Consider the following 72,089-nt stretch of genomic DNA (forward strand, 5'->3'; position numbering starts at 1 on the left):
CACATGCCTCATGCAACAAATAAAAAGGAAAAGTTGTCTATCCACTGCCCACCTGTAGGCCTATGTCTCCTCTGTCTGTGCAGACTCTTCTGTAGGCCTTTCTGTAGATGTGGAATCCTGCCACTTATATTGCAGCCATAAAGCACACAAGTATAAATGAAGTAAAGTTATGTATGCACTTGCAGGTAGGCTAGTTCCTCCATATGACAGTTATCTGAGAGGGTTTATTCACTGTCCAGTGCAATGGAAACAAATGGACATTACAAAGTCTTATACTTTCTTTCCTTTGGAAAGTTAGAAAATGTCCACTTACTGTTAAATAAATGGTTGTCTGTTTATAAAAGCAACCAAGAAAAAGGCTGAGGAAAAAATAGAAAAGATCTTAGTCTTACACTGTAAAATAATTTTTGCTGCATTAAATTAAGGCTGTATAGTCATTTCAACTGTTAAATCTTGAGTAATGATGAATTGCTTTGACTTGTGAAAGAGAAAACTGATAAACTTATGTTAATGTAAAAATATTTTGCCATGAGTTATTGGTCACATTTTTCCCGAGTGTAGTTCATTGTAATGACATTGTGTTTTCCTCTTTTGTGCACTTTTACATAATACACCAACACTTGTATCTGTTCACAAAAAAGTGGTGGCTGAAATATGTGCAAAGAGAGTATAATATAACTAAAAATTACCATTATGTAGAATATTTTTGTACTTCACTTTTATTTGTTCCCATGTTCTAGTGTGGTGACTGGCATTACAATGCACAAAGTAATTATGCAATTATTAAAATACAAAAATATAGGCTAATAAGTGATAAAACCTCTAACATGGCCACTTCTAACGGATTTAAATTGTCTGCTACTTTTTGCCAGCCCTCTCTCCTGGCTTTTGCAGACTTTGAGGTGTTCCCTGGCGTTTTGATTAAACATTAAAATTCCGAATAAACTTCGACTATTAGTTCTTGCTCTGCTGAGGAGAAAAACTGAGCACGCTCTTTGGCCACGCTGAACAGCCAATAGCAGCGTTGCTGATCAATGTTTCTACTATCGATACATATCCCCTTTTAACCAGCGCATGAACGCGCAATTATCTCAGATAACTCAATCCAACGATACCAATCATATCCAGCAAGTGTGTTCGAAGAACCGAGTTAGCCAGATCATGATTCGCACGATGATATCATCTTGGATGTATCATTTGATCTCGGATGTAATAAGCAACGTACGAAGAACGGGCCCCTGATCTTAAACATTAAACGCCAACACTGATTTGCATACCCCTCAGCAAACGTGCAGTTGCGCCCCTGGAGCAATGGCAAGGGAAAATGAATGTCCAGCGAATATCCAACCTAAAACTAACTTTACCCCGCTCTGCAAGCGAAACCAATTCAACAACGAGTCAAAGAGACACGTACACATAAAACCAGAAGCAAATAACTGACCGTAAACTGACAGAGTCTCCGAAATGGCATCTTCTCATCCATGAAGTTTTAACCTGTTTTAGACAATCTGTTTCCTGGAAGAGACAGTCGTAACACCTGTTCCACCTGCTCCACCTGCTCCACCTGCTCCTGAGCCTTACATTAACATTTTACGTTTTATTGTTAGACATAATATTTTTTAAAACATGCATAAAATGTAAATATCATTAAATTTCATTCCACTAAGTAATTTATTTGCATGTTAATTAACTGATAATAAATTGACCGAGTGCAATTTACACAAATGTAAAGAGAAACCAAATGATAAAAAAAAAAAAAAAAACACAGAATCAGTGATGACTACGTCGAACGTGAGCGACTGAACCAAGGTAATGAAAACATGTGGCAGGATGGGCTGAATAATCACGATTATTCGTTTCACAGCCCTACTTGGAATTATATACAATGTAATAAAAATTATAATAAAATAGGCCCATATGATGTACTTTAATGCAGTGAAAATTTATATAATTATTTATAATATAATGCAGTCTGATCAAACCCACAAACCATTTCATATTAAGGGCCTTTGACTATCTTTGTGTAAGGTCTCCAGTGATCGTGAGTGATCGTCCAATCCGAATATCATATGCTGATGTAATATATATTATATATTATATATTAAACGTGACAGTTGATTTTTATAATACATTGTTTAATCACTATCTTGAAGATTAGGGCAATTCTCTGTTAAATCTGTTAAAATGTCATTTCATTTTCAAATAAAATAATACATTTAGATTTTGACTCATATATAGATTATAATTTGTCTTATTATATTTTTATATGGGCTGACACGATCATAAATTTTATGGTGACGATTAAATATACAAAGAATGACAATAAACGATTAACAATTTCCTTCTGTTTTGTTCATGTCACTTACAGTTTAAGCCTGGTACATTATTTTTTTTAACTTGGAATCATAATAAAATTATAATAAAAAATGCCCATATGATGTACTTTAACGCTGTGAAAATTATTATAATAAATTAATGCAGTCTGATCACACCCACAAACCATCATTTCATATTAAGGGTCTTTCTTTTCTATCTTTGTGTACTTTAGAAAGCTGTCTTTTAATTCTTTGGCAAAAGGCGACTCAAATGTAAACTGAAAACTTATTGTGGTTCTCTCAAATAACTTAGATTATATAGAATAACAGCGAGCAGACGATTAATCAATAATCACGACAGGTATAATTGTACTGTTGTAGAATACAAGCGTTTCAATGTACAATCTCTCACTAACTTTATGCACATGACAAATAAACTTAAACATCATGAAATCATTTTGTATACATGAATGGGAAAATAAGAAATCAAGCTTTATTTCTGACATGAAACAGAAAAAAGGAAGGCAGTTTAGAGGCTATTCTGTTTTGACTAAACCGAGCCAACAAACGAGTTACAGATACACAGATCTAACGACGCATATGTGATAATAATATGTAGACCTACACATCAAATCAGAAGCAAATAACTGACCGTAAAGTGTGACATTTGTGAGAGTCTCCGAAGTGGCGTCTTCTCATCCATCAAGTGTTTTAACTTGTTTTCGACGATCTGTTTCCTGAAGCAGAGAGTCGTAACACCTGTTCCACCTGCTCCTGTGCATCAGAGCTCACCTGACCTGAAACATGAAAACCATGAGGCGGATTGAAGAGTTTCTACACCAGATAGTGACTATGTTTTGCAGCGCAGCGAGTCAGAGCAAACATTCTGAATTCATTTATCCTTCGCGTCAGAAATAGTGAGAAATACTGGAAAAAAATAAAGAAATGTGACAAATACAGAAATAAGCTCGAACTTCACTTAGGGGAGACCGGGGACAGTTGCAACATGTCATTTTTCTCCAATCAGAAACAAGCTAGAGTGATGACACTCATACTGCACATACACAGTGACTTCTAAGTGACATGGATAGCATGTGTCAAAGTCAGTGTGTCTACCAGGCGTATGATGTTCTGTCATGGCTGATAGGGTTGGGGACGGTTGCAACAAATTATAAATTGCATGTTTAATAAAAGTTTGTTGCATTGCAAATTGTTCAATTCTTCCTGTCTGACACTGAAATATGGAGAGATTGAATAGCATCTGTAACACCTGCACACTGAATATATGTAGGCCTATGTTCTACACATAAACAAACAAAACTCAATAACTGTTATTTGATCAATATCACTAAATAAATAAATAATAGGCTACAATAATATTGTTGTATAAATAAATAATATTATAATATTATAGTTTAAGTTTAAGTTTATTTGTCAATATTTGTCACCACTCCTCTCTTATATAGGCTAATTTAGAATGAGGAGAGAAGAGGACGCTGGCGCGTTTTTGGATGCCGCTTCTCCCTCCGGGAAATCAAATCAAAACTTCTTATTGAATCAAAACTGCCTCAGCACTTACCTGGACCTTTTCGCCTGCACGTCTCTGCTACCGAGGGACCCGACCCAGTTTGGTTCGGCTGCGTTTTGGGACTACGGACTGTATAGTTGGCAACGCCGCTGGATCGATCGGGTTAAAACCTGCGCTTTCGGCGGCTATGCTAACTTTTCCTGCCCAAGACGACTCAATCTTCCCTCCCAGATGATGCAGTACCTGGTCCTAGTTCTTTTTCTGCTCTCCATCCTGCTTCCTTTGTTGCAAAACTCCACTAACAACTTCATGGCTTTCCGGTACTCAGCTAAACAGCTACTCCAGCTAAACCGCTATCCATCGGCTACTCCGGAGCTCACCGCTGAAATAAAAACCTTCTGACTACTTCAACGCCACCGTTACATCCACAGAGGCTCCCGTAGAAACTTAATACACATATCCACCGGGAATGACAGCTTCGGCACAACACTTCCTCATTGTTTCTCTTCCGCGTCCCGGCATCTCAACAGCAACAGCAACGCACAACGTCATCAGAGCCAACGTCACGTGAACCATTTCAACCTCTGGTCAGTTCCCATTTCCGCTTCATCCCCTTCAAAACAAGAGTCTCTCAAGCTTGGACTATTGAACACAAGATCCCTTAACAATAAAAGCACCATTCTCAACGAATTCATCCTGGACTCACAATTAGACTTAATCTGTTTAACTGTAACCTGGCAAATACCCCATGTCTATTTCTCCCTCAATCAAGCCACCCCCACTGGATTCTCATACATGGACCAACCTCATCCTGAAGGCAGGGGCGGTGGTATTGCTGCCATCCACAGACAAACTCTCAAGCTTCGCCCTCTCCCCATCCCATCTGTTCCCTCTTTTGAACACCTCTCATTTAAACTCTTAGGCCCCACTCCTCTGACTATTTCAACAATTTATCGCCCTCCCAAACCCAATCCTTCCTTCCTGTCAGATTTCTCAGAATCTATAACTCAACTCTGCACAACTTCATCAACCATAGTACTCGTAGGTGACTTCAGTATCCACATCGACTCTTCCACCTCCAAACCCACCACGGATTTCTTGGACATTATACACAGTTTTAATTTCATACAACATGTCAGTTTCCCCACCCACACCCGTGGACACACTTTGGACTTGGTCTGCTCTACTGGACTTAATATTGACACTCTCTCACACACAGACCTGGCCATATCTGATCATTTCGCCAAAACATTTCACATCAACCTCCCTAGCCCTCATTCCAAGCAGACACGCACCATATCTTACCGAAATCTAAAGTCCCTCTTTCTCACCTCCCTTTCCTCCCATATCGCAAACACAATTTCCATATCCAGCATCCCTGAAAACTCAACCACCGCCGACCTAGTAGTTCACTACAATTGCACACTCACATCCAGCCTCAATACTCTCGCACCAGTTAAAACTGCAACAGTTACATTCTCCCGCTCTGCTCCCTGGTTCACCCCTGTACTGCACAAACTCAAAAAAGAACGCAGACAACTGGAACGCCTACATAAGAAAACTGGACTCACTGTACACCTACAAGCCTACAAGGATCACAGCCATCATTATAGATCAGCGCTCGCATCAGCCCACACAGCTTTTTATTCTGGTATCATTCACTCTGGATCCTCCAACCCCTGGACTCTGTTTGCCACAGTTAATAAACTACTCAAACCCATTGACAATATCACTCACTTATTCACCATGGACAAATGTAATAATTTCATCGACTTCTTAAATACAAAATTGACAGCATTCACCAAGAACTCTCTGTGAACATCTCTCCCAGCACAGACCCTCAACCTGACTCATCCCTTACATTTCACATCACTCTCCCCTCCCTATCAGTCATTACAGAAACTGATCTCACTAACCATTTCAACAAAATCCACCTCGCAACCTGCCCACTGGACCCCATTCCATCAGCACTGGTCAAGCACTGCCTTCCCTGCCTCAGCCCACTATCATGGTCATCATCAACTCCTCTCTCACCTCTGGAACGGTTCCCTCTTCCCTCAAAGTTGTCGCCATCACACCAATACTTAAAAAACCTGGCCTGGATCCTAACAACCCCAACAACTTCCGCCCCATCTCCAACCTTCCTTTCCTGTCTAAAATCCTGGAACGCTTGGTCGCCTCTCAACTAAAACATCACCTCCTCTCCAATCAGCTCTACGAAACCTTTCAGTCTGGATTCCGCACTCATCACTCTACTGAAACTGCACTACTCAAAGTAACAAATGACCTCCTGCTTGCCTCTGACTCTGGTTCCCTCTCCATTCTCCTCCTACTTGACCTCTCTGCCTCCTTCCACACCATTGATCACTCTATCCTTCTACAACGCCTACAACATCTTGGCATCTCTGGCTCAGCTCTCTCCTGGCTCACCTCCTACCTCACCAACAGATCTCAATTCATATCCATCAACAACTGTACGTCTCACACCACACCTGTCAATCACGGAGTCCCTCAAGTCTCGGTGCTAGGTCCCCTTCTGTTTATCCTGTATATGCTTCCCCTTGGACTTATCATTCATAATCACGGACTAAAATTCCACAGTTACGCAGACGACACACAACTATACCTCAGCACCAGATCCATCACTCCTGCCACAGTATTAACCATCACAAACTGCCTCTCTGCAATAAAATCCTGGATGAACGCCAACTTCCTTAAACTCAACTGCAATAATTCAGAAATCATCGTCGTTGGTCCCAAATCACTCCTTCCCTCCTCCCAAGACTTCACTCTCTCCGTCGATGGCCATACAGTTACCACCTCTCCCCAGATCCGAAATCTTGGTTTCATTTTTGACCCCACACTCACATTTAAGCCCCATATCCGTCATATCACCAAAACTGCCTTTTTCCACCTACGTAACATTGCTCGCCTACGCCCCACCCTCTCCACATCTGCTGCTGAAACTCTCATCCATGCATTCATTACATCAAGACTCGACTACTGCAATAGCCTCCTATGGTCTCCCTTCCTCTGATTTACAAAAACTGCAATACGTTCAAAACTCCGCTGCCCGCCTCCTCACCCATACACGCTCCAGAGACCACATCACCCCCGTCCTTCAACAGCTTCACTGGCTCCCTGTACAACAGCGCATCCATTACAAAGTTCTGCTCATCACCTACAAAGCCCTCAATAATTTGGCTCCTCAATACCTCACAGACCTCTTACAGCACCACCGCCCCTCCCGACGCCTCCGCTCTGCCGACTTAAACCTTCTCAAATCCATCACCAAATCAACACACCGAACTTTGTGGGACCGAGCCTTCGCCATCGCTGCCCACACCCTTTGGAACTCACTCCCCATCCACATCAGAAACTCGGACTCACTGACCACCTACAAAAAACTGCTCAAAACTCACCTGTTTCAGCTCGCCTACAATCTATAATAGCACTCTCATCTTTGTTTGTTTGTTTCATTTGTAAAGCGTCTTTGAGTTCCTTGGAAAGCGCTATATAAGACTTATGTATTATTATTATTATTATTATTATTATTATTATAGTAGGCCTAAAACAGTTAATATTTTCAGAATTCTATGCTCATTGAGACAAAAAGCTAAAGTTAATTAGTGAGATTTAAGGTATTTTTAACATGTTGCAACCGTCCCTGGGTTGGGGTCAACATCTGGGGCCAGTTTCACAAAGATAGACTTTGACTATGGCTTAGATATAGTAGATAGCGTAGCCGCACTGGGTAGTACGTTAACATTAGCTCAAATGATCTATAGGAAATTTTAATAATTAATCATGAATATGATTAATATATTGCATATTACAGTTAAATTACATTATCGAAGTTGAAAATAGATCGATTATATGAATATATGAATAATCAATCACAACGAATTATAATTCCTCATTCATATATCAATAATCTTATTTCAGATCGATTATGAGATAACCCTTAATGGAAATTACATGTAATTATCAAACAGCTGTTTGTCCAGCAAGACGGCCGTAAGATTAACTTATCAACTTCTCAATAAAGTTATCACTTTTTATAAACTCCAAGAAATATTAATTTTCTGGCCGTGAACATTAATTTTCCTGTGTTTATAAAATTAAACTACTCAACGTAGTGAATAATAAAAGCTTGTAGCTAGGATCGACATCTCATTGACTTTGTAATTACGAGCATTTAAACAGAAGCAGTCATGGATATAATGGTTTTAATAAATGCAAAACTACACAATATACGAACTACACAATATACACGGATTATATGTCTATGTACATAACATACAGTTAAACAATACAAGACTAAACGGATAACAGATGAGAGAGAGAGAGCGATGAAAGGGTGAGCGGGAGAAAGTGAAAGCAAAAATCTGCGATCAGAGAAAGATCACAGTTAGGCAAAAATCACAGACAGTAACCTTTTGACAGACAACAAGGAATCAAATCACCTTGAAAAAGGGAATAGACAACCTTAAACAGCATTTAGATTTCGTTACTTGCATGTGGTCTGTTGTGTTGAGGCAAGAAGGCGCGTGTGTCGTTCTGAGTGAAGGCGCGCGTGTTCTCGTGTCTTCCGGTGTGAGCAGGCTCGCGCGAAGTTTTAAAGGTGCACTGAACGTGAAGTTACCAAAGACATGATTCAGAGTTCATCTCCCTTTGTGGAGGGAGAGGCGAATATGAAAATAAAACTTAGTAAAGAAAAGAAAAGAAAGGTCGGGAGTGACGCGGAGGTGCGCGTCCGGAGGCGGTGGCCGAAGCCGAAGTTGGTGTTTCCCGAAGTTTGATCGGGGAGGAAGAGGAGCTTGCACTTCTATCTCTTCCGTTGAGCGCGGTCGCGGGTATTTCAAAAGAGTATTTTCCTTTGAGTGGAAGTTGCCGGACGAAAATAAAGAAAAGACTTCAAGAAAAGAAAAGAGAAACGGAGAACGCTCCCTAACAGGGAGCCATGGATCTTCTCACACTGAACGTGGGTTCGTAAAAGTGCTCTAGAGAAAGTTCTGTGTCAGTCTCTTATGGAGAGGATGGGCTCACGCCTGCTTCGCGTACGTGAACCAATCATCTTAGAGCATCTCGGGCGGGAAAAGTTCTTCTTTGTCTTGTCAAGAGAACTTATTTGCATGGTTTATGATGGTATAAAATTTCGTAATTTCTTCCCAGAAAGATTGTACAACCAGAACAATGCATTTTACTGTAATCTCCTATGTATGACTGGTTCAGTCAAAACAATAGAGTCAAGCAGATACCAAGGATGAAATATAAAACAGCTAAGAATATAAAGTTACGATGCAATGCATGATTATAGGCATTTAAAGTTCGATTCACACACTATCAAGCCATGATATCGGCTACTATGACACAGGGAAATCAAATCCATGTTTATACATTTCTTAAGTGGCTATACCTATAGAAAATATATGATTGCAGGGTTTATTCCTCTTTCTTTGTCGGAATTCAAGTGAGAGTTGTGTTCCCCTTGAAATTCCTGTTGGGGGGGTCATAAAGTTTATGACCATGTCGAGGTCGGGTTACAAGACACTATTGAGGAACCTTCTTTCAGTGAACATTTAGAATTCAAAACTATACTCTAGCAAACCACACCTCTATTATAAGGCAAACTAACCACACATGCATAATGGAATTGTACATATATTTAAAAGGATATTTCTTATCCTAAGTTACACACAAAGGTTGGTCTCTTGTGTGTGTGTGTTTGGAATGTCTAGAAGGTTTCGTTATCTCTTTGGTGCAGAGAGAAAGGGGGTTTGGAATTCTTCTGAAGCTTTGCAAAGCTTCAGGAAGATGTATATGATTGTCTCTCGGGCCATCTGGTCTACTCCCAGGTGCCATAAAGTGTCTGAAAACATTCTAAACCCAGCCATGTCGGAGCCATGATGGTAATTTAGATTGTCGAGAGTCTTGATTTACATATCTCAGTTCAGAGTGTAAAAAGGGCTTTGGGTTTCAGAATGAATGTGCTTAGAAAACACAGAGAGTCCGTATTTGTTAAAGGAGTCATAACCTGCAATTTTCACTTTTCCACGAGAATCAATGTATGTTATGATCGACTAACGATTATACACTGGCCGGGAAGCCGATATTTAAAAGTGAAGCGTTTGTTTACCTCAGGGTAAATAAACCAGCGCGCGTGCACGCGCACTCAAATACGAGATTTTGATTTCAGCTCCCTCTTGACGTCATGAGGTAGTAGGATATACCATATATGGACACCGCAGCAGGAAGCCCACCCTTCCCCTCTCTCCCTCATATTCAGTTCAGTCAAGAAAGATGGAGAAACCGAGTGCACACCGGACTTGCTCTGTGGTTGATTGCCATAAAAAACATGTAAATGTGTTTTATCTCCCAAAATCGGACGAAACTATCAGGGACCAGTGGAGGAAATTCATTTTTAATGACGCTGTCCCAACAACCCTTTCAACTGGCGTATTGTTAGGTGTGTGCGCTAAACATTTTACACCTGAATCATTTACAAATTTGGGGCAATATCAGGCGAAGTTGGCCTCGAAGCTCCGTTTGGGAAAAGGTGCCAAACATAGTTTAAAATATGATACATTGTTATTATGAAGTTTGCCCTCAGTGATAAACAGACAAGAAAATGATACAGCTATATTTTCATAGAATTGTATATTATATAACTATGACAACATATCATTGTATTGATTTTTTATAGAATAGATAACGATACATAGATCAATAAAACAAACAGTCAAGTAATAATAATTATAAAGAAAAACAACACGTTACCTGTCTAAAGAAGAAAAATATTGAATGTCTAAATAACAACGTGAAACAAGGCAAAAACAACACATGATAGTAAACGTCTCATCTCAATAACCACTGTAAGCTGATAAAATAAGTAGACTACATCTCCGTTAATGTAATCGACATTAAATAAAAGGTAAACCTATGTGGGAGAAAATAGCAACAAACGATTTAGCTCGTTACCGATGTTAATGTATGTCTCAGTCAAAATGATTGTCTTTACCATTCAGAGACATCTTGATGTAGACATCCATCCAACAACTCTACATCTTCCCTTTCCAGCTCTGGTTCAGAGTCCGGCTCAAACATGTACGGTTGAAACCCGTAGGTCGCGGCCGGGTCGGGTTCATTCACCACTTGCGCCATGATGTCAGTTTGTAATGATGCTGAAGTTACCTGCGTGTCAACCCCCCTCCTTCCTTCAACCAATCAACGCGCCCCTCATTTGCATTATTAAAATGAGCATCCACGACAGCCAAAACATCGCATTGATCTCGCGAGACAATAATGCCTTCAGAAATAAGGGTAAAAGTAGGTCTGTGTTTATTTTTTTTCCACTTTTCTTTTTTAGAAGGGCCTGAAAGACTATAATACAGCAGTAGGTATCCAATGTAATACTAGGTTATGACTCCTTTAATTCAGAACAAACGAACGAATGTATTGGGGATTGCCCCACTGAAAACTGGTGGATTATATTATTGACCGCTGCAGAACTCTGGTCAGGGAGTCGGAGTCATCAGATAGAGTTTAGTCATTTATTGCACAAGAGTGACCATATACACATAATAGTGTACTTGAGGTAGTCTCTGAAACAAATAATATAACAGAAATAAATATTCACAGTCTAAAATTATTCAACAACTTAAGAGATTGCAAACTCAAATATAAACATCTCTGTAAAGTGCACTGATGCATGAAATATAAATCGAAAAATATATTAGTATGAGTCTGTAATACAAACTGCATAATAAATTGACAAAACACCAAAATGTGGATTATAGAAATTGGACTGTCAGTAATAAATGACAACCAGTGAAAGATATTATCCACGGAGAAATTCACTTCAAGGTAATAACTAGTAGGCTAAACATGAACAATACGAGCCGCGATGCTAGCGGGATAATCCGCTCGTTAAGTAGGATCAAATTACACTAAGAAAGATCACTAAACATCAACTACAGCACAAACATGGTCTAACTTAGCGCAGTTGGGATACAGTATGACAATCTTTTATTCACAATATACATAGAAGGAGCACTTACTTTGTCATAAACTTTCTCTTGCACATAAACACTGCACATGAATGCGTGCACGCGATATGATCGCTCAACTGGAGTAGCTTAGTGAATAGCCAATTACGCTGAGTCCGTATGTGCTGAGAACGCTGCACTACATTATTTGCTTACAATGCAACTTAAAATATCACACACGCAACCAACTTAATATTTAAAGGGACAGAATTCACAACAGCCGCCCCCACATTTGAGTAGCAAATGGGTAATCAAGAGAATTCTCTAACTGTCTTTGGTGTTACCTTCTAGAGCAGGCAACTGTATCAAGCGTGCAACTGATCTAATGTCAGAGTCGACCTCCAGGTTTTCTGAAGCTTTATGCCACTTATGCCTGGTCTGAAGCGTAGGCAAGTAGTTTCTGGTGAACTGTATCCAGAATTGGTCCGCCATGTTTTGACAGTGACGCCACCTCCGCCGCCCCATGTCTCCTGGAGCATACGCCACCTGAGGGAGAGATGCATCCCGCCGCCCCATAAGGAGAAGGTTAGGAGTAATTGGATCGATGTCGGCGACATCTGTTGAGGCGTATCCCAGAGGTTTTGAATTGAGAATCCCCTCCACTTCCACTAGGATTGTGGACAGAACATCCTCTGTGACTGCTTGGTTACCAACGGCTACCTGGAGAGCATTTTTTATAGAGCGGACCTCACGCTCCCATATTCCGCCAAAATGTGGAGCGCTGGGCGGGTTAAGCTTGAACTCAATTTGGTGGTCTGCAAGACGGATTTGGAGTTCTGACTCCATGCTAAAGAAGGCTTCCCGTAGCTCTCTTTCCGCCCCGCGGAAGTTGGTGCCACAATCTGAACGGATCTCACGGGGTTGACCTCTTCTGGCTATAAGCCGGCGGAGTGCAAGAAGAAAGGCATCGACATCCATTGAATTAAGAAGCTCGATGTGAACTGCCCTGGTTGTGAGACATTTGAAGATCAGGCCCCAGCGTTTCTCATTCCGCCTTCCTATTTTGACCAGGTATGGGCCAAAGCAGTCAACACCCGTTGAATAAAAGGGTGGACAGAGCAGACGGAGGCTTTCTGGTGGCAAATCTGCCATTTGAGGTACCTTTGGCTGCGCTCTCCAGCGCTGACAGGACTGACAATGGAGTTGATGGTGCTTGATAGCCTGACGTCCTCTGAGAATCCAGTACTGCCTCCGTATCTCAGCGTAGACTCTCTCCGCTCCCGGATGTAACAGACGCTCATCAAATTCTTGAATAAGGAGCTTTGTTACTGCGTGTCTTGGGTCCAGTACAATGGGATGGATTTGTTCTGGGTCTGAGTTTGCAAGCCTTCTTAGACGCCCCCCAACTCGTATCATGTTGGTCAGGGGGTCCCACTCTGGAGCGAGGTTAACTAATCGACTGTGCACAGGAATCAATTTCTGTGCTCTAAGGGCAGCTACCTCTTCCGGGAAGCTCTGAGCTTGACATGCTCTCAGCAGGACAGCTTCCGCCTCTCTGTTAGTCATTATTACACTGTTCGATGCGGCCGCCCCTTGACAGGCTCGTAGAGTTGCCCCCACTAACTCTCGCCAGGTCTTGAATTGCGTAACATCGGGGAGGTTGGACTCTGTTACAACTGCCATTACGGTGTGACGTAATGATTCTAGATAGGCCTGTAACCCCAATCACGCTTCACAGAACAATACAAATACCAAAATAAGCTCACTTTTACAATTGAAAAACGTTCTTTTTTAATTTAACTCAAAATGGGGACTCGTTTCCTTTTTCCTACATCTTGCTTATTCAAAGCGTATCAAAGTGCAAAAACAATTACGAGAACAAAAGAAACATTTTATCTTATGACATAATCATCAAATGAACAATCATTAGATCACAATCATCTTTCAGAACAGATAGAAGAATTTACGAGTCTTCAAAGATAAATGACCTAAACAAATCTAAACAATGTCGATCAATATTCAGACACAATGCTTGTGAAGGTATCAAGTCATTTTCAGTTCAAAGTCCATAAGGGAAGCCAACCAAACAAAATGCATTTGAAAGTTTTGTCCTTAAGCAAAGCGTTCAAGAGAAGGATGTTTGATGTTTGTGGGCTTGTGTAGATGTGTGTGAATGTGCTGTGTGAAGTATGGAATAAAAGTCCGCTAAACCCATCTTTTCCAAGAGTCAGTTGTGATTTAAGGCTCCATTTCGGAGTGAGGATGAACTGTTCAAGGCCTACCTGAAGTCCAACGTGCAATCAGAATATATGAGGCCTGTCCAAAACTAGATGAAATTCACTCACGGTCACAGCATTCCAACCCCACGCAGTTCAAAACACAGCCGATAAACGAATGGCATCGTGAACATCCGAACACTCGTTCACTGTGTAGCTGGCGCAAGGCTTGTGACACAAAAACTTTCAGTCTCGTTGGTTCATGATCGGCATCATACTTCACAGTGCTTACTGTCTGTTGATTAAGCATTTGTATATTCCAAACACTGCTATGGAAAGGAGCAGCTCGCTGGAACCTTTGTAGTCGAACTCTTCCGCAGTGCAGCAACAAAGCTTTTAAAACACAGTAATCTCAAGTCTTGACTAAATTCTGGCACATTTTAAACGTCTAAAGACTCCAGGCAGTTCAAACTACTTCAACTTTGGCTCTTGGTGTAGTGGGAAAAAGCCTTCAACCACATGCACACACACCTGCATCTAAATTAACCTGATTCCATTTCCTTCTGGCTACTGACTCCTGACTCCTCCTACTTGTTGCAGTGCATTATGGGTTCTGTAGTTTTTTTTTTCCGTCACAACGGAGTAGCAGGTTAGGCCTTTCAATTTGGAAACTACTTCTGACTGTGCAACTTCAGGTCTTTTAGGCCAGTGCTCTGGGCTCTGTTTCAAGAATGGAGGCCCTTGTCTCCATCGACTGGGCTCGGCCAAACTTTGGAGGGTTTTGCCTCTCGTAATGTCATCAGCTGGGTTATCCTGCGTATTAACATACCTCCATGAGCTGTGGTCTGTTAATTCTTGGATCTCGGTGACTCGTGTCCCAACGAACACCTTGTACCGGCAGGAGTCTGACTGAATCCACTCTAGCACAGTCATGGAGTCCGTCCACAGAATTGTCTCACTAATGGAGAGTGTCAGCTCATCCCTCACCAGTTTGGCCAGCTGAGCGAGGTATAGACTGCTGCCTCTTAGGAGCAACCCGTGATCTGGCCATTATGAAGGAAACATGAATGTCACCACTGGCTTGAACGGCCAAATATGCCACTGCCCCGTACGCTCTTTCAGAGGCATCGCAGAACACATGAAGAGAACTGTGCTGTTCTGCTGCAGTTGTAGAGGCTGGCGTGTAACAGCGAGGAATGGAAACTGCACTGAGTTGTTTTAGCTCGTTTTCCCAGTCGGTCCAGGAGGCCTGAAGGTTTGGTGGTAGATCTGGGTCATCCCAGTCTCTCTTTTTAGCCCACAACTGTTGGATGATCACCTTTGCTCTGGTGGTAAAAGGTAGTATGAACCCCAGTGGATCATATTGGGAAGCCAACACAGTTTGCTTGGCTGCTGGGACAGCAGGGAAGCTTGTCAGGCAGTTATACACGTAGAAGCTTTGGTGGACTAGCTGTTGTAGCCCTGGACATTTGGCTTCAGAATTGCAAGCATGATGTTGCAGAGCAAAGATGGCACAGCATGGACTGCTTGTCGTGCCGAATGGCAGAACCTGCCACTCGTATACATCCGGAAGGTTTTCACTCAGCAGATCTTTCCAAATGAAACGGAGAAAGGGTCTGTCCTTCGGCAATAGACGGACTTGATGGAACATGCCCTTGATATCTGAGCTTACTGCTACAGGATGCTGTCTGAATCTCAGTAGTACTCCTAACAGCGATGGTCCAAGTGTGGGACCTGGGAGGAGCTGATCATTCAAGGACAGACCGTGGTATCTGAAAGAACAGTTGAACACCAGTCGATGCTTATTGTTATGACTCACGAGATGATGGGGCAGGTACCATGCCTCTGTTTGTGTCGCTTCCGTTTGGTTGAGCTTGACTACGTAACCTGCCTCGGTGAGTTTGGCAATCTCTCCTGAATAGATTGAGGCCTTGTCAGGGTCCTTCTGGAGTCTCCTTTCAGTGTTCCTCAGATTTGCAAGGACGGATTGCATGGAGCCCTTAAGTTCTGGAGCACCTGGGTTCCACAGAAGAGGGGTGGCGTAACGCTGTACTCCCTTGACATTGACTCGCTGAGTTTGAGACTCAAGCAACTGCATGGCCTCTTTGTCTTGCCTAGACCGGACAACCAGTTTCTCGTTGCGAAAGGGCAGCACATCCAGTTGCCATAACCGCTCCACATTTCTGTAGAGAAGATCATCTGGGTGGTCGGTGGAGATGAAGAAACACTGCTGCACTGGTTCTCGGCCGGTAGTACTCATTTCCGCCCCTTGGAGTGCTGTACAAACTGCCACGGGTCCCCCTTTGGTGCCTTGCCGAATAGGCTCTTTAGCAGTAATAAGGTGAACTTGGTCTGAACCTATGAGCACCAGCGGACGTACTTTGTGAAATGGCTGTAGTGGAACTCCTCTTAGATGTGCATACCGTCTCTGAAGAGTCTGAACTGGGTATGACTGTTCCACCAGATCAATGCCAGAAGCTGTAAATGCTCCAAACACTTGATAGCGTTTCTCTGGTTTACCTCTTGGAGAGATATCGAAGGTGACTTTTGAGCCATTGAGGTGAGTAGTGTCTGGTCGGACTGTACGAAGTGCTAGAGTCTCAGGTTCACCTTTAAGCTGGAGCTGCTGGACAGCAGTAGGTAGGATCATGGTGCGCTGTGCTCCGTCATCTAATATTGCATAAGTCTCTATTGTCTTTGATTTGTGGTGCAGCAGCACAGGCACCACTTTCAGAAGGACTCTGCCAGATGCAATGGATAGCAAGAGGTAGATGCGGCTCTCCGAGGTAGCTGATGATGTATCGGTTGCACGACTTAGGGCCACGCCATGAAGCACTTGAAGGTGAATACCACCACAGTCACTGCAGGGTTTCTTCAGATTACAGGTCTCATGCGCATGGGAACGGGCACATTTCCAGCAGCGCTTCCCCTCTGAAATCCACTTACAAAGATCAGACACTGACTGTTCTTTAATACTACTGCACCGAGTGATGTAGTGGTCTTTACTGCCACAGAAAAGGCAGTTGACTTTGAGGGGGGTCTTCTTCCAAGACACCTTAGGACTGAGGAATGCTTTATCCTCAGTGGGTGCTGCACCATGATACAAGGCTGTACTTTGGCTTCTTGGTTTAGCAGCACTCTTCTCCTTTGAACCACTGTGATCTCTTTCATACTGATAGCGTTGCACTAACCTACTAGACAATCTCTGTTGCTGAGCTTTGATGTCGAGCCACCCTGTGAAGTCTTGTAGGTTGTACGGATTAATACTGGGGGAGTTAAGCTTCCCTTGTAGCTGGAGAAACTCTATGAAACCATCTCGCAAGTACTTCGGCAGCTTACTAAGCAAACGATCCACATGCGAGCAGCAGTTCAACTCCATCCCTCTGGGTCCCTCCAAAGATAACAGCATGCTCACTAAGAGGTGGACACGGAGAGCAAAACTCTGAAAACTGCGTGCATCGTTTGGTTTTACCTCTGGTGCTGTGAGGATTGCTGCTATTTCGCTCTGCGCCAGCTGATGGGGTTGGCCATATTGTAACTGAAGAGCTTGCATAGCTGCAGAGTACGGGTAGGGATGATGGCGGCAGGACTGGCCAATCATTTGTGCCTCAGGCAATTTAAGGTGTTCCAGCAAGATGTGATACTTGTATTTTTCATCTAGCTCTGCATGAGGTTCCAGAAGATTGTCCAAAGCTAACTTCAGGTTAGCGAATTCCCTTTCGTTGTTATTCACAAAATCAGGAATCTTTGGCTGGGGGACAGCATGCAAAGGGCGGTGAGGCACCAAGTATTCTGGTCGCTTCAGTGGCTGGCTCAATGGCTTTAGAGAAGTGTCTGCGAGAGCAGGAATGTTCATGGCAGGAACTGAAGCACTGTGCAGGGTTTGAGGCACTGATGTTACTGGAGGCATTGTAGTATAGTGAGGAATTGAAAAACTGGGTGCAGGTGGAGCCGCGACAGGTTGTTGAGGAGAAGGTGCCACTGTTGTATAGATGTAAGGCACACTGGGATGTTGGTAGGTTGGTGTGGGAGCTACTATCTGTGGCTGCATCCGAGGCTGAAAGGCAGTTTCAGCATCACCATAAGGGCAAAACTGTGAATTAAGCAGTAGTGGCACAGTATCTGCTCTTGTGTCATACTGATGTTGGCGCACGGCGGCAGGTAACGTACCAGACGAAATTGGTGAGTACAAAGGGAGTGAAGTGACTGGCTCTATTGGTACGAAACCAGAGTTAAAGTGCTCTGCCTCTGCAGTAGGTGTGCTTACATTTATTTGTGTGGCACTCACATGTCCTTGTCCTTTGGTATGTAACTCAATGTCAGGTGACTGTGATGAATAGGAAGAATGACTTGACGAAGGGGTCGGATGAGGGGAGTTTTCTGGAGGTGATCTCGTCGGTGGTGTGGCAGGCTTTACACTTTGCACCTCTTCATCCCCTTCTTCCCTCAGGAATGATGTGTTTCATCAGCTCCTGACGCCGATGCTGTCGTTTTTCGTACTGCTTGAGTTTGCTCTGAAGCGCAGCCATATCAGCAGCCTCATCTCTTTCCTTCTCGGAGATAGACTTAATTAATTCCCTCAGTGAACTCATGCTTAATAAGTCTGTGGAGCTTGTGGCTGGATGCTCACCCTGGCTGGAGGCTGGTCGTGATTGATTAATTATGCCCACTGCGGCTGCTGCTCCTCTCTGCTCCGCTGGCACCTCTGCTGTAGATGGGGAGGAAAGAGCAGGTCGGTGATGGCTGTAATCAAGGAGATACTCCTCCAGATGCTTGGGTGTGCGACGATGCCTTGAGGGTCTGTCTGACGTCTCAGCATGAGGGAGAGAGGTTGATCGCTCTTCCAATGACATCACTGCAGTAGTCAATAGATCCGGCTCGAAGGACCATATATTGGGGATTGCCCCACTGAAAACTGGTGGATTATATTATTGACCGCTGCAGAACTCTGGTCAGGGAGTCGGAGTCATCAGATAGAGTTTAGTCGTTTATTGCACAAGAGTGACCATATACACATAATAGTGTACTTGAGGTAGTCTCTGAAACAAATAATATAACAGAAATAAATATTCACAGTCTAAAATTATTCAACAACTTAAGAGATTGCAAACTCAAATATAAACATCTCTGTAAAGTGCACTGATGCATGAAATATAAATCGAAAAATATATTAGAATGAGTCTGTAATACAAACTGCATAATAAATTGACAAAACACCAAAATGTGGATTATAGAAATTGGACTGTCAGTAATAAATGACAACCAGTGAAAGATATTATCCACGGAGAAATTCACTTCAAGGTAATAACTAGTAGGCTAAACATGAACAATACGAGCCGCGATGCTAGCGGGATAATCCGCTCGTTAAGCAGGATCAAATTACACTAAGAAAGATCGCTAAACATCAACTACAGCACAAACATGGTCTAACTTAGCGCAGTTGGGATACAGTATGACAATCTGTTATTCACAATATACATAGAAGGAGCACTTACTTTGTCATAAAGTTTCTCTTGCACATAAACACTGCACATGAATGCGTGCACGCGATATGATCGCTAAACCGGAGTAGCTTAGTGAATAGCCAATTACGCTGAGTCCGTATGTGCTGAAAACGCTGCACTACGTTATTTGCTTACAATGCAACTTAAAATATCACACACGCAACCAACTTAATATTTAAAGGGACAGAATTCACAACAGAATGATTCATAGCCCATATATGCTACAATAGTCAGACTTCAGATAGACATCTAAATCAGACCGTTGCACAAAGCACTTAAGACTCTGACTATCTTAAGTAGGACTACACTGCAATGCATTCTGGGTAAAATAATACACTTTTCAAAACAAAAAACATGGCAAATCGAGTAAGCGCATTCAACCGCTCAGTGCAGTTTACCCCAGTGGAAAATATGTGTTTGTTGGAGGAGTATAACAGTTACAAAGACATTTTACCTGGGAAATTTAGCAGAGAATGTAGTAACAAGAAGAAATGTTTAATTTAGAAAAAGATTGCTACGACAGTTAACAGCGTTAATTCCGTTAAAGACGTACAGAAAAGATACAAAAACATGGTACAAGATACCCTGTATATCACCCGTGACACAGAAGCTTTGCTCAGACCCACTGTGTCACCAACAGCATTCAGAAAAGTTCCTGTTGCATAAAATCTCAACGCAGTGCAAACCGGTGGCGCCATTTGGTGTCTGTCCGCGGCGCCCAGCAATGGCTCAGGACCTTGTTCAAAATCCTGCCGCGCCACAGAGCACCATTTACATTTTTGTCTCATATTTGTCTCAAATCGTCGTTAATGTATATACTGACTTCACCCTGTGCTGCAATATATATTTAGTTACACATTCATCTACAGAAATCAGCTGCGTGGATGAAAACTGCTGATGTATCGGATTTTCAGGAGATATTCTCAATTTATTCAGTTAACGGACGCAGTTAACACACAGGTAAAGTGTTCAGACTGCAGACTTAGCAACGATTGTATTTAATTGTACAGTACAATCATAACATAGTACAGACATTATCTTAATTACATAATATCCTTAAACATAAGAATATTGCTGGCCATAAACTGAGAAAGTGCGCGTCCAGTGTGCGATACCTCGAGTTGTCCTAGATGCGGCGCGGCGCTTCTGGTCCGGTGTGCGACCCCCTTTAGACCTAAGTTAGCCTGGGGGTAAGGTGTCCAATTTTTTTGGTCTAAATTAAGCCAGTCTTTATTTTTGTGAAACAGTCTAACTTGCATTAGACTAGTCTATGAGCAAATTTTAGACTTGTCTAACACTATAGACTGGTCTAAAATAGCTTTGTGAAACCGGCCCCAGATCTTTCCCGTCGTTTAAACAAAAAGGAAAAAAGCATTGTATCGCGTTACCACCGATTTTTAACTATAATGATGTTACATAGGCTATCCCTAAAAGATATGATATATTACTTTCAGTTACTATAGTAAAATATATTATTACTGTTTAAAAGTCATTTGTCTCAAAGTAAAAGTTCCCTGTAAGGAAAGAAAGAAAAGCTCCTGTGAGACTACCTGCGCTGCGTGATTGACGTTTAACGGTTTCTGCGCGAGGGAGAATCTTTCGTCTCGCGCATATTAATAAAATATACTCTTACATTTATAAAGATTAAACATAAACGTGTGTGTGTGTGTGTGTGTTCTGCCCATTGTCATGGTATATAATCGCCATCTAGCGGACATTTGCAGTATTGCAGTTGTTATTTTTCCTGTACATGCACACTTGCAATGTTGATTTATTAGTTTGGCAGCAGCAGTTCAATGTGCAGCATACTGTAGATTTTAATTCGACGCTCAAACAGTCTTTGCCCTGGATAAAGATATGCCTGTAAGTTTATTTACTATTTTAAGCGATGTTTAAAAGTGTTATGAGGTAACATAATCTTTCCTCTTGAAAAATAAGTTTGTGATCGATATGAAAATGTAAGGAAGTTTTCTATCACATGTATACGCACGTGCAGATTGTAATGCACGCGTTTATGTGTATTTCAAACAGATTAATGTACAAATTGTAATTTCATTTCTTGTTTATTGTATTTCAGTTTTACAAATAAGAAAAAGGATCACAGAAGTAAACATTCTGGAAAGGATAAACTGCTTCATGTGTGTTTGTTAGCTAGCTGTCTAGTTTCTTCAAAGTGACGCAGTTGCAGGGACAGCATAGTAAAAAGGCATCAACGCATCGGAAAAATTAACAAGAGCTATATTTATCATCATATGCTGCACAATTCTGTGATCAAAAAGTGAAAGACTGCACTTTGCATGGAAACAAGATGGATCCAGATAAGGATGCTGAAAAGGCCCAGCAAGCTTCTGAGAGGCGATCTCAAGTATCTGGCTCCAGATATTCTTCACGCTCGAGTAGATCATCTGCCAGTTCAGCAGCTATTCGTGCTCAAGCAAAAGCCGAAGCGGCACGCGCAGAGGTGTCTTATGCTGAAAAAGAGGCAAAAATGATGAAAGAGAAAGCAGAATTGGATGCGGAAGCAGTGAGACGCAAAGCAGAATTAGAAGCTAATTTGCATGTGCTACAAAAACAAAGGGCAGCGGTTGCAGCCTCGGCTGAAGCAGCAGTTTATGAAGCCGCAGTCGAACCGGGGGATCCACTTCAGAACTTCTCAGAATTAGCAATTCAAGATTCAGCACAAAGAACCAGTGAGTATGTGGAGAATCATTCACTGACTGAAGATAAGTTGGAACAGGTTCACATGCAATCTACGTCTCATGCATCACTGCAGTTTCCAGATTCTACTTGTCCACAGTTCACTCCAAGAGCTCCTAGGTTTATTCTTCTCCCACAAAGTAACATAGTCGATGTCTCAACACCAAAAGTAAGCATAAGAGACAGCGGAGGCTACAGTGCTCCACAGCATCCCACCTGCTATGCAAAGTCTCATGAATCCTCTTGCAGAGACTATCCAATGAGACCTTTAGAGACTACTGACCTAACGAAACATCTGATACGACGAGAGTTAGTAAGTACTGGGTTACTGACATTCGATGATTGCCCTGAAATTTATTGGGCATGGAAGACATCATTTCGGAGTGTGATAAGAGAACTCAATTTAACTGCCAGTGAGGAGTTAGACCTGTTCGTAAAGTGGCTCGGGCCAGAATCATCACAACAAGTCAAAAGAATCAGGTCAGTACATGTCCATGATGCAACACTAGGTGTTCAGATGGCGTGGCAGAGAATCGAAGAATGCTATGGTAGCACTGAGATTATTGAGGATGCTCTGTTAAAAAAACTGGAGAATTTTCCTAAAATCTCTATTAAAGACAATGTAAAGTTGCGAGAGCTTGGAGACCTTTTGTTAGAAATGGATGCAGCAAAGTCAGGAGGCCACTTATCAGGGCTGACACTGCTCGTGGAGTTAAACCAATCATCGAAAAGCTGCCATACAGTTTGCAAGAAAAGTGGATTGCTCAAGGCTCCAAGTACAAGGAAGATTACCATGTTTCCTTTCCACCATTCAGTTTTTTCACCAGATTCATTGTTAATCAAGCGAAGATCAAGTATGATCCAAGTTTTTCATTCTCAACGAGCAGTAACCAAACTTATGCAAAAACAGAGCCGTCTGCAGCAAAGTACAGCGACCGATCATCTGTGTCAGTCAGAAAGACAGACGTGTCAACGGTGCATACACCCTTTCAAAGGAAAAACCCTGATAAGAAATCAATTGAACCAGACAGTCAATGTCCTATCCACAATAAACCTCATCCATTGGCAAAGTGTCGTGAGTTCAGAAATAGACACATAGATGATCGCAAAAAGTACCTGAAAGAAAACGACATTTGTTTTAGATGTTGTTTGTCTACTCAGCATGTAGCCAAAGACTGTAAAGTCAACATAAAGTGCAAAGAATGCAACAGTGAGAAGCACACTACAGCACTGCATCCAGGTCCAGCTCCTTGGGTTACAGAGCGGCCTGTGGGAGAGAGCCAGCATGGCGGGGAGAAAGAAGAAGCTACTTCAACAGACATTGTATCCAAGTGTACAGAAATCTGTGGTAACATGACAAAGCCCAGATCGTGTTCTAAACTCTGCTTGGTGACAGTATATCCTTGTAACAGACCTGAAGATGTTGTGAGGATGTATGCAGTACTGGATGATCAAAGTAATCGATCATTAGCCAAATCAAAGTTTTTTGATGTTTTCGGCATCACAGGATAATCATTCTCATATACCCTAAAAACATGTTCGGGATCTATGAAAAAAAAAAAGGGCGCAAAGCATCTGGCTTCACAATTCAATCCATCGATGGGAAAACTCAGGTAGAACTTCCCTCACTCATTGAATGTGATATGATCCCTGATGACCGATCTGAAATTCCAACACCTGATGTCACGCGGTACTTCCCACATCTGAAATCTGTTGCAGATAAGATTCCAGAACATGATCCTGATGCACCAATCCTTCTGCTGTTGGGAAGAGATATCTTAAGTGTTCATAAAGCACGTGAGCAAATCAATGGACCTCTTAACATGCCTTACGCCCAGAGACTAGATTTAGGTTGGGTTATTGTCGGAGAAGTCTGCTTAGGGGGAGCTCATAAGCCGACGGATGTGAACGCATTCAAAACGAATGTGCTATCAAATGGACGACCATCTCTGTTCAACCCCTGCACAACCCCAACTACATGAGGGTAAAAGAGACTTTCAGTGCTCCTAAGCAACATGATAGTACACATTCACTGTGTTATCTAGGCACTCCCACATGCAAAACAGAGTTTAGATGATAATGTGTTCGTCAGAACTCCTAATGATGACAAACCTGCTCTGTCCATTGAAGACAGTGAATTCCTTCAAATAATGGAAAAAGAAATGTATATTGATGAAACAAACCACTGGGTTGCTCCACTACCATTTCGTTCGCCCCATCGTCGACTACCGAATAACAGAGAGCTGGCACAAAAACATCTCCTTTCTTTGCATCGTTCCTTTCAGAAAAATGCTGAAATGAAGAATCACTTCGTTAATTTCATGCAAAAGATCTTCGACAGTGATCAAGCAGAACCAGCACCTCCATTAAACCAAGATGAGGAGTGTCGGTATTTACCAACCTTTGGTGTTTACCATCCCCAAAAGCCTGGGCAAATCAGAGTGGTCTTTGATTCAAGTGCTCAGTATCAAGGCATCTCATTGAATGACGTACTGCTTAGTGGCCCTGATCTGAATAACACACTTTTGGGTGTGTTACTGCGTTTTCGCAAAGAACAAGTTGCGATTACAGCTGATATACAACAGATGTTTTATTCTTTTGTAGTTAGAGAGGACCACCGAAACTACTTAAGGTTTTTATGGTACAAAGATAATGATACCACCAAAGACATTGTGGAGTTCAGAATGAAAGTACTGGTTTTCGGAAACAGTCCATCTCCAGCAAAAGCGATCTACGGTCTAAAACAAACAGCTGATCAAGGTGAAAAAGAGTATGGAGAAGATCCAAAACAGTTTGTCTTGAGAAACTTCTATGTGGATGATGGACTCACCTCAGTGTCTTCTGAAGCTGAAGCAGTCAGTCTCTTGCAGAGAACTAGAGAGATGCTAGCAGAATCAAACCTCAGACTGCATAAATTAGCATCGAACAGAAGTTCAGTTATGGAGGCATTTCCTGCAAACGACAGAGCTAACGATCTAAAGGATCTAGTACTAGGTGTTGACCCTTTACCTCTCCAGCGCAGTCTAGGAGTAAGCTGGAATCTACAGTCTGACAGTTTCATGTTTCAAGTGTCTAGTTGAACCTCAGCACTGTTTCCGGATAACTAAAGTACATTAAGTCCAAAATAAGGTGTTTGAATTTAGTGGACTTTTTAAGTGCAATGGCACGATATTTATATTAAGTACATCAATATGTAAATACATTTGTAGTATACTTAGCATAAAATGCCTACGCCGGCTACAAAATAAGTGAATACAATAGGAAATAAACACAAGCAAACCATTGAGTTTAACAGTACAAAGGCAGCGGCACTCTAGTACAATGTTAAAGATAAAAATATAAAGTTATAAAACCTGGCCCAAGACAAAAAATCATAGATGAGACAAAATATTGTCTGTTAGATATACCCAAATAAATTATCATGTTTAACTACTGAGACATCAGTACCAGCGACAAATGTCAGAACAATCAGCCAGAGGAAAGCATGCAGCTCTGGGGATTTTAATCAGTTTTACACACACACACAGCTTGAGCTCACGGTGGAGAATCAGACCAATGATCTCTGCAGTTTTACACACACACACAGCCCGAGCTCACGGTGGAGAATCAGACCAATGATCTAAAAGTTAACGCTCCTCTTTCTGAAGAATCGAGATGAATTCAGCTTTCACAGTAATTCATTATTTTATGATGAAGCAGTTCATCTGCAACGTTCCCAATATATTTAACTCTCAGAATGAGATCTGGCCAGTTATTTAAGAATGATGCTTTATCTGCCTCACTATTCAGACGCAGCGTGTCTTTCTCAGTTGTTGCAGTGTTTGATCCTCCTCTCTCATTTGAAGATCATTCTCCCGATGCTTCTCGAGGTTAGAGAACCTGGAGCACAGAGAGAGGCAGAATGAAAGAGTGAGAGAGAGTGTTTTATGCACAGACAGCCCTTACGGAAAATATGTATACTTCAAGTTCATTTTATGAAGTACTGTATACTTCAGTAGAAATCAAGTATATTTTTAAGTACACTTTATGTAGTAAGTATACTAATATCAATGTACTTGTAGTAAACTTGAAAGTGAACTGTTTCAATACTGCATGGGACTACATTGACCCACTTTTTAGTATATAAAAGTGTACTTTTAAGTGTACTATAAGTGTAACAGTAGTAAACTTTAAGTGCAAAACTCACAGTTCACAACTACATTTCTCATTTGTACTGCATCTGTACTACAAGTGAACTTATAAGTTTACTATTTTAATACTTGTAGTACATTTTTTAGTTTATGAAAGGACACTTTCAAGTATACTCTCAGTATAAAACTACTGAACTTGTAGTTTACTGCAAGTATAATTGAAAGTTTTCATGTAAGTTTTTAAGACTATCTTTAAAAGTATTTAATAGGCTACTCTATCTAAAGTGGAAACAACTACAAGCTAAGTATACTTAGAAGTCTTAAAGCTACACTCTGTAAGATTTTCTCCCATCCAGAGGTAAAATTGTATATGACTACCAACTGAATATTACTTTCTAGCCCCTCCCATTCCGAGGGCGTTTTAACTCCAACGGCGGCCGTATTATGAGTAATCTCCCCTCGCATTCGTCACGGTGTCACTGAGTAAAAGCTCGAAAGGCGAAGCTTGAATTTACAGAGATGTCCCTCTCTGGCTAATGTATTTTCAAGATGGAGGCGCAACATGGCTCGCTCACTCGAATGTATTCTGAATGGCAGATTCTACGCTTACGAGAATGCTTGATTAGTTGGTGGAAGTAATTACACATGAATGAGCACATATAATTTTGAAAGAACTAAGTGTTTTTTGCTAAGAATCAACTTAAAAAATTACACAGTGTAGCTTTAATTATACTTATAAATATATCTTGAACAAAAGATAGAGTACAAGTAAAGGCCGAATATACTTAGACTTTTCTGTCAGTATAAGTCAAATATACTTAAGTGCAATTTTAAGTATATTTCTGAGAAGTATATAAAAAGTATACTTTCTTATTTTTAGTTTAAAAGAAGTATACTAATAGCATACTTGAATAAACTAATTTTTCGTAAAGGAGGGTACAAAGTTAAGACCAAATCTAGCAAGTATTCGATACAACTGAAACATGAAAGGCAGGAAAAATCTATGGCCTATATATATATATTTTTAAATACACTCAATCTTTAATGTCCCTCAGAGACACTGATGAGTTATAATAAACCCTAATCCAGCACAGAGGGCTTCAGTGAATGTGGTGTTGAATGTGTGTGAGTGTGTGAGTGTCAGAGACGCTGTAAAATTATATACCATTTCTTTTTTTTTTTTCAGTATATTTAAACCATTTAATATATTGATCAGAAATATATGGAAATATTTTTTCGTTCCATAAGGGACAACAGCTTGTAACGTAATTGAAATGCCTTGGTCTGTGCAGTCTCAATCACTTGGTTTATTATTTTTTTAAACCTACTTTTTCCTAATTGGTCCTAGAGCAGGAGTTCCCAACTCTGTTCCTTGAGTTCCTCTTTCCTGCAGAGTTTAGCTCCAGCTCTAATTAAACACATGTGAACTCGCTAATCAAGGGCTTTAGGATTACTACTGTAGAAAGTTACAGGCAGGAGAGTTTGATCAAAGTTGGGCCGTTTCTCAATATGCGTTCTTGTCTGTACTTGTGTTCTTGTGGACTTGAAACATCATCTGTTCCAATTCAAAGTTCACATCTAGCTAATACAGTTTAAATCCTCAGATGTGTTCTCGCTCCGCCCCTTTTACCCAGGATGCATCGAAAGGTGACTTTTGTTGACTTGAGACAGCCAGGTATCCCAGAATGCATCTAGCTCCAACCAGCAAGCACCAATAGCGGATGAGAAAACCTGTGTAATTTAAAAATACTACAGTTATTGTGTCACAAAATGTAGTTTTAAGAGTTTTTCAGGTGAGAATGTAGTTGTTTAAAGCTCAAATCTGTGGATAATATACAGTGAGGAAAATAAGTATTTGATCACCCTGCTATTTTGCAAGTTCTCCCACTTAGAAATCATGTAGAGGTCTGAAATTGTCATCGTAGGTGCATGTCCACTGTGAGAGACATAATCTAAAAAAAAAAAAATCCAGAAATCACAATGTATGATTTTTTAACTATTTATTTGTATGATACAGCTGCAAATAAGTATTTGAACACCTGAGAAAATCAATGTTAATATTTGGTACAGTAGCCTTTGTTTGCAATTACAGAGGTCAAACGTTTCCTGTAGTTTTTCACCAGGTTTGCACACACTGCAGGAGGGATTTTGGCCCACTCCTCCACACAGATCTTCTCTAGATCAGTCAGGTTTCTGGGCTGTCGCTGAGAAACACGGAGTTTGAGCTCCCTCCAAAGATTCTCTATTGGGTTTAGGTCTGGAGACTGGCTAGGCCACGCCAGAACCTTGATATGCTTCTTAGGGGCTGTTTACACCTGTCCACTTCATGCGTTTTCTCAGATCGGATAGCTATCCGATCGTTAAAAGACCAGGTGTAAATGCCCTCCGAAACGCATTCGAGACGGATTTGAATCCGATCGCTCAAACCACTTCAGGAGGTGGTCTGGGCCGCATTCCAGACGAAACTGGACAAGTGTAAATGCATCTGGTTGTTGAAACCACATATGTAAATTGTACTCCTCCCAAAAATGATAAAAAATAAACGTGTGAGAGCGTGTTATAGGCTATATGTAATGTTATAGCCAGATATGACGACGCTATTGGAACAGATGAGCAGAGCATCTATTCATTAATCCAACGTGCAAACTATCGCAAATCAAAGTGAAAGTAAGTCGCAGACGCTTAACACACAATCATCATCATTAAAATTAAAGAAACGAAATGATCTTACCACCAGGGCTGTTACTGCTCTCTCTTGTCGCGGTCTTTGATTTCGAAATTTTAGCTGATGATCAAAAAAATGCAGCTCATATCTGTTGCTTTCGTGACGTGCACTCCGTTAAATCTGCATATAGCGCGGGAATTGAAGATCGGATTTAAATCCGTTTCGCAAAAACACATTTATGTGACCAGGTGTAAATGGAATCGTTTTGATAAATCAGATAGCAATCCGATCTGAGAAAACACATGAAGTGGCCAGGTGTAAATAGCCCCTTACAGAGCCACTCCTTGGTTATCCTGGCTGTGTGCTTCGGGTCATTGTCATGTTGGAAGACCCAGCCTCGACCCATCTTCAATGCTCTAACTGAGGGAAGGAGGTTGTTCCCCAAAATCTCGCAATACATGGCCCCGGTCATCCTCTCCTTAATACAGTGCAGTCGCCCTGTCCCATGTGCAGAAAAACACCCCCAAAGCATGATGCTACCACCCCCATGCTTCACAGTAGGGATGGTGTTCTTGGGATGGTACTCATCATTCTTCTTCCTCCAAACACGTTTAGTGGAATTATGACCAAAAAGTTCTATTTTGGTCTCATCTGACCACATGACTTTCTGCCATGACTCCTCCGGATCATCCAAATGGTCAATGGCAAACTTAAAGGAGAACTCCGGTCAATTTTAACATTGAGCTCATTTTTTTGTACATTTGGAGTGCTGTCAATACAGAGAACAACGACAAAAATCGGTGTTGCCTACACCGTGTTATCCTCTTTTTAAAATTTGCACCCTGTTGACTTCAATGGGGCAAGTACTAAACCTGCTTTTAGCCTCTTAAAGGGTCATTTCACCCGTGGAGACATGAATGTGTATTGAAAGTGGGTCATTTATGTAGAAGAAATGTGAAATTATTTTTGAATTTGGAGCTTTCTAGACTGAGAAAAGCCAGAAAATGTTTTTTTGGCTTATGTGGATGAAAGACAACAACTCAATGCACTTGCTTCGCTGCCCTACAAGGCCACTCCCAAGCCACGCCTACCGGTAAGACAGCGCTGCGCAGTTGAAAACAAAAACATCAAGGCAAGGCTAGGCTACGAGTGAGTCTCCGTGACGAGTTTGCCCAAAATGTCTGGGATTCGGCTTTTGCGTTCTACAGTCGCCATTCATCATGTTTACTGTGGCGAGCAGGATGAGGCTGAGGGGCGCGGGAGAACGGCGCGAGGCCGGTGGTGTGATTACTGACGACCGACACCTGTGAGGCACTGTTCTCGTATCTCGCACGGAGGAGCAGGTATTTTCTTAGCAATGGTAAAACACACATCAACCGATCACGCCACCGGCCTCGCGTCTTTCAACCGATCACGCCACCGGCCTCGCGTCTTTCTCCCGCGGCGCTAGCCTCGTCCTGCTCCCTGTATTACTGTGATTACTGATGAGCGCGCCTGTGAGATGCACCGGTCTCATGGGCTATCTCTCACGGAGGTGCGGGTATTTTCTTAGCAATGTTAAAACGCAAATCAACCGATCACTTGTTTAGCATTCATGTAAACATTACATTCAGATTCACCAATCGGGGTGAATTCAGTTAGATTGAAACAAAAGGTGAGCATGTAAACAATGGATGGCGACCGCAGAAAGCAAAAGCTGAATCCCGGACATTTTTGTCGATCTCGACGGCCGGACATGTCCGGGAAATAGAGTATGGTAACCCCTACTACTCAGCTTTCTGTTTTCTGCAGGTTTCTGCCATTGAAATCAAACGCACTCGCACTGATCTGTGATAGGTCTGTTAGCGCATTAGGTCCAACCCCCTATGGGCGGGTTTGAAAGGGTGGATCTAGTGCTTGTAGTCTTAACAGAAATCCCCCCCTCTTACACTTCCTCCTACAATGACGCAAAATGACGATTTTTGCGTCATTGTAGGAGGAAGTGTAAAGAGGTAAATACAGATTTCTCTCGTCTCGGGGGAAAATGAAAAAATGTTGCATGACCATTCAATAGTATGACTGGGTTTCTAACAATGCAAAGCTTAATGCAAATGGGTGAAGTGTCCCTTTAACATCCTTGATGTGTCATTACAAGTGCACAGAAAATGTGAGTGATTCCTTCTGAGTGAACACGAGTGAATCTGACTGCAGTAGATGTGAAAGATATGTATAAAAATGATGTTATTTAAGCCAGCGCAAATACCTGTGTTTACATCCTGTTTTCGGTTGAAGTCCAAAGTAATCGATTGCCGAGTTCACGCGCGTGATCATAGGTAACTAAACCTATGCGCGTGAACTCGGCAATCAAGGGCTTTAGGATTGCTTCTTCCATTTTCAAATGATTGCTCCAACAGTGGACCTTTTTTCACCAAGCTGCTTGGCAATTTCCCCGTAGCCCTTTCCAGCCTTGTGGAGGTGTACAATTTTGTCTCTAGTGTCTTTGGACAGCTCTTTGGTCTTGGCCATGTTAGTAGTTGGATTCTTACTGATTGTATGGGGTGGACAGGTGTCTTTATGCAGCTAACGACCTCAAACAGGTGCATCTAATTTAGGATAATAAATGGAGTGGAGGTGGACATTTTAAAGGCAGACTAACAGGTCTTTGAGGGTCAGAATTCTAGCTGATAGACAGGTGTTCAAATACTTATTTGCAGTTGTATCATACAAATAAATAGTTAAAAAATCATATATTGTGATTTCTGGATTTTTTTTTTTTTTTTTTGATTATGTCTCTCACAGTGGACATGCACCTACGATGACAATTTCAGACCCCTCCATGATTTCCAAGTGGGAGAACTTGCAAAATAGCAGGGTGTTCAAATACTTATTTTCCTCACTGTATATAAAGATAGCGCCTATTTGAAAATTTGATCTGATGTTTTAGGAGTTGTGAGATCCAGGCGATCAGCGTTCATTAACATTAACCTGGAACATCCTATCCTCGGCTAGTCCTTCTGACGTTTGCCGCTGGCTCTGATGTCTCTTATAGTGGTTAAACATGAGATATAATTCGTCTTGTCTATATTTAATGGGCAATCTTTGGTCTTATGAATCTATTGGCAAATCTTTTTTTGCTATAGGCAAAATGAATAACTTTATATATTTAGGCTATTTAACTTTACCATTGTAGCCTACTAGAGCGCTGTTTTGTACATTTGACTGAATTGGTTGCTTTATTTCCTATATAGCTTCTTATACCATTTACTTATACTTTTTTAATGGCTATTATTGATAATAAAAACTTTTTTTTTTTTTTTTTAAAGACAGGGGCCCTGTCCCAAATGGTGCACTTCATGTGGACTTTCGGTCTCGTGGACTTAAATTGCGCGTGCTCGCTGAGTCTACGAGTCCGTAGGCCGTTCCATTTCAGCATTTTAAGGCTCTGAAGTGTGCTCAGCAGCGCCCCCTTTGTACCCTTGAAGCGGTCTTCCGCAAAGCACGCATGGATGCAGGCCTCACACATTTTAACTCCCCAGGAATCCTTGCGAAAGGCCAATCAGACAACGGATGGGAGGAGATTTCGCTCACGGACAATTGTTAACATGGCTGAGAAGAAAATATTACAGTTTTTATGACCTAGATGTACATTTTACCAGTTGTTACCCACAGTTTATACAAACATTATGATCATCGACCAGTGGTTGATGTCTCAAACAGAATGATAGCGTGTTGAATAATATGATCACATTATGATTCATTAAATAAATAGAACCGAATGTCAGGGCTTTACTGAGTCATATGTAAACATAGTATGAATATTGAAACCTGTAAATTCATCTGAAACTCATGCACATTTTCATTATGTGTTAAAATTGTAATCTTAGTTCAAATGGGCCCTATAGGTCTGCACTAACCAAAGTTAGGACTCTGAGGAAGTCCTCAAGTCCGGAGTGCGCCATTTGGGACAGGGGCAGGGTTGTGTTTTATGTCATATTTCATTTTATTACAGTAAAGATACCTATGTTTATTATTTTTTAAAATGTAAACAAGAGTTGTTTTATATTTTGTTTTGTTATAAATATACATGCAGTGAAGATAATCAATGTACGCTTTGCGAATGCATGCAATGAATGCATGCGTGAGAAGTGATACAGGGAATGACATAAGATCACAATATGGGCTTGATGAATTCTACCGCAAGACTGGAATATGAACTGAAAAATGTTGGTCTGCAAGAAACTTGCGATCCAGGTTAGCTGTGTGCTGATATGCAGTGAAAAACAAAAAAAAGAAAAGCAAGACTATGGAGGAGAGAATGGTTGGGGAGACGACAACTCCTTGTGAAATTTCCCTTGCACTGTTTCCTGCTCTCTCATTGGCTGTAGGTCGTCAATGCCATTTCCAGTCAAAACACATTTCACACTGCAAAACTTAAATAGTAGACAATTCCAGATATTTATCCTACTAAATGTTTCATGGTCATCCACGATGCGTCGGCACTTCTCTTGGATCGCGTCTTTGATAATTCACACTATGCACGAACGAGCACCAATTTGTCTCAGATTTCGGCTTTTTTCTGCGAGCTCCAGAAAACTGCCGGCCAGTGAAAATTGGGCCTAAAGTTGGTAGTGTATACGCTGCATTAAAGCATTCAGAGAAATCATGTTCTGACAATACAAATTTGGTGACTGTCATATTTCATTTTATTACAGTAAAGATACCTATGTTTATTATTTTTTAAAATGTAAACAAGAGTTGTTTTATATTTTGTTTTGTTATAAATATACATGCAGTGAAGATAATCAATGTACGCTTTGCGAATGCATGCAATGAATGCATGCGTGAGAAGTGATACAGGGAATGACATAAGATCACAATATGGGCTTGATGAATTCTACCGCAAGACTGGAATATGAACTGAAAAATGTTGGTCTGCAAGAAACTTGCGATCCAGGTTAGCTGTGTGCTGATATGCAGTGAAAAACAAAAAAAAGAAAAGCAAGACTATGGAGGAGAGAATGGTTGGGGAGACGACAACTCCTTGTGAAATTTCCCTTGCACTGTTTCCTGCTCTCTCATTGGCTGTAGGTCGTCAATGCCATTTCCAGTCAAAACACATTTCACACTGCAAAACTTAAATAGTAGACAATTCCAGATATTTATCCTACTAAATGTTTCATGGTCATCCACGATGCGTCGGCACTTCTCTTGGATCGCGTCTTTGATAATTCACACTATGCACGAACGAGCACCAATTTGTCTCAGATTTCGGCTTTTTTCTGCGAGCTCCAGAAAACTGCCGGCCAGTGAAAATTGGGCCTAAAGTTGGTAGTGTATACGCTGTATTAAAGCATTCAGAGAAATCATGTTCTGACAATACAAATTTGGTGACAGTGTCACACATTGGTTAAAAGTTATAAGCCATTGTTTTACACAAGTTTAGTTTAGTTTAGTTTATTAAGTTCCCCATTAGCGGCTGAAAAAGCAGTAGCTATTCTTCCTGGGGTCTATAGACTTCAACAAAAAAATATTCTTATAACATAAAACAATACATTATACAGACAAAAATGGAGTGCACACATTCATACATAACAATACAGCAACGTACTAAAAATAAAACAATAAAACAACAGCTCTACATTATTCATTATCACAGTACACAGTTACAGCTATACTGCTATAGGGTTAATAATTTTCACAATGTTTTCCCTCTCTTCAACCATTCATATCAAAAAAGCAACAAATATAAATAATAACAATTATTCTAATGTAAATAAATAAAGTCTTAATCTTTTACGAAAAGTCATTGCATTCATTCCCAAAATCAAAAACTGCGGAAGAGAATTCCATGCCACCATTGCTCTATACAGCACTGTCCTTTGCATAAGGTTAGTTCGACACGGAGGTAACAAAAAGCGACTCTCTGTTGACTGACGAGTGGAATATTGATGCACAGCACTAAAAAAAAGACAGTCTGCTGTATAGTATTTCTGGCATTTTTGTAACAATAATTTTTCTAACAAAATTAACAATACAATAATTAATCCTACTTTTTACACTTAGCCAAACTAACCTAGTATTCAATTCTCTAACACTTGTCCTGAAAGGGCAACTTAAATCTACCCGAGCTGCTTTATTTTGAGCAACTTGTAATTTTCTTAAATTCATTTCAGTTGTACTTGACCAAATAATTGAACAATAATCCAAATGTGATAAAACTAATGATTCTACTAGTATTTTCATCACTCGATTTGGAATAAATTTTCTACAATGCTTAACAACTGCCAGACTCCTGCCCATTTTCAATAATATTTGATTTATATGACTATTCCAATTTAACAAACTGTCAACAGTCACACCGAGTAGCTTTACCTCAGTAACCTGTTCTATTACAATACCCCCCACAGTCAGACTCAACACAGGCGGATCTTTTAACAAATACTTGGATCCCAACACCATACATTTACTTTTCCCTGCATTAATCACCATTTTATTGTCCCTAATCCAATTTTCAATTAGTTTCAGTTCAACTTGTAAAATTGTATTAAGTTCAACAAGGGTTTGCGCGGACGTATAAATTGTAGAATCATCTGCATATAGAGCCATGGTGGAATTCTCTAAAACAACAGGCAGATCATTTGTAAAGATAGAAAATAAAAGTGGCCCAAGGCAACTCCCTTGTGGCACACCACAATCAAGTGTCTGTATATCAGAATTACTCCCATTAAATGTTACAGTAAATTCCCTATTGGCAAGATAACTTTTAATAGCAGATTTTTCAAAACCATAACAGAGTAACTTTTCCAACAAAATTTCATGATCAAGTACATCAAAAGCAGCACTCAGATCTAACAATACTGTTCCAACAATCTTTTTATTTTCAATATATTTTATCCAGTCCTCAGTTATCTGAGCCAAAGCTGTTGTTGTAGAATGTTCCTTCCTATATGCATGCTGATAAACAGAAATTAAATAATTTATACTAAAATACATACTGATTTGTTCATAAACAATTCTTTCCGAAATCTTACTCAGAATGGGTAAAATACTAATACAGTAGGTCTACTATTTTTTCCCGACAGTGGTTCCTTATTATTCTTTATAAGTGGCATAATTTTAGCGACTTTCCAACTAGTAGGACAAATGCCTTTCTCTAAACTTAGATTTATTATATAACTTATAGGCATAGCAATCACATCAGCTACTAATTTGAATAATTTTGCATCAAGGTTATCAGCACCTGATTGTTTCTCTTTCATTACTTTAAATAAATTCTCAACTGTAGTAGTACTTACTCTTTCAAAGTCAAATTTGCATGCTTTATTTCCCATTATTTTATTACATATTGTTCTATTATTTAAATAACTTTTTTTTGTTTCAGATTCATACCTTGTCTTAAAGTTAAAACTTTATTCTTGAAATAAGAACTTAAATGATTTGCAATATCACTGGGTTTAGTCAAAAAGGATCCGTCAACTTCAATAAAAGATGGCACTATTTCAGCTTTTCTCCCCATTATTGTATTAAGCATACTCCAAATTTTATTACTATCAGATTTTGCCTCTTTAATCTTATTTTCATAATAATTATTATTTTTTTTGTTCTGTTTAGTTTAGTAACATAATTTCTTAATTTCCTATACTTATTCCACTGGATACTGTTGCCTGATGCGATTGCTTCAGCCTTTAATTCATTTCTCAGCTTTATGTGCTCCTAAAGTTCTAAATCTACCCAAGGAGCAGCAATGGTTCTCACAGTCATTCGTCTCAATGGCGCATATTTATCCATGATTGGCATTATTGAACTAATAAAAGCCTCTAAAGCTCTATCAGAATCATCCTCAACTAATATCTTTGACCAATCAACATTTCTGACTTCTTCACAATATTCATTTTCATTAAAATGTTTAAATATCCTTTTAACAATCATTTTCTGCCCTGATTTGGGAACCTTAGTTTTCCTATTAATTGAAACTAAATTGTGATCACTAAAACCTACCGGCATAGAAATTGCTTTTGAACATAAGTCTGCGGCATTTGTAAAAATTAGATCAATACATGTAGCTATTTTTGTGCCATCAGATCTATAAGAAAGTCTAGTTGATTTTTTAACAACTTGTGATAAATTACAGATCTCTGTTAATGAAAACAACTTATTTTTTAACGAACAATTATTCAAATGCCAATCAATATTCAAATCTCCTAAAAAATATATTTCATATTTTGTATCACAAACTTTGTCTAACATAGAACAAATCTTATCTAAATAAACTATAGGTACATTAGGTGGTCGATAACAAACACCAATTAGGACAGGCCGAAGATGTGGTAACTGTACTTGTAACCACAATGCTTCTACACCCACAAAACCAAAATCATTTCTAATTTTTGCAGGTATTTGATTTTGAACGTAAATTGCAACCCCACCACCATATGCATTTCTATCATATCTATACAGATTGTACCCATTTATAAGCAATAACGAATTGTCCATATTTGTTTCTAAATGTGTTTCTGATATTGCCAGAATATGCCAATTATTATTTATTAGAGTTTCCGAAATATCCTGAACCTTATTTCTCAGACTACAGACATTTAAATGTGCTATGCGTAACCCTTTATTAATTAATCTATCTTTAACCATAACCATTGTATCTGATTGAACATCTGTCAATAGTAGAGCTGTACAACAACCATAAATGCCGTCTAACAGAAAAGCATACAGACAAACCCACATAGAAACATACAAACAACCAAAACAACATACAAACATACACACACACACACGCCCACACTCATGCACACCCCACTTGTCAACATTTATAAGCAAAACCAATTGGCAGCCGCGCCATCTCCAGACATAAACATAAATTATTTTCACATAACTCTGCGGTAACGGGTACATAAACAAACTTATAATCATTTGGTTATTATGGAACATTCCGTTCTACAGTCTCAAAATTCTTCCTGCTACCTCTTATCGAGCCTCTTCCATGTCTTGTTTGTCCAGCTCAGGCTCTATGACTGTCTTTAGATATGTCTCTGCAGCTAAATGGTTGGAAAACTTTTTCATATCTCCTCTGAAAGTCAGAATCAAGGTGGCAGGGTGAATTATGCCATGCTTAACTCCCGCACTCCATAGTTTCTTCCTCACATCCTGAAAACTTGCCAGTATTTTAGCCATCTCCGTCGAAATATCTGGAAAGAAGCGAAGTTTCATTCCGCGAACCTCTAGCACCCTTTCTTCTTTCGCAATCCGCACAATCTCATCTCTCACCACCAGCCTCTGCAGTCTTACTATCATTACCCGTTGTCCAGTTTTACTCTTAGATCCAACACGATGCGCCACCTCCACCCCTGGCTCGAGCTGGAGCTTATCACTGAACAACTCTTTTAGCAGTTGAGACATATAACTTGTAGGATTTCCCTTCTCAACATCAGAGGTCAGGCCCATAACACGGACATTATATTTACGATTATGACTCTCCAAGCGCTCAGTTTTCTCCTTAAGTTCATCATTATCTTTACGTAAACTTTCATTTACGCCCTCCAGTTTGGTTATACGGCTGTCGAAGCTACACAATGAAGCCTCAATTTCACCAATTTTTGTAGCACAGCCAAGCACCTGCTCCTTAACAGCATTAAGCTGCGGTTGTAGTCTATTAATCGCCTCATCGAGTTCCTCTCGCATTATCCTGCGAATCAGAGAGGTTAATTCTTCCATGTTAGCCTCTTTAGCTGTCATGTCTGTAGCGATCACCTGCTGAGCGAGGTCCACTTCTCCGTGCTTTGTGCTTTTCTCTTCTTTGGGGGCATAGCATACGACGAACCTCAGGCTTTAAACAAATTTCATGCTAGATCAGAATGTTATTTATTACCACAGTTTTTGTCGAATTTGTCGGAGACTGGCGTTATCCGGCATGCCTAGCCTTCGCGCATGCTCACTTCATTACTGTAAAGTAGCTTTAATTATGCTTTTAACGAACTCTTGTTCTAACTAATGCTTGCAGTTATTTTCTCTTGTAACTACATGGGATTAAGTTCAAGACTTGAATATGATTATGGGATAAATATGTATTTCCAGGTACAGACTGATCATTATTTACCCTTGATCTGTTTTGAATCAGCAAGTGGAAGAAGCCTTCATATTGCCCTCAGTCCGAGCTGTGAGAGAAAGATGACACATCAGATTACACAAACACATCAGCTGAGGAAAGAGAAACATTTGAGTTTAACAATGACTTCATTTTTCACTTTGAATCCATCACAGTACTAAACAATCACTCCTTACAATGAAAGAAAACATTTAAATGTAATGTTTAAACATTACCTTCCTTGTGTTTGTTCTCTAGCTGATCGGCCAGATAATTCTGGTTCATCTTCCTCAGGATGTTCACTGTGATCTTCACAGCTTCTTCTGGTCCTGAACGTGCCACCATCGTGTCCACTGTGTCAAAGACATCTGCATTCTCCATTTCAGACTTTGGAATATGCTCATGATTCCTCAAGTACCACTGAAAGCGCTTCAGGTCATTTTTTCCTAGATCCCTCAGAGAGTTCTCAAGCTGCTCTTTAACAGACGCCACATTCCTTCGCTGATTCACTTCTGCAGGACAAAAAGAAAAAGATCTTCAGTATTTTTCACTCTAAACACATGATTCGGAGTATTCAAATATTAGGGTTAGATCAGGTCTCGTCTCTTAGAGGCATCTCATCCAAACTCTTGTTGAACAGTCAGTGATTTTTCAGCGAGTCACACACAAAGCAGGAAACAAGATTTAAAGAAAAAGGTTTTTACGAGTATAGTACAATTAGTAGTCAGAGGTGCAAAAACATTATATGTTGCCATGGAAGGACTGAATAACACATTTACATGATCTAAATTAATTATTTGAGCTAAATAATGTTGTAAAATTATTGTGTGTGTATTATGTAGATATATTTTAGCTCCTCCTATGAACTTGCCATAGCTCATTAATTGTAATATCCATTTTACAACAGTACGCAAGCCGAAGTTTTACCACCTCCCTACAAAAAGGAATACAATTAGTAAATTAAGTTGCATAGAACTACTCAGAAGAACGATGTGTTGATGTAATCGATTACATTAATTATGAAAAAAACGTGAATTTGTGTGGAATGCGCCAAAGCGGCACAGTTTATATTCATCCCTAATCCCCTGTCATGTTTCACACAAAACAAGACTCACAAGAGCAGATGCTAATTAACTATTAGTTCTTCAGTAATTCTTATTAGTTATGCAGTAAGTAATAAACAGTATTCTATATTAGTATTTTAACAGTTTTAAAATCGTACCTGTTTGTATCTAATAATCCAACAGTGTACAAAACAATAGTCACGATGGCAACAGCTGCGTTTGTATGAAACAACAGAGAGCGAATCCACGATACTAGATGGCATAATTAACTGTACACAAAATATTGATTTGACTGAGTTTAAATATTTTATCAGCTCACCAAATTTCACAAAGTAAAACTCGTTCCTAGCAGGCGTAGAGCGCTGCTGACTTTAGTGACTCGGATGAGTCTCTGTTTCTGTTCTCTGTTGTTATCTGGGAATACCATACCGCTGGATGGCGTGATTGACCAATCAGAATCACGTATTCCACAGAGCCGTGTAATAAACTCTTATAAAGATTACTCCTCCAATGAACTAGAGAAGAGTAAACTTAAAGGTGCCGTAGAATGGATTATTTTATGATTTTATAATGTTTCCTGGGGTGCTCTTATAATGTTAGTATGTTTTTTAGATAAAAATTTGTTATAATTTAGAAATAAAAGGCATATTTCCTAGCCTGATTTCATCCTCTGATTTGAACACTCAGTTTGAAGGGGTGTGTCTGCTGTGAGACTTCAGTGTTGTTGCCCACTGCTGTGATTGGCTGACATGCTTGCATATGAAATATCTGGCATTACATGTAGAGCTATCTGGAAAACTTTTACTATTACAGATTTTATATGTTTTTATCGGGATTAATGAATCATGAGAAGTTTTTTAACCCTCTGAGGTCGGCAAACGCGCCGGTGCGTTTTGCCGGACTTTCTTCACATTGTAGCACTATAAACTTAAATTACTCCGTCATTTATGGTCATACAGAAAAAAGAAATATAAAAAAATAATCTGTGATATTTTTACTTGTGTATGTGTCCACTTACAATCAAATCAAAACATTGTGCTTTTGTAAAATAAAGAATATAAACAGGGTGTGCTTTCTGCCTCTCCGTCGCAGTGAACTTTCTTTTCTTGAGCACGTCTATAAACTGAAACAAAACTCAGCGAATACTTGTCACACATTTATGAGCCATATACCTTTATAAACATTTAAGTGTGTACTTTTAAATGATCAGATTCAAACTGAAAACAAATATTCTCTGTTTAAGTAATTTGTATAAAACCAACAAGATGTCCAGCTTCTCAAACGCTTCCTAATTATTTTTAATTTGAACACGCCCACTCGCGCAAAAGATATCCACATGCAAATCTCCACATGGAACGCGAACGCGTTCGTTACCTCAAAAACAAAACACCAAAACACTTCACAAGTCTCTGCTTTTCGTCGAGTTTGAAAGACGCGCCATGAGCTTACATTGGAATTACCTCAGAAGAAGAAGAACGCGTTTTGAAGACAAGAAAGATGTAAGGTAAGAAATTCTTAATTATTAGTTAGTTATTGTTGCATAAACTTCACATTGCAGTTGAACTGTTGCTAGATATATGGTGAATATTATAATATTTAGACCCGTGTTTACTGTTCCCTTTCGAAAGCTACAATCGATGCTGCGCTGCTCAGCGCATTGGGAACATATTTTATCGTGACCAGCTGTGAATATTGTGTATAACACGTCAATGAAATTGACCCGGAGGTAATATAGCCTCGGTCGGTGACGTCATCGGCGCGCCCCCGCGACACAAGGCTATAAGTAGATGAGCCACAGGTGCATCGTCAGGTCTTTTGTCTTCAGACCATTACTGTGCATGTGTGAACGTCAAAACTCTCTCTCTACCTTTTATCTGCTACAGATCTTTGCTAGGAGTTAGTTTATTCAGGCAGTGTGCAGAAAATTTCTCATTTCTCAAGCCTTTTTCTCTCTCGCACATCAAAGAGTTTAAAAAGTAAAAAAAGAGGAGAAATGAGCCAACAAAACAATAAGTGTTGTGTTCCTCCATGCTCCCATCCCATGTCAGAACTGGATACACACACTTACTGCTTGCTTTGTTTGGGAAAGAACATGCTGGCCTTGCATTTGAGCATGGTGATTGCGAGCACTGTGGAATGTTCACAGTTAAAGTGCTTCGCGTTCGCTTTGCTTATTTCAAAGGGGTAGCGCCCATAATGATTGTGGGGCTCGCGTGCGATCTGGCTGAGAAGCGAGAGACGGTGGTTCCCTATCGCTCGCTCGCTCTCTCTCCAGATCGCGATGTCCTTTTGCCTGACTACCGAAGCGTGCCTCGGTGCTTCTTCGGCTCGGGCAAAGGACATTGAATCTCATGGGTTTGTCGCCTCCGAGCGTTTCTCCCGTGATGATAAAAGGAGATCGTTTGTGGCGATCGCTCGTGCAGTGACCAGATTGATCTGATCACAACAAAAAGAGTCACATAAAACACAGTCTATAAATAAATAAAGATTGTAAATATTTATGTCTTGTGTCCTCGACATCGAGCCATTCTACTATCGCAGGTGCGAGGGCACGCGATTATATGATATTGCCTCCGTTTGGAGAGACGCTCGCGGGCTATCTCTCCCCTGGGATCACATTATCAGATGCATTTTCAGCGGTTAGGCTGGTACTGCGTTGTACACCATGGCCGTGTTAAAGGCATACCAGGTTGATCTTATGAAAGATTTAAACACAGCCTCTCATCCAGACCGTGTTTGCTTGTCTGATTGGGATGTGTTTATTGCTGAGGAACTGATATTTATATTTATATATATAATATTTATATAATATAATTATATATATATATATGTATGTATTATATATAATATAATATTGTCTGGCTGTTTTCCGGACACATTTAATTCTGAGGAATTAAAGCTGCCTCCGAACACATCTCTCGTTATGTTAAAACGTTTGAGAGGTTCTCGAGGTGGTGACTTGTGTGATGGTCGGATTACAGCTAGACTGCCCTCCGTGAGGATCTCCATGACGTTAACTCGGTCATGGGAAAACCTTATTCTTCGTGCATCTTTGTGCCCTTGACGTATTAAGACTATCATGGGTGCAGGGGTGTGTGGTTATACGATGATGGGCCAGTCTGAAGAGACATTTTCTTCTCTTCTTTTTGCTCATCATCATTTTAGGAGGGTTCAAAAGCAGAGTGTAACGAGTTGCGCTCCCCCTCGTGAAAACTGGGGACCGGCTCGTTGTACTCAGCAGCTGCATAATAGACCTAAGACAAAATCCTGAGGGTTGTTTTGTCCCAGTTCTGTGGGGGTGTGCCCCTACGGGACGAGACATGTAAATCAAACAGCTCCTACCTGACACTCTCACGAAACCACTGTACTTCCTTGCCACCTCTGGTGATTCGGGGAGCAGCGGTTTCCAGCGAAATGTTAGATGTTCTGTTGCTTTTCTGCTGTCATCCAGGACACGGAACATCTAACATCCCCTCAAAAGGAAGTGTTAAGTTGATACCACTCTCAGAGAGTCTGGCAGCGTGGAAACTTCTGCCAGGTTTTTCTATTTGGGTATTAAGTACAGTACAAATAGGATAGAATCCAATTTATTAATCGTCCTCCGCGTTTCAACGGCGTGGTATTCACTTCCGTGAGACCGGAACTGGCGCATGTACTGTCACAAGAGCTACAATCTCTGCTGAGCAAAGAGGCCATAGAACATGTTCCTCTTCCAGAGAGAGAGTGAGGCTATTACAGCAGATACTTCCTGGTCCCCAAAAAGGATGGGGGGTTGTGTCAAATCTTCGATCTTCAAGGCTTAAACCGTACAGTTAAAGCACTCAAGTTCAAGATGTTAACTGTAAAGACGATCGTGTCGTAAATTCAACATCACGTTTGATTTGTCATGATCGATCTGAAGGACGTATATTTTCATATAGAATATTGCTACAACACAGGAGGTTCCCAAGTTTGCTTTTGGTGGCAAAGTTTACCAATATTGGGTCCTTCCATTCGACCTAGCCATGTTATCTCTAGGGGGCTGAGGTCAACGCCAAGGGCGTTCTCTCTCCCACCCTGAGGGTAACATGTTTGGGGTTAAATGAGACTCTGTCACCATCGGGCATAATTGTCTCCCGCTCGTGTCAGGACCAATTTTAACATCCTAAGCAACATCTAGCTAGGTCAGGACATTACATAGGTCTCATGGCAGCTGCTTCCACAATGATTCCTCTGGGCCTTTTGCGCATGAGACCATTTTAGTTGTGGCTCAAAACGGGGGATTTCAACTACAATCCCCAAGGGCAAATAAAGGCAAGAACACTCGCTGAGTGCTTCGTGTCCCTTCTAAAATCCATGTTTATGGTGAGTCACGCGCTGAACGCTTCGTGCACTTTCTAAAATCCATGTTTATGGTAAGGGTTACGCGCTGCGGCTTCGTTCCCTTTCTATGTGGTTCAGACCCCGGTTCCTTGCTTTGGGTCCCACTTTAGGTGTGTCTTGCTGTCGCAGAATGCTAACGGCAGACACCTCCCTGATGGGCTGGGGAGCGGTCTTAAGTGGTCGTCCAGCTCAAGGGGAATGAGGGGCATCAACTGCTTCAAGCTGATGACTGTATTTTTGGCCCTGAAATACTCTCTCCCTCAGTTGAGAGACTGTCATGTCCTAGTGCGGCACAGCGGCAGTCTCTCACATAATCACCAGGGAAGTTTGTGCTCACGCAATCTGAACAGAATAGCGGGGCACATCTTTCTCTGGGCCCAGGAAAAGTTCCTGTCACTCAGGGCAGTGTACATCTCAGGGCACCTGAATGTGGGAGCGGATTTACTGTTCAGACAGAAACTACTGAGAGGGGAATGGAAACTCCACCCAGAAGTAGTCAAACAGATTTGGATACGAAGCAGAGGTGGACCTCTTCGCCTCTTATCAGAAAGCGCAATGTTCCCTCTACTTTTCTCTGAATCACCCAGCCCCTGGGTCTGGATGCGATGGCGCACACATGGCATAGAATGTGCATGTATGCGTTTTCCTCCAGTTTCTCTGCTCCTAGGAGTTCTAGCCAGAGTTTGGTTCTCCGAGATAGTATCTCTCCTCAACGGCTCGCCTTGGACTATTCCGGAGAGGAGGGACCTTCTGTCTCAGACGGAGGGCACGATATTCCATCCCAGGCCCAACCTCTGGAACCTTCATGTTTGGCCCCTGATGGGTACCAACTGAGGGGCACTGGGCTTTTCGCCTGTTGTTGTTGAGACCATTCTCAGTGCTAGTGCTTCCTTCACTAAAAAGAGTTATGTCAACAAATGGAGTGTCTTTGAAAGGTGGTGTGTCATAATGCAGATCCGGTCAACTGCCAGATTGCTTCAGTTCTGGAATTCCTGCAGGAAATATTATCATCAGGCACATGACCCGCCACTCTCAAGGTTTATGTGGCCGCTCTTTCAGCTTGCCATGCCTTGGTTGACAGGGTGCCACTCGGGAGACATCCTCTGTTCGTTCAGGTCATTCATGGCGACTGAGGCCTCTCATAAAACCAAGATCCTATCATGGGACTTAGCTTTAGTCCTAGAGGGTCTGGTTGAGACTCCTTTTGAACCTCTAGAATCAGCGTCTGACAAACTTCTAACTCTAAGATGTTTTTTCTTATGGCAATAACTTCTTTGAAAGAATTGGGGATATGCAGGCTCTGTCGATTTCGCCACCCTGTTTAAACTTTGCCCCAGGAATGGTGAAAGTGATTTTGCATCCTCATCCTGATTACCTGCCTAAGGTGCCTTTTTCGACTGTATATCCTGTCACGCTTGAGGCCTTCTGCTCTCCGCCGTTCACGACGCCGGAACAGGAGAGATCTCATAGACTATGTCCAGTCCGTGCTCTTCAGGCCTACGTCCACCTGTCAGAGCGACTTTTCACCTGTTATGGGGGCCACAACCGATGGCTGCTGCCACTAAGCAGACCATGTCACATTGGGTCAGGGATGCTATTGCTCTTGCCTATGAGGCGCGCGGCCAAGTTTCGCCAACGGGTCTAAGGGCTCACTCCACCAGAGGGGTCGCCTCCTCTAGTGCTTTGGCAAGAGGTGCCCCTTGCAGTTTGTTTGTGATGCGGCAGGTTGGTCCTCTCCGCACACGTTAATAAGATTTTATAGTTTGGATGTTCATGCCACTCCGGGCTCTCATGTCCTTGAGTCGACATCACAAGCTAATGTCTAGGCCTTCTTGCGTTCTTGTGAAACACACCTGCACAACCGTGGGGGTCCAGACATTTTCAAGCACGGCGGCGTGGGTATTCTCGTTCCCAATGCGCTGAGCAGCGCAGCATCGATTGTAGCTTTCGAAAGGGAACGTCTCCGGTTACTTAACTGTAACCTTGTTCCCTGAGAAAGCGGAACGAGATGCTGCGCTACTTTGCCGTGCTGAAGATGTCCCAGGACTGCTCTTCAGACAAAATATCCTGACGATGCACCTGTGGCTCATCTACTTATAGCCTTGTGTCGCGGGGGCGCGCCGATGATGTCACCGACCGAGGCTATATTACCTCCGGGTCAATTTCATTGACGTGTTATACACAATATTCACAGCTGGTCACGATAAAATATGTTCCCAATGCGCTTTCTCAGGGAACAAGGTTACAGTTAAGTAACCGGAGACGTTACTGTGTTTGTGGATATCTGCTCAAACGTAGATATGGTAACCATAATGTTTCATATTGGAGCGCGATCGCGTTTGAAAAGCAAAACGGACCAAACGGCTTCATGTTTTTACTATTATCTCATTTCATATCATCATAAAAAAATGGAAACATTTGAAGTAACATATGATAATCAATATATTTTTCTCTAGCTTAGTTGTTACTGAAATCTTTTGGAAGATTTATAGGCTGCTATTGGTTATTGTTATTATTATTTTATGCAGCACTGCGCATAGCCTATGCCTACAAGGCACAACAAACCTGGTGTTCATTATATTATATATTGTTGGAAACATTTGTGTGTGTGTGTGTGTGTGTGTGTGTGTGTATTCTGTGAATTTTAAAAAGCAATTTTAACCAGAAAAATCAAAAATGTATTCCCAAAATCGTGCAGGCCTTTCTCTTGATATCAGTATGTTCACTTTATTTATTTTTTTTCAGGGCCCAGATGCCACTGAGTCCTGCTGACTTCAACATTCACATGAGTCTCTGTACATGAACATGGTAAAGTGAAAATCAAACAGCTTGGAAATGAAAGGTATGTACAATGTTTTTTAGGAATGGCACAAAGGTCTCTGTTTTTGGATCAGTGTGTTCAATAAGTGCTTTTTTGTCATTTGTTGTGTATCTTTGGATTATGTTCTGTTGTAAATAAATCCAAACAATCAAAAAGCCATTCTTTTTTAAATCTCCTCATTCTTTGTGCAAGGTTTCTCAGAATGATAGGGCCTGATAGCTCCTAATAGGGCCGTTAGGGGAGGGTCTTTGTCTTTCTCAGGTGTGAAAAGGCTTACATATTAATGAGGTGATCACACCTCCCGCATAAAGCTTTCTCACACAAAACACGTCTTACAAATTTTAAATCAATATATTGTCTTATCTGAATGAGCAGTCAGGGCGATTTTCACATAGTTTTAGAGCAAATATTCTAGGCTCCGTGATACAATTTTCAAAAGTCTTGTGAAGAAATAATCAGTATGGGTTTCATGGCCTTATTTCAATGAGAATTTCTTTTTGTATTTTCACAAACCACGCATAAATGTCATCTCAAAACTACAAACTTTTACATACATGCTGCTGATATATTATTGTAGCAGAGTTTGTGCTGAATACAGTGCAATCAGACTTTAGCCATGAAAATGTCACAAGTAACAGAAATAACCACAAATGTCAGAGCATGTCAGAACACCTCCAGGGCCCAGAAAAACCATCAGACCCCAGAGGGTTAACCACAGCCCCTTGTTATATTGTTTAGCTTGTTTGCCTCTGTACTTAAACCCTGTGTCTTGTGTCAGTGTTTGTGGGTTCTTGACTTTGTATGTTGTTCTGTTCCAGAGTCTTGGTCCTGAGTCTATGTCTGCATCTGTGAAGTTTTGAGTTTATTTTATAAAGTATGCTGCATGTGGATCTGGATTCTGCTTCTGCTTCAACCTCAGCGTTACAGTATAATATCACAGACCTTTCTCACGCTCTTCTGACTGGCTAAACTGTCATGTGTGATTTCTGAATATTGTTCCTCATGAATAAGTTTCTGCTGACAGAGTTTATCTGCAATGATCTGGACATTTGTAACACCCTGAATTAGATCTGGCCAATGGTTATAAAAAAACTGTGATTTACCTTCCTCATTATTCAGACGCGGCTCGTCTCTCTTAGGACGAATCAGATCAAGTTCATTTGTGAACCTGTGAAGAACCAGAAGAAGGCAGAGGCAAAGAGTCAGCTGGTTTTATTAATCTCAGTTAATGTTATTTTCAATGTTTAATAATACATTATTAAAATTAAAAGTTGTATCTGTCAATATTATTTAATGGACCTGAACTAACATGAACTAACAATGAACAGTTGACTAACTAACGTTAACAAATACAGTTAATGCATTAACGAATGTTAACTAATGGGACCTTATTGTAAAGTATTACTAACAATTCAAAACCAACAACATACAAACAGTTTAAAACAATTATAAAAACAATTTTTGACAGGCAGTTTGACAGAGAGAAAATATAAAGCTAGTATGCTGCGACTGACACCTGTGATGTCACTCACTAATAACGAACAATCTAATATAACAAACACATATATACTATAATGAGAGTTTAATTCACACATAATTGTCCAGTTATGTTTATGTTTAACTAGCCAACATGAACTCTATATTCTCCATCAATAAGCTCAAGCTGAATAATGTGTCAAGTCTTCTATAAATCAGTGTTTTTAACTGTGGATATTTTCACAGAGGTGGACAGATAAAGACCATCAGCAGTCTGGGATGGACAGAAATCTTCATTATCAAACATAATAAATGAGTTTGACTATAAAGAACTGGACTGTTTTACTGCTAACAACACAACTGTCTACAGTTAATTGTGCTTGATTGTAATTGAGGAAGTGCTGGAATAGATCAAGTAATACTGAGTGAATTTGACTATTTTGTCTCATTCCTCATCTGCAGGAATATTAATAGAAAATAAGATCACACTACAGCTAGAAAATTACAGAAAATTAATAGCAAATTACAGTTTAGAGATTGTGTGTGATCAGGAGCTTTTGAGAAATACCAGTAAATCAGTCTTAAGCCCTATTCACAGAGACCTCACAACTCTGAAACTGAAGAAGAAATAGATTTAGCTCTAAACTAACTAAAATGAAGAATAATGTGTTTATAGTCTCTGCACAGGAGAGACTCTGTGTTGTTTCAAAACAAAGGAAAATATGTATTTATTGGTAGCCTACTGGCCAAAACATGTTGTAAAATATCAGCATATGGCAGTCCCTCCAGTTTTTCGCGATTCCGCGATCGCTGAATACAACGCAAAATCAACAAATTGTCGCATTTTTTTGCGATCCTGCATAATTCCTAATTTAACCGCAAAATAATCACAAAAATGAAAAATACCTCACAAAACATTAAATTATAATCACCCAATTGAAATATCTCTAGTTTAATTAAAGTTTCAATGCATTTTTACGTGGATACAGATGTTGCGGGGAAAGGGTAAACTCCTTTTCCTCGATTGACTGAAGCCTGTAATGTAAAACGCATTTAAACCCCAATCGCCGTCCCCGTGCAACAGGGCCACACCGGGCGGCACGTCACCATGGTTACAGATGGCAAAGAGATGCATTTTTCCTTCCTTTCCAAGTACAGGGATGCAAACAGCGCGCTTTTCGGCGCCTCCCGCTTTTTTTTTGGGTGACAAATTCATCTGAAGCCTATTTCATAGCTTAATGTGAGGGACAGAAGTCTATTTACATCATTAAAGTTTACGAAAACTCGTTTTCCCTCCTTTGCGGCTGTCAATCATTCTCCATTCATTATTCAAACAGCGCGCGCGCCTCGTCCGGTTACAGCAGCATACATGCACGGTAAAACTCTCTCCAATATGATATTCACATTATAATGCTTGATCTGTAGAGAAAAGGCTGTGTATTTGCATAAAATCACTTTATTTTGTTGGAGTTTGTTGCTGTTTTTAAACGACTCGCGCTACCGTGTGCCTGTTAGATCACACACATCACAAGGACTCGGTATCACACGCACAATAACTGGAATTTAAAACTGTGAAGATACAAATGATCAATAAACTGTTGGACAGATAGACACTAGGATTTGTGCGCTCGACATTTCTTCGCTTTGTGCCGTGAACTTATAAATGCGCACTTGTGCAGCGCTGCACACTATGTCCATGTTGCTTTGAGCACATCATTCTGCGCCCGCGATGCGCATACGCGCTTTGTGCGCTCTGTTTTGAAGCGTTTCATATTTTCATGGTTTTGCGCACTGAAAGATTATTAAAAGCCTATATTTTTGTATACCTAGCCTGCACAATACATTTAAAATAAGCATAATTTAATTGTATGTTATTTCTGTGTAGTGTAGTGTAGGCTATATAAATATACACACTTCTGAATTCTTGACATTCATATATAAATATAAAATTGTGAAATGTATGATTGCCTGATTGGATTTCAGTATATTTTCCTGCTTTTTTGTCCTTTGCCAATCACATGCCTGATTACTACACCTGCTGTTAATATTTACATAGGTCAGGTAAAAAAAATTGCCCATAGGTTGTTTCAAAAGTTTTTCATTTGATGAGAATTTGATTAGACCAAAATAAACAAGTTTTATGCATTTTGTTTGTGATTTGTGTCATGTATGACTATTGTGCATCTGACATAATACTATTAATGTAAATGTGATGTCCTAATTATAAAATATAAAAATCGCAAATTTTTTCGCAAATTTCTGGAAATTACCACCACAAAATCAGTCATTTTGATCGCAAAAATCACACAAAAAAATCGCGAAATCCTGGAGGGACTGATATGGAGTATCAGCACAAACCCAATATGGTGCATCTAGTGATGTATGAAGAACAGAGGATTGAACTATTATTCAGTCTGGAAAAATCCTTCACTAAGACACAGTGTATTTCACTCACCCGGTTGTGTGTGTATCACTGTTGTTTCTCTCAGGACGCTGTTTAATGTCACACAGAGACACTGAGGAGTTAAAATCAAGCCCAAATCCAGCATAGAGGGGTTCAGTGAATGTGGTGTTGAGTGTGTGTAAGTGTGTGAGTGTGTGTGTGTCAGAGACACTGTAGAAGGACAGAGTGCCGGCCGACACGTCCACATACACTCCTGCTCTCTTAGAGGATGAAGAGATGACAGGAATAACAGTGCTGTTCATATTGTGCCAAACAGAGAATCTGTTATTATAGCAGGACAGACTCCAGGATTTGTAATTACATCCAAACACTTTCTCTCTCCCTCCTTTCCTGCTGATTCCTTTATATGACACTGATATACCAGCACCTGCTCCGCTCCATTCAGCCTCCCAGTAACAGCGTCCAGTCAGACTCTCTCCACACAGAACCTGAGGAAGAACTCCATCAAATCTCTCTGGATGATCAGGATACGGCTGATGCTCTTCCACACACGTCACTGTCCTGTTCTCATCAGACAGAATGAGTCGAGTGTTTGCTGTGTTTGGATCCAGTGTGAGATCACAGGCATCTGAACACAAGAAGAGAAACATTTCACTAAATGACACAAATCAACAATAAATCACTAAATGATTGTGTGTGTAGACCTACATTTGTGTAATCCTGCTGTCATTCTGAACTCTCCACAATGATCCACACTATAAAACACAAACATGATTCACATTCATTTCTAAAGGAAACATAAGAAAGTGTGTGTGTGTGTGTGTGTGTGTGTGTGTGTGCATCATCCTCCCTTTGAACGCGAGTGTGTGCGTGTGTGTGTGTGTGTGCATCATCCTCCCTTTAAACGCTAGAGTGTGTGTGTGTGTGTGTGTGTGTGTGTGTGTGTGAGCATCTTCTTCCCTTTGAACGCAAGAGTGTGTGTGTGTGTGTATGTGTGTGTGTGTGTGTGAGAGTGTGGGTGTGTGTGTGCATCATCCTCCCTTTGAACGCAAGTGTGTGTGTGTGTGTGTGTGTGTGTGTGTGTGTGTGTGCATCATCCTCCCTTTGAACGCGAGTGTGTGTGTGTGTGTGTGTGTGTGTGTGTGTGTGTGTGTGTGTGTGTGAGAGTGTGAGTTTGTGTGTGTGTGTGTGTGTGTGTGTGTGTGTGTGTGTGTGTGTGTGTGTGTGCATCATCCTCCATTTAAACGCAAGAGTGTGTGTGTGTGTGTGTGTGTGTGTGTGTGTGTGTGTGTGTGTGTGTGTGTGTGTGTGAGGGTATGCTGGAATAGATCAAGTAATACTGAGTGAATTTGACTATTTCTGTCTTATTCCTCGTCTGCAGGAATATTAATAGAAAAGAAGATCACACTACAGCTAGAAAATTACAGAAAATTAATAGCAAATTAAAGTTTAGAGATCGTGTGTGATCAGGAGCTTTTGAGAAATACCAGTAAATCAGTCTTAAGCCCTATTCACAGAGACCTCACAACTCTGAAACTGAAGAAAAAAATAGATTTAGCTCTAAACTAACTAAAATGAAGAATAATGTGTTTATAGTCTCTGCACAGGAGAGACTCTGTGTTGTTTCAAAACAAAGGAAAATATGTATTTATTGGTACTGGCCAAAACATGTTGTAAAATATCAGCATATGGAGTATCAGCACAAACCCAATATGGTGCATCTCTAGTGTTTAGTGATGTATGAAGAACAGAGGATTGAACTATTATTCAGTCTGGAGAAATCCTTCACTAAGACACAGTATATTTCACTCACCCGGTTGTGTGTGTATCACTGTTGTTTCTCTCAGGACGCTGTTTAATGTCACACAGAGACACTGAGGAGTTATAATGAACCCTAAATCCAGCATAGACGGGTTCAGTGAATGTGGTGATGAGTGTGTCTAAGTTTGTGAGTGAGTATATGTGTGTGAGTGTGTGCATGTCAGAGACGCTGTAGAAGGACAGAGTGCCGGCCGACACGTCCACATACACTCCTACTCTATAGGATGAAGAGATGACAGGAATATCAGTGTAGTTCTTATTGTGACGGATAATGAATCTGTTATCAAAGCAGATCAGACTCCAGGATTTGTCATTGAATCCAAACACACAGTCATAACTCCCTCCTTTCCTGCTGATTCCTTTATATGTCACTGATATAACAGCAACAGATCCGCTCCATTCAGCCTCCCAGTAACAGCGTCCAGTCAGACTCTCTCCACACAGAACCTGAGGAATACCATCAAATCTCTCTGGATGATCAGGATACGGCTGACGCTCAGACACACACGTCACTGTCCTGTTCTCATCAGACAGAATGAGTTCAGGGTTTGCTGTGTTTGGATCCAGTGTGAGATCACAGGCATCTGAACACAAGAAGAGAAACATTTCACTAATTGACAAGAATCAACAAAAAGTCACTAAATGATTGTGTGTGTAGACCTACATTTGTGTAATCCTGGTTTAATTCTGAAGTATCCACAATGATCCACACTATAAAACACAAACATGATTCATATTCATTTCTAAAGGAAAGACAAGAAATACACACACACACACACACACACACACACAAATGATTTACTTTTAGCTTCTGACCAAGGCTGTATCTCAATACTAGTTTTACTTGATCTTAGTTCTGCGTTCGATACTATAGATCATACAATACTCTTAGATCGACTACAAAATTATACTGGTGTTCAAGGACAAGCATTAAGCTGGTTCAGATCATACCTATCTGACCGACACCATTTTGTCTATTTGAATGGAGAAAAATCGATCATAACTCCAGTAAACTATGGAGTGCCACAGGGATCTGTGTTAGGCCCTCTATTATTCTCAATATATATGCTGCCACTTGGAAATATTATAAGGAAACATGGAATTAGTTTCCATTGTTATGCTGATGACACTCACATCTATATTTCATCACGGCCGGATGAAAATGCTAAATTATCCAAATTGACAGAGTGTGTTAAAGATATAAAAGATTGGATGACGCGCAATTTTCTTTTATTAAATCCAGACAAGACAGAGGTACTAATCATCGGTTCAAAAAACCGCCCACAAAACCTCTCACAATACAACTTTAACATAGTAGGATGTCCTGTTACTTTATCCTCTTCAGTAAAAGACCTGGGTGTTATACTCGACTGTAACCTGTCTTTTGAAAATCATATTTCATATGTTACAAAAACAGCCTTTTTCCACCTTAGAAACATTGCTAAGCTACGTAATATCCTTTCAGTTTCTGATGCAGAAAAGCTAGTTCATGCATTCATGACCTCGAGACTAGATTACTGTAATGCTTTATTAGCTGGTTGTCCTGCATCCTCAATAAACAAGCTACAGTTAGTCCAAAATGCAGCCGCTAGAGTTCTTACTAGATCAAGAAAATATGATCATATAACACCGATTGTATCATCACTGCATTGGTTACCTATAAAGTTCCATATTATTTACAAGGTATTGCTACTAACTTATAAAGCCCTAAACGGCTTAGCTCCAGTCTATTTAACGGATCTTCTATCGCCCTATAATCCATCGCGCTCTTTAAGATCAATAAATTCGAGGCTTTTGGCCATACCTAGGATATCCAGATCCACCAAAGGAGGGAGAGCATTTTCACATTTGGCTCCGAAACTCTGGAATAGTCTTCCTGACACTGTTCGTTGCTCGGACTCGCTCTCCCAGTTTAAAACTAGATTAAAGACGCATCTTTTCGGCCAGGCATTCATATAATATTTTTAATCTTACAGTTCAAACTACAATCCGGCCTCTGTAGTTCATAAATGCCAGAGGAGAACTGGCCACCGACTGAGCCTGGGTTCTCCCAAGGTTTTTTTTTTTTTTTCTCCATTAGGTCACCTGATGGAGTTTTAGGACACCATTAGGTCACTTGGAGTTTTTCGGTTCCTTGCCACTGTTGCCTTTGGCTTGCTCAGTTGGGGATATTTTGGGGATATTTAATTTTATTTTATCAATCAATAAATTCCACTAGAAACAAACCTTGTTGTATTATTTTAATTTAATACTGTGAAGCTGCTTTGATACAATCTGTATTGTGAAAAGCGCTATACAAATATACTTGACTTGACTTGACACACACACACACACACACACACACACACACACAATCTGTTCTTTGACTAGAGTTGCCACCCGTCCCATAAAACACTAGATCGTCTCGTATATTTACAGGTAAAATGAAGCATCCCGTAATATAGTTTATAGATTACCCATCAGGTAACAGCGGCAGAAAAGTGATCACTGGTTCAGAATGACTGCTTAAAGCCAGATATGAGGTCACTGAGGTCCAGACCTCGCTATTTTTCCAGCTGTATATAATAAATGTGGTGAAATAATTGCATAATATAGTATTAACACTACTTTAGTGCAGCACAGATATTGCACACCACCAAGATCTTCTCATCTGAGCTGTGATTGGTCTGTCACCTCTCGTCAATGTCAGAATATTTGAGATGACCAATCAAATCAAAGTAGGCGGGCTTTATATCCACAGAAACTGCTGAGTGCCAATTCCAGTTAACGGTCATAAAGTGTGAGTTAAAATCTAAACTACCAGTCAAAAGATTTGGATCGGTATGATTTAATGTTTTTAAAATAAGTCTCTTCTGCTCACCAACTCTGCATTTATTTGATTAAAAATACCAACAAAGAAAATGGTGAAATGTTATTCCAGTGTAAATCAGCTGTTTTCTATGTGAATATATAGTGAAGTGTAATTTATTCCTGTGATCAAAGCTGAATTTTCAGCAACATTACTCCAGTCTTCAGTGTCACATGATCCTTCAGAAATCATTCTAATATGATGATTTAATGCTCAAGGGACATTCATGATTATTGGCAATGTTGAAAACATTGAATGTTGAATTCTTTGATGGATATAAAGTTCAAAAGAACAGCATGTCACGGTTCATGAATTCACTGTCTCTCTCTAGTCTAACGTGCTGTTGTGTGTGTGTCTGTGGTCGTGGTCACTGATCATCAGTGATCAGTAGCGCCAGCTGGATTCAATTGTTTGTCCCTTTATATGTTCAGTAACCGGTGTCTCATGTTGTCAGATCGTTGTGGTTTCCCGGTGTGTTTCCCGTGCCTGTTCCTGTGTTCCTTGTGCCGTTTGGATTCTTGTGTCTTCGTCGTGTCTTTCTGGATTACCTGCACTCTTCACGGAATCATCGAGCACTTTCACGAGGGATCACCACTGGACTACAGCACCAGCACCAGTTGCCCACCGAGGTCCCTGCGTCACCATTCCACCAGCGTTTGTGTCCGCCCATCTGTCCCGCTGTGTTGGCGACCATCTGTGTTCTGTGTTCTGACCATTTGTGTGTTTTCAATAAAGAGAGTTGTTGCATATACATCTTGTCTGTCATCCGTTACAGAACGATCTGACCATATTATGGATGTAGCAGGCGCCACGACTTGGGACGAGTTTGCAACTCGAAGCATCGCGAGAATGGACACCCAAGAGGAGAGCATCTCCAACACAGGTCGGGCGGTTCAAGCGCTTGTGACGCAGGTGTCCGAGCTCACCCAACAACTCCAACAGCTAAGAGTTCCCACTGCGCCGCCCACACTGCCCGTTCAGCCCAATCCACCAGAGCCGCCTCAGCAGCGCGAACCGAGACTACCGACACCAGAGGGATATTCAGGTGAACCGGAGTTTTGTAGAGCATTTTTGACCCGATGTTCTATGCACTTTTCATTACAGCCACTGACGTTCAATCAAGAACAGACCAAGGTGGCATTTGTGCTGACGCTGTTGTCCGGCAAAGCGGCTCTCTGGGGAACGGCGGTGTGGGAGAATCAAGACCCATGCTGCGTCTCGTTCCAGGCACTCTCCGAGGAGATGAGAAGGGTCTTCGATCGTTCGGTGGCGGGTAGGGAGGTCCCAAGGACTGTGCCTATACTGCGGGAAGGCGGGCCACTTCATCCACTCGTGCCCGTTAAAAGATCAAGCCCGGTAGTAACTATGAGGCTACTATCGGGTGGGATCTCCACCGAGAAGACCTCAACATCAACCTTCATCGTACACTCTCCTTCCGGTAAGACTAAGGTGGGCAACCCACACACACGACACCAAGGCTTTACTGGATTCGGGGGCAGAATGTAATTTTATGGACTCAGAACTGGCTCACCATCTTCACCTCCAGGTTTCCCCTCTTCCGTACAAGATTTCTGTCATTCAACATTTCACACACCACTGAACCTATCACTCTCATCACTTCTGGCAACCACAATATCATTCCTCCTCATGGACTCACCTCTCGCACCTGTCGTACTCGGTCATCCCTGGCTTACACTACACAATCCCAGAGTCGATTGGGGTCACAATTCTGTTTCCATGTGGAGTAATACGTGTCATGAGTCATGTCTAGTGTCTGCGTGTTCGTCTGTACCTGTGTCTGTATTCCAGGAAGAGGCGGTGAATTTGTCTAACGTGCCCGGGGAGTACCAGGACCTGAGAGAAGTGTTCAGTAAGTCTCGTGCTGCTTCTCTTCCTCCACATCGTCCCTATGACTGTGCCATAGACTTAGTGCCAGGTGAGTCTCCGCCTAAAGGCAAGTTATATTCACTTTCTGTTCCAGAGAGGGAGGCTATGGAGAAATATATTTCTGATTCTCTAGCATCCAAGTTCATTAGACCTTCCTCATCTCCAGCGGGGGCGGGGTTCTTTTTTGTGGGGAAGAAGGATGGATCTCTGCGGCCGTGCATTGATTACCGAGGGTTGAACAACATCACGGTAAAGAATACTTATCCTTTGCCGCTGATGTCTTCAGCCTTCGAGCGATTACAGGGAGTATCCATCTTCACAAAATTGGATTTACGTAACGCCTATCATTTGGTTCGCATAAGGAAGGGTGATGAATGGAAGACCGCGTTCAATACCCCCAGGGGGCACTTTGAATACTTGGTCATGCCATTCGGGCTGTCCAACTCCCCAGCGGTCTTCCAGGCACTCGTCAATGACGTGCTGAGAGATATGGTTGACCAGTTCATATATGTCTACCTGGATGACATATTGATTTTTTCATCTTCTCTCCAGGAACATGTTCAGCACGTCAGACGAGTGCTTCAGAGGTTGCTAGAGAATGGGCTTTTTGTCAAGGCGGAGAAATGCGTTTTTCATTCACAGTCTGTTCCTTTTCTAGGGTACATCATCTCGTCTGAGGGAGTGCGTATGGATCCTGATAAGGTTAAGGCTGTGATAGATTGGCCAAGTCCAGATTCCCGTAAGGCCCTACAGAGGTTTCTGGGGTTTGCCAATTTCTATCGGCGTTTTATTCGCAATTTCAGCCAACTAGCCGCACCTCTGACTGCCTTGACCTCCCCCAGAACGACGTTCAGGTGGTCTGATACAGCGGAGGCTGTATTAGCCAAACTCAAGAGCCGCTTTGTTTCGGCTCCCATCCTCGTTGCCCCTGATCCATCACGTCAGTTCGTGGTGGAGGTCGACGCGTCAGAGGTGGGGGTAGGAGCAGTTCTTTCCCAACGTTCTTCCACAGACGACAAGATGCATCCTTGCGCGTTTTTTTCTCATCGTTTATCACCTGCCGAACGTAACTATGACATTGGTAACAGAGAATTGTTGGCAGTCAAGTTAGTGCTGGAGGAATGGCGTCACTGGTTAGAAGGGTCAGGGGTACCTTTTATCGTGTGGACCGCTCATAAGAACCTAGAATATATCAGAACTGCCAAAAGACTCAACTCTAGGCAGGCTCGGTGGGCACTTTTTTTCGGACGTTTTGACTTTTTTCTTTCGTACTGCCCGGGTTCCAAGAACATCAAACCCGATTCCTTATCTCGTATTTTTGACCACTCCGAACGCCCGTCTACTCCCGAGTGTATTTTACCCGAGACATTAGTGGTCTCCACTCTCAGATGGGAGGTCGAATCGAAGGTCATAAAGGCCTTAGAAGGGGTAACGCCTCCGCCCGATTTCCCACCGAATCGTTTGTTTGTGCCAGAGGGGTGTCGGTCCGACGTCATTCAGTGGGGTCATTGTTCCAGCATAGCGTGTCATCCAGGAGTAAATCACACCAGTTTTTTGGTGAAGCAACGATTCTGGTGGCCATTAATGGCTCGCGACATCCGCAGTTTTGTTTTGGCTTGCTCGGTTTGTGCCACTGGTAAGACTTCCAATCGACCCCCTGATGGGTTACTCCAACCGCTGTCTGTCCCTTCGAGACCCTGGTCCCACATTGCGCTAGATTTCATTACCGCCCTCCCACCCTCCCAGGGCAAGACGGTAGTTTTGACTGTCGTGGACCGGTTCTCGAAGGCGGCTCATTTTATTCCCTTGCCCAAATTACCCTCAGCCAAGGAGACAGCGGTAACTGTCGTAGATCACGTCTTTCGTTTACATGGCCTCCCGATGGACGTGGTTTCCGACAGGGGACCCCAATTTGTGTCCAAATTTTGGCAAGAATTTTGTAAGTTACTGGGGGCGACTGTCAGTCTCTCTTCGGGGTTTCATCCCCAAAGCAATGGTCAAACGGAGAGAGCCTACCAAGATCTGGAGAGAGTGTTGCGATGTTTGGTTTCCAAGAATCCTTCCTCCTGGAGCCAACAACTTTCTATGGTGGAGTACGCTCACAATTCCCCTCCGCTCACGCCTTCGTCCAGAGGTGTCGCCACACTTGGACTAGAGCCCGTGAGACTCTTCTCCAAGTGGGGGCGCGCACCAAGGCTAAGGCCGATCGCCACCGGTCGAAGCCTCCCGTATACGTCGTTGGTCAAAAAGTGTGGCTTTCAACCAAGAACATTCCTCTCCGCTCCGTTTCTAATAAACTTGCTCCCAAATTCATCGGCCCGTTTCCTGTCACCAAAATCATTAGTCCGGTGGCAGTCCGACTCAAACTTCCTCCTGCGTACAGGAGAATTAATCCCGCCTTTCATGTCATGTGTCAAAGATTAAACCTGTGTTTCATGCATGCATTAATCCACCAGTCCCGGTTCCCCCCCCGCCGCGTCTCGTAGATGGGGAACCAACGTATTCGGTTAACCGTATTCTGGACTCGAGAAGGAGGGGACGTGGATTTCAGTACCTGGTGGACTGGGAAGGTTACGGTCCAGAGGAGAGAAGTTGGGTTCCTGCTAGAGACATTCTGGATCACTCCCTTATCGATGATTACAATCGACAGGTAAGTCCGTCGGGGAACGCCAGGAGGCGTTCCTAGGGGAGGGGGTACTGTCACGGTTCATGAATTCACTGTCTCTCTCTAGTCTAACGTGCTGTTGTGTGTGTGTCTGTGGGCGTGGTCACTGATCATCAGTGATCAGTAGCGCCAGCTGGATTCAACTGTTTGTCCCTTTATATGTTCAGTAACCGGTGTCTCATGTTGTCAGATCGACATTGGATAAACATCTCATTAAGTTTGTGGTAAATCACCAACATTAAATCAACAGCAACAATAATTTTAACGGCCAACAACAATTATAAACAAAACACTAAGCACACAGAATGTGCGAATATGAAAGCTATGCGAGTGGGTGCGTGCATGTGTGTAATGGCGGCGCAAAGGGACTGACCAAGTTTGCAGGTTTTGAAAGCACCAATGAGTATCACGGGTCACCAGACGCCAAAATAGGTGGACAAGAAGTTTTTGCCTTGTCTTCAGGACAGCTCACGACAGTCGGTCAGGGAGCGCACCGCTTCAGTCACGCACCAGACATATAACGTTACACATGAAACAGCTGATTGACACGTGGCCGTCTTTCCACCATAAACCATCACTCATACTGGCAAACCTCATGTACAAACAAACGGATGACGCTTCTGATTCAGGTACGACACACTCCCTTTAAATACAACTTCCTTCTGTCGTTAATTGACACACTCCACCCAGAATCACGCTAAAATGAAAGTGAAAGTAAACAATGTTGTGGGACAGATTCTCTTGTTTGCCACACAATGTTGATGCCGTTGAAATTCTGCAGCAGAGCGAAGACATCTCAGATCATCATCTAGTCTCGTGTAAACTTCATTTAGCCAAGGCTGCAAAGCCAACTCCGTGTTACAAGTATGTTAGACCTATCATTTCTGCCACTAAAGATTGCTTTATTAATAATCTTCCTGATCAGTTTCATCATCTCAGCATCCCAGATAGCTTAGAAGAACCCGATATTGTGACAGAAACTTTTAACTCTGTCTTTTCCAACACTTTAGACTCAGTTGCTCCTCTGCGCTTAAAGAAGATTAGAAAAAAAGAAAATAGTCCAACGCCGTGGTACAACGAGCACACTCAGGCCCTTAAGAGAGCAGCCAGAAAAATGGAGCGCAACTGGAAAAAATAAATAAAAAAAACTAGACATTTTTGGAATTTCGTGGAGAGAGAGCACTATTGTATACAGAAAGGCCTTAAAAACTGCTAGATCTGCTTATTTTTCATCACTTTTAGAAGAAACAAACACAACTCTAGGTATTTATTTGGCTAAATTAACAAGAAATATAGCTTCTTCTTCTGAAGTTTCCAAAGAGCACAGAAGTAATGACTTTATGAACTTCTTTACTTACAAGATTGATAATATGAGGGACAAAATTATAACTATGTAATCATCTACTACAGTATTGCATCAGGCAGTGCATTGTAGTGTCCCTGAGGAAAAAATTCCATTCATTCTTTGCAATAGGAGAGGAAGAATTTACTAAACTCGTTAAATCATCTAAATCAACAACATGTATGTTAGACCATATACCGACAAATCAATTGAAAGAGATGCTTCCAGAGGTCATAGATCCTCTTCTTAATATCATTAACCCTCTGGGGTCTGGGCTGTTTTTGGGGCCCTTGAGATGTTCTGACATGCCCTGACATTTGTGTTTTTTTCAGTTGCTTATAAACATATTAATGGCAAAGGTGTAAATTCACTCTATAAAGCACAAACAGGGCTACCATAATATGTGAGCCATGTGTATGTACATGTTTTCATTTTTGAGAGAATAATGTTTATGCGTGGTTATTGAAAAAAATAAAAAATAAAAATTCTGAAATAAGGCCACAAAACACATAGTAAATATGTGTCAATAAGACTTTTGACTAATGGATGTCCTCGCCTAGTGTTTTTTCTTCAAAATTATGTGAAAATAGTCTTGCTTTATCGTTTACATAAAACCATACATTGATTTAAATTGATGTAAAACAGGTTTTGCTTGGAAAGCCAATATGCGAGGGGGAGGAGTAGTTTACACCTTAGATTACAGTGTCCCACCCACTTTGCATAATGATGAGCCATTCACTCAGGTGTGAAACTGACTGAGCCACAATACAAGGACAACAGATATATTTAGAAGACTTATATTGACCATTTAAGATTTTGCTTACATCTATCTTGTAAATATGTTTTTGCTATTTTATTAAAAAGGTTACAATTACAACAATAATTACAATTTCAACAATATTTCAAGTGTACTCTTTCTTTGTAAAAAAAAAAATGATTATAGGCCTACATTTTATCTATGTATTCATATTTCAGTCGATTTTTACTCATCTCAGTAGCAATACAGTTTGCTAAAACATCATCATTCATTCACACACGCGATTTAAATTTAACTTCTGGCAAAGATGAAGTTGACGATAGGCTATTGACTCGCGATCTTCGCAGTAGGCTAGTGTTTTGGATGGTTTGTTTAGAACCAGCTTTCTGTAAATATATTTAACATTTTTTAGACATGTGAGGCGAGTAGGCTACGGTCTGGTTCATGATGATCTCCAGTTCAAGCACCTTATGTTGTGGTTGCTAGCCTATATTTACTTTAAATCCAGGAAATTTGTTAATGAAAAAATTATTAAAATTAAGATACAATTGATACAAAACGAAATTCGTTTTAAAGAAAGGATTTGTACTTTCTGTTTTGAGGTCTCTGTGAAAGTTTGAAAGTCTTTTAGTGCTTTTTTTAGAGCGCTCGCGTCCATAATGGAGAACTGTCACGTAATATTGTTTTTTCCTCATAAATGCGAACACGAAAAAATAAAAGACAAAAGACTTTTAAGTAAAACTTACTCCGAAATTGTGTTCTCGGCGGAATTCGCTCTTCAAAATGCTGCCGTTCGTCCTCTGAGGAAAAGGTGCATTCTTCCTCGCTGTCCAGAATCATCTGAAGGGAGTCTTTATTACCGGAGAAGCGTGTCATACTCAAAACGCGATGAACTATCAGTCTGAAGTCTGATGAACAAACTGTGTTTTTATGGCGTTGATCGGGGGGCGTATGCGATGCATACTAGATCAGGTAAACTATTTACATGTGAATCGCGCCGGGGGCGGGGCGGCTGCAGCTCATTTAGAGATAATGAAGGGAGAAGGAAAAACGGTACCTCTCCTTGCTTTCAAAGGGATTACATGAGTTAAAAACATTTGTTTTTTATATAAATTACTTCATTTAAAAGAGGAGATTTCAAGCTTCATAAAGACATATCTCACGTGCCTGTGTGAGAAGTATTCGCTGAGTTATGATTCATTTTCGGACGCGTTTCAGAATGGACTACACGGACAGAGAGAAGGCAGAACTCGCTTCGTGATTATTTTTCTTTATTTGGCAAAAAGCACAACATTTTGTTTTTATTGTGAGTATACACAAAAATAATACACATTTAACAGAATCGATTGATGTATGAAACTTGTTTTATAAAATCAAAGTCAAAAGAGTATTTGGGGTCTCAATTCAACTCATAAGGAAAAAAGCAAGCAGATCACGCCGGCGTGATCTCCGACCTCTGAGGGTTAATTTATCTTTTTCACTAGGATATGTACCGAAAACTTTTAAGCTGGCTATGATTAAACAAATGAGTCACAAATGATTTGGTCTTATCATCTGATCGTGGTTGTATCTCTCTATTAGTGTTACTCGATCTTAGTGCTGCATTTGATACTATCGACCACAACATTCTTTTAAATAGACTCAAAAATTATGTTGGCATTAGTGGTTTAGCATTAGCATGGTTTAAATCATACTTTTCTGACCGTTATCAGTTTGTAGCAGTAAATGAAGAGATGTCTTACCGATCACAAGTTCAGTATGGCGTACCACAAGGCTCAGTACTAGGACCGTTGCTGTTCACTCTGTACATGCTACCCTTGGGAGATATCATTAGGAAGCATGGGATTAGTTTTCACTGTAATGCCGAAGATACCCAGCTCTGTATCTCTTCGTGCCCCAATGAAACTTGCCAATTCAAGAAATTAACAGAATGCATAGCTTATATAAAAATTTGGATGACTAGTAATTTACTATTTCTTAATTTCTCAGATTTTCTAATGATTGGACCAAAAACCTCTGCACGTACTAACCTAGAAAACTGTCTATCAATTGATGGCTGCTCTGTCAAGTCTTTGTCGTCGGTTAGAAACCTGGGTGTGCTCTTTGATACCAATCTTTCATTTTAAAGTCACGAGTCTAGTATCTGTAAAACTGCATTCTTCTATCTTAAAAATATATCTAAATTACGACATATGCTTTCAATGAAAAATGCGGAACAGTTAGTTCATGTGTTCATGACCTCAAGGCTAGATTATTGTAATGCTCTACTGAGTGGTTGCCCTGCACGCTTAATAAACAAACTACAGCTGGTCCAAAACGTTCTGTCAACACTGCATTGGGTCCCTATTAAGCATAGTATACATTTTAAAATATTGCTGATTACTTTCAAAGCACTAAATGGTTTAGCTCTGCAGTACTTGAGTGAACTCTTAATGCATTACAGTCCATTGCGATCTCAAAATTCCGGCCAGTTGATAATACCTAGAATACCAAAATCGACTGCTGGCGGTAGATCCTTTTCCTATTTAGCACCTAAACTCTGGAACAGTCTTCCTAACATTGTCCGGGAAGCAGACACACTCTGTCAGTTTAAATCTAGACTAAAAACATATCTCTTTAACCTATACATTCCTATTATTCAAATCAGTTAAATGATTATTAGGCTGCATAAATTAGGTCAGCCAGAACCGGGAACACTTCCTATAACACCCAATGTACTCGTTACATCATAAGAAAAATGGCATCTACGCGAAAGTTAGTCTTCCTGCTTATTCCGAAGTTTACTGTAATCAGCCGGATCCGGGCCGTATCCAGATCAGATGGAGGACCTGTGCCTAGACACGACCACAACGCATCCCTGAAGTGTCAGCAGAGATTGTGGCTACTAGACTCTCCCCTGTGAAGGCCTCATTGACACGACAGCCACTGGCTCTGATCCTCAACAAAACAGTCTCCATACCGGCATGATGGCTCCGATCTTCAACCAGATGGATCTGGATAATATTCTGATTGTTCCAATCCAATCTAACTTCTGACCTGTAATGCTGCCTGAATCATAATCATACACTGTCATCTGAGGTTTTTTTCCTCAGGATGGATTTCTACAGGATACAGAAATCTCTCGTCTCAGAGGGACATGAGGGAGGGAAGCACAGTCATTCGAAAATACTACCGGGTTTCTACCGATACAAAGCTTAATGCTAATCTGTAAAGTATCCCTTTAAGCTGGACTGTGACGCTATTTTCTTCTGGAAACAAACTTTGTTGCATTATTTTCCTGTTATCTCTGTAAAGCTGCTTTGAAACGATCTGTATTGTAAAAAGCGCTATATAAAATAAATGTGACTTGACCGCCACCTACTGGCAGTTTTAGTTTCTTATTTAGAGTATGATTTCATAAAATAAAAATAAATAAATCATATTTCCATATTATAAAAAAAAAACATTAAAGGTATAATTCGTTAAAAAATGAAAATTCAGTCATCATTTACATATTACACAATATATGTGTAATAAATTCTATGCTGAATCAAATATGTCTTTCTGAAGCTACTTTTTGTAATGTATATTTGATGCTTTACACAATGACTTTAAATTATCTTTTGAGGGTAATTTCTCAGCTAGATTTGATGTGCGACTAATTTGCGATTAATTCGTCACATCATGTAATTAATTTGATTAAAAATGTTAACTGCTTGACAGCCCTATTCAATATATTGGTAATGAATACATTCTATGACAATTTATATTTCAAGTTTTGACTGTAAATGTCACATCCACAATGCTGGAATTGCTCTACATCCGAATGAGAGAAACCAACTTGTGGTCAGATCACCTGAGGCAGATCTTAATACCAGGAGTAAACCGGGCCCCTTAGGCCTCGTTTACACTGTCAGTGATGTGACCCAATTCCGATTTTTTGCTCATATGTGACACAGATCTGATGTGTTCTATGACAATGTAAACAGGAAAAAAACGCATGCATTCCGATATTTCGAGATCGGTTTCAGGCCTCGTTCATTTGTGGAAATAAATCAGATATAATTCAAATATGTGCCAATGCGACTATCATGTAAAACAGGCAGATCGGATTTTCTGAGGCATTAGGCTACATATCCGTGGTTTAATGATGACAGAAACCCCGACGCATCTGCAAAGGGACGGATGGCCCGACGAAATGTCATGTCGTCGTAGGAGAGGAATGTGGACACACGTTGACACAACATATCAAAGGTTGGCTTGTTCATCCTAAAATTTCAGAAATTAAAGCCACGATCTCATGAAAGTGTGTATCTATAGCACGAATTGTATTTCTTGTGCCATTTACGCCAAAAATAGTTTTTGAGTGCATATGATATGCAGTTTTCACATGCATATGATATGTACTTTATGGCGTGTAATACACACGCACTCCACACGCTTAATCGTACCCAAGGTGTTTATAGTGCATATCTGCATGCAGAAACTATTTTTGCCGTATAAATGGCAAGAGAAATAAAATTTGTGGTATAGATACACACTTTCATGAGATCATGTTGTATGTTCCCACCAGTCCTGAGATCTTTCTCGCACACAATAACTGAAGCATATGTGCAGGCTGCAATGATGGCCCTTTTCGTCCTCCTCCGCCTCAAAATCATGGCGATAGATGGCGAACTTCTCATAGGCCTCCATATTCTCCGGACTATAAGTCGCTCGGGAGTATAAGTTACATCAGTCAAAAAATGCGTCATGAAGAGGAAAAAAACATATATAAGTCGCATATATTTAGACATTTATTTCACAAAATTAAAGACCAAGAACAGATATTTAATCTGGAAAGGCAAGTTATTCTACTACACAATAGCACACAGAACAACAGGTTGAATAGGTGTCCGGTATGTTAACGTAACACATTAACTAGGGCTGTAACGATATGCGATATGAAACCGAAATCGCGACACACAGATCCAACACATCTATCTATCTATCTATCTATCTATCTATCTATCTATCTATCTATCTATCTATCTACAGTGAGGAAAATAAGTATTTGAACACCCTGCTATTTTGCAAGTTCTCCCACTTAGAAATCATGGAGGGGTCTGAAATTGTCATCGTAGGTGCATGTCCACTGTGAGAGACATAATCTAAAAAAAAAAAATCCAGAAATCACAATGTATGATTTTTTAACTATTTATTTGTATGATACAGCTGCAAATAAGTATTTGAACACCTGAGAAAATCAATGTTAATAGTTGGTACAGTAGCCTTTGTTTGCAATTACAGAGGTCAAACGTTTCCTGTAGTTTTTCACCAGGTTTGCACACACTGCAGGAGGGATTTTGGCCCACTCCTCCACACAGATCTTCTCTAGATCAGTCAGGTTTCTGGGCTGTCGCTGAGAAACACGGAGTTTGAGCTCCCTCCAAAGATTCTCTATTGGGTTTAGGTCTGGAGACTGGCTAGGCCACGCCAGAACCTGGATATGCTTCTTACAGAGCCACTCCTTGGTTATCCTGGCTGTGTGCTTCGGGTCATTGTCATGTTGGAAGACCCAGCCTCGACCCATCTTCAATGCTCTAACTGAGGGAAGGAGGTTGTTCCCCAAAATCTCGCAATACATGGCCCCGGTCATCCTCTCCTTAATACAGTGCAGTCGCCCTGTCCCATGTGCAGAAAAACACCCCCAAAGCATGATGCTACCACCCCCATGCTTCACAGTAGGGATGGTGTTCTTGGGATGGTACTCATCATTCTTCTTCCTCCAAACACGTTTAGTGGAATTATGACCAAAAAGTTATATTTTGGTCTCATCTGACCACATGACTTTCTCCCATGACTCCTCTGGATCATCCAAATGGTCATTGGCAAACTTAAGACGGGCCTTGACATGTGCTGGTTTAACCCTCTGAGGTCTGAGCTGTTTTCTGGGCCCTGGAGGTGTTCTGACATGCTCTGACATTTCTGGTTATTTCTGTTACTTGTGACATTTTCATGGCTAAAGTCTAATTACACTGTATTCAGCACAAACTCTGCTACAATAATGTATCAGCAGCATGTATGTAAAAGTTTGTAGTTTTGAGATAATGACATTTATGCGTGGTTTGTGAAAATACAAAAAAAAATTCTCACTGAAATAAGGCCATGAAGTCCATACTGATTATTTCTTCACAAGACTTTTGAAAATTGTATGACGTAGCCTAGAATATTTGCTGCAAAACTATGTGAAAATCACCCTGACAGCTCATTCAGATAAGACAATATATTGATTTAAAAATTTTACGACGTGTTTTGTGTGAAAAAGCTTTATGCGGGAGCTCATTAATATGTAAGCTCTTCACACCTGAGAAAGACAAAGAACCTCCCCTAACGGCCCTATTAGGAGCTATCAGGGCCTATCATTCTGAGCAACCTTGCACAATACTGTAAATGAGGAGATTTAAAAAAGAATGGCTTTTAAATTGTTTGGATTTATTTACAACACAACATAATCCAAAGATACACAACAAATGCCAAAAAAGCACTTCAAAGACAGAGACCTTTGTGCCATTCCTAAAAACATTGTACATACCTTTCATTTCCAAGATTTTCACTTTACCGTGTTCACGTACAGAGACTCATGTGAATGTTGAAGTCCTCAGTGGCATCTGGGCCCTGAAAAAAAAAAAAGTGAACATACTGATATCAAGAGAAAGGCCTGCACAATTTTGGAAATAAATATTAGATTTTTCTGGTTAAAATTGCTTTTTAAAATTCACAGAATACACACACACACAAATGTTTCCAACAATATATAATATAATGAACAGCAGGTTTGTTGTGCCTTGTAGGCATAAGGTATATGCGCAGTGCCGGATAAAATAATAATAACAATAAATAACCTATAGCAGTATAAATCTTCCAAAAGATTTCAGTAACAACTAAGCTAGAGAAAAATATATAGATTATCATGTTACTTCAAATGTTTCCATCCGTTATGATGATATGAAATGAGATAATAATATAAACATGAAGCCGTTTGGTGCTTTTTGCTTTCATCCAAAATATGATACAGTACATTCAAACACGATCACACAGCAAAATATTAAACATTCAAACGCGATCGCGCTCAAATATAAAACATTATGGTTACCATATACATCTACGTTTGAGCAGATATCCACAAACACAGTAACAGTAAACACGGGTCTAAATATTATAATATTCCCCATATATCTAGCAACAGTTCAACTGCAACGTGACATTTATGCAACAATAACAAACTAATATGTAAGAATTTCTTACCTTACATCTTTCTTGTCTTCAAATCGCGTTCTTCTTCTTCTGAGGTAGCCTAAATCCAATGTAAGCTCAGGCACGTCTTTCAAACTCGACGAAAAGTGAAGTGAAGTGTTTTGTTGTTGAGGTAATGAGCGAGTCCGCGTTCCATGTGGAGATTTGCATGTGAATATCTTTTGCGCGAGTGGGCGTGGCCAAATAAACTGTAATGAGCAAGCGTTTGAGAAGCTGGACATCTTGTTGGTTTTATACAAATTACTTAAACAGAGAATATTTGTTTTTGTTTTGAATCCGATCATTTAAAAGTACACACTTAAATGTTTATAAAGATATATGGCTCATAAATGTGTGACAAGTATTCGCTGAGTTTTGTTTCAGTTTATAGACGTGCTCAAGAAAAAAAAGTTCACCGCGACGGAGAGGCAGAACGCACACCCTGTTTATTTTCTTTATTTTACAAAAGCACAAGGTTTTGATTTGATTGTAAGTGGACACATACAAAAGGAGAAATATCACAGATTCTTTTTTTATATTTCTTTTTTCTGTATGACCATAAATGACGGAGTAATTTAAGTTTATAGTGCTACAATGTGGAGAAAATCCAGCAAAACGCGCCTGCGCGTTTGTCGACCTCAGAGGGTTAAGCAGGGGAACCTTCCGTGCCATGCATGATTTCAAACCATGACGTCTTAGTTTATTACCAACAATAACCTTGGAAACGGTGGTCCCAGCTCTTTTCAGGTCATTGACCAGCTCCTCCCGTGTAGTTCTGGGCTGATTTCTCACCTTTCTTAGGATCAATGAGACCCCACGAGGTGAGATCTTGCATGGAGCCCCAGTCCGAGGGAGATTGACAGTCATGTTTAGCTTCTTCCATTTTCTAATGATTGCTCCAACAGTGGACCTTTTTTCACCAAGCTGCTTGGCAATTTCCCCGTAGCCCTTTCCAGCCTTGTGGAGGTGTACAATTTTGTCTCTAGTGTCTTTGGACAGCTCTTTGGTCTTGGCCATGTTAGTAGTTGGATTCTTACTGATTGTATGGGGTGGACAGGTGTCTTTATGCAGCTAACGACCTCAAACAGGTGCATCAAATTTAAGATAATAAATGGAGTGGAGGTGGACATTTTAAAGGCAGACTAACAGGTCTTTGATGGTCAGAATTCTAGCTGATAGACAGGTGTTCAAATACTTATTTGCAGCTGTATCATACAAATAAATAGTTTAAAAATCTTATATTGTGAATTATGGATTTTTTTTTTTAGATTATGTCTCTCACAGTGGACATGCACCTACGATGACAATTTCAGACCCCTCCATGATTTCCAAGTGGGAGAACTTGCAAAATAGCAGGGTGTTCAAATACTTATTTTCCTCACTGTATCTATCTATCTATCTATCTATCTATCTATCTATCTATCTATCTATCTATCTTTCTTTCTAACTAACTTATCTATCTTTCGTTCTAACTAACCTATCTATCTATCTATCTATCTATCTTTCTTTCTAAATAATCTATCTTTCTAACTAACTTATCTATCTTTCTAACTAACTTATCTATCTTTCTAACTAACTTACTTATCTATCTTTCTTTCTAACTAACTTATCTATATTTTTCTTTCTAACTAATCTATCTATCTTTATAACTAACTTTTCTTTCTTTCTTTCTTTCTTTCTTTCTTTCTTTCTTTCTTTCTTTCTTTCTTTCTTTCTTTCTTTCTTTAAAGGGCACCTATTATGACTCTTTTCACAAGATTTAAAATAAGTCTCTGATGCCCCCAGAGTATGTATGTGAAGTTTTAGCTCAAAATACCCAACAGATCCTTTTTTACAGCATGTTTAAATTGTAATTTTTTGGGGCTCAGAAAAACGCGCTGTTTTAGTGTGTGCCCTTTAAATGCAAATTAACTGCTGCTGCACGGCACAGGGGGCGGAGCCTCACGAGCTCGCGCTCAGAGTCAGGACAATCTCATCTGATAATATCAGAACAGAAACTCTCAGTTGCGGTGTTCATTTCGACTCGGAGTCGGACAATAATGCCCACAGAGCCAGAGAATATATGCTGTATGGACATAGAACAGGTATAGTTTAGTTTAATTATGGTTATAACATATTTGTCATCTGTTTTTATCCACTAATACAAGCCTGCTGTAGCAAAACCCATCCGAATGATGACCAAAATATACTGACGAGTTCAGTGAAGTTTATTGTACATCACACAAAAGATGAGCGTTTGTTTTACTCCAGAGAATCTCTGTAAGAGTTGAATA

General features: G+C 40.7%; 1 protein-coding gene across 1 annotated transcript; it reads right to left on the reverse strand.

The window, feature by feature from the left end:
* Window positions 1–25,929: 25,929 nt before the first annotated feature.
* LOC308688897 (stonustoxin subunit alpha-like) lies at window positions 25,930–52,070 on the reverse strand. Its single transcript, XM_081362334.1, has 7 exons — window positions 51,951–52,070; window positions 51,452–51,870; window positions 51,294–51,331; window positions 48,466–48,530; window positions 39,352–39,627; window positions 39,128–39,185; window positions 25,930–26,127 (listed from the first exon to the last, which is right to left on the reverse strand). The coding sequence occupies exons 1-6, from the start codon at window positions 52,012–52,014 to the stop codon at window positions 39,145–39,147; spliced, it is 903 nt and encodes a 300-aa protein (XP_081218460.1). The 5' UTR covers window positions 52,015–52,070; the 3' UTR covers window positions 25,930–26,127; window positions 39,128–39,144.
* Between the last annotated feature and the right edge of the window lie 20,019 nt (window positions 52,071–72,089).

Source organism: Scardinius erythrophthalmus, assembly GCF_964197995.2.
Source record: "Scardinius erythrophthalmus genome assembly, chromosome: 3".
In the NCBI taxonomy this organism is placed as follows: domain Eukaryota; kingdom Metazoa; phylum Chordata; class Actinopteri; order Cypriniformes; family Leuciscidae; genus Scardinius; species Scardinius erythrophthalmus.

Coding starts and splice junctions, on each gene's coding strand:
- LOC308688897 (XM_081362334.1), bottom strand. CDS start 52,014: ATGTTTGTGTTTTATAGTGTGGATCATTGTGGAGAGTTCAGAATGACA. Junction 48,531..51,293: donor AGTGATACACACACAACCGG/GTGAGTGAAATA, acceptor GGTTCTTCACAG/GTTCACAAATGAACTTGATC. Junction 39,186..39,351: donor AGAGAACAAACACAAGGAAG/GTAATGTTTAAA, acceptor TTTCTCTCACAG/CTCGGACTGAGGGCAATATG.